The sequence below is a fragment of the Clinocottus analis genome, unplaced genomic scaffold, assembly GCF_023055335.1.
Source record: "Clinocottus analis isolate CAN_PGR_092001 unplaced genomic scaffold, fCliAna1.0.p SCAF_11, whole genome shotgun sequence".
NCBI lineage: Eukaryota > Metazoa > Chordata > Actinopteri > Perciformes > Cottidae > Clinocottus > Clinocottus analis.
This window is the reverse complement of record NW_027175832.1, coordinates 16950404-17022492: the sequence shown is the minus strand read 5'-3', so window position 1 is coordinate 17022492 and position 72089 is coordinate 16950404. Positions and strand designations below refer to the sequence as shown.

At 41.1% G+C, this 72089-nt stretch overlaps 2 protein-coding genes across 2 annotated transcripts in view; one reads left to right on the top strand and one right to left on the bottom strand.

Annotated features, from left to right (window-relative positions):
- Window positions 1-2091, top strand: part of myl13 (myosin, light chain 13) — a 2976-nt gene extending 885 nt beyond the window's left edge. Inside the window, exons 2-5 of the mRNA XM_068604042.1 lie at window positions 637-664; window positions 1111-1260; window positions 1432-1605; window positions 1707-2091. Coding sequence (XP_068460143.1) covers window positions 637-664; window positions 1111-1260; window positions 1432-1605; window positions 1707-1813 — 459 coding nt within the window. The 3' untranslated portion in view covers window positions 1814-2091. The remainder of the gene's footprint in view (window positions 1-636; window positions 665-1110; window positions 1261-1431; window positions 1606-1706) is intronic.
- A 10192-nt stretch (window positions 2092-12283) lies between these two features.
- On the bottom strand, window positions 12284-40273 carry LOC137805368 (corticotropin-releasing factor receptor 2). Its single transcript, XM_068605260.1, has 12 exons — window positions 40116-40273; window positions 39872-39991; window positions 23034-23119; window positions 22353-22459; window positions 21536-21653; window positions 21242-21395; window positions 17997-18057; window positions 17833-17905; window positions 17243-17328; window positions 16088-16223; window positions 15504-15545; window positions 12284-14215 (listed from the first exon to the last, which is right to left on the bottom strand). The coding sequence occupies exons 1-12, from the start codon at window positions 40234-40236 to the stop codon at window positions 14075-14077; spliced, it is 1245 nt and encodes a 414-aa protein (XP_068461361.1). The 5' UTR covers window positions 40237-40273; the 3' UTR covers window positions 12284-14074.
- Window positions 40274-72089: the final 31816 nt, after the last annotated feature.

The following is a 72089-nucleotide window of genomic DNA, read 5'->3' as shown; positions in this document are numbered from 1 at the left end:
ACGGTGAGAGGCCAGAATATACAGTATGGATAGTCTTCATTTGTCATGGGTATTCAGAAAAAGGAATTTATTTTTAGACTCACAGCTGAATTGCCATAGAGATAGTTATTGTATCTGCTATGCAGGACTGGATATAACTATATTACAAAAGACAATATACAATAGAATACACAGTATGACGCAACATCTTTCATATTCCCTTTTTTTTTTAAATCGCGTTGGTGTTAAAAAGCTTCTGTTACACCATGAAAATAAAGTGAATACAACCTCCTTCTTGTTTCTAACAACAATTGGTTGTTAAAATCAGCAGCACATTGATTTATTGAGATGGTTCAGATTGTATTTCAGACTAATAATAAACTGAAATGGGGCTCGACAGTAGCAGACAGGGAGGTTGTCTGACACAAGGGCGCTGATGAGCAATGCACTCTGATCACAACTGTAACTCGATCTGTTGGATTGGCACGGTAAAAAGGCGGAGGCTAGACAAAACGCTTAACAGTTTGTTCTCCGTTCTTTAGTTCGTAATTAATTCCCCCTGCTGTAAATCCCACTCCCCCTCGCCTTGTGAAACTGAACTAAGTCCTGAACGAGCAGCAGGATCTAACCCGCTTTATTTGCTTCATCTCTTTTCAGCTGGAATTCACCCCGGAGCAACTTGAGGGTAAGGTTTGGCCTGTGCGCTGTGTATGAAAGGGTTGTGGCTTGTTGGATCAAGCTGTCCATTAGCGTGTGACAAATGTTCGGCAGCAGCTGACGAGAGGGGATTATTTGAAAGGAAACATGTCCAAGTTGATCCCTTTGAAAAGGAGATGGAGGCTCCTGTAAATCAAGGTAGAGTGTGACACCTGAGGAGTTGACCGTCACCGGCTTTGTCTTTTGCAAATGTTCTACTTTTGCCAAAGTTGCAAGAACAAGCAATGTCACAAGGATGCTTCAAAGTAATGTATAAAAGCACCCTTTTATCTTAGGGATGTTTTCCTACATCATTACTTTGAAGCATCCTCAAGGCCTTTCCTCAAAGATTATGCATGCACTCTTGGATCACAATGAGCTGAATAGAATAACAAGTTGTTGTTTCCTTTGTCTTGTTTTTTTTTTTTCCCACAGACTTCAAAGATTCTTTTCAGCTGTTTGACAGGACACCAAATTGTGAAATGAAAATCACTTATGCCCAGTGCGGCGATCTGATCCGCGCTTTGGGCCAGAACCCTACCATCACGGAAATGATGTATGTTCTTGGAAAGCCCAAGCCTGAAGGTGGGTCGTATCGCCCTGTTGTCGACAGTCACAGTGCTGTTAATACTCCGGTTTCACAGGCAGCGTCCGGGGAAAGCAGAGAAAGGTTCAAATGAAGTGCGGCATTGGTCATGACTGAAGCCTGTACACTTTCTCTTTTCTTTGATAAAACCACTTGTTTCCCCCTCACAGACATGCAGACCAAGATGCTTGACTTTGACCAGTTTCTGCCTTTGCACCAGTACATTTGCAAGACCAAGAACCGTGGGACATATGAGGACTTTGTGGAGGGTCTGAGGGTTTTTGACAAGGAGGGGAACGGCACAGTCATGGGTGCCGAGCTCAGACACGTTCTGGCAACACTGGGTGAGTTTAAAAACAGTTTGACAGCAAACCGATTTCAAGGAACCGTCATTCTGAGGATGCGTAAGCTGACGGTCCTCTTGTTTCCTCCTCATGGGCCGCAGGTGAGAAGTTGAGGGAGGAAGAGGTGGAGCAGCTGATGCAAAACCAGGAGGATGCTAATGGTTGCATAAATTATGAAGCTTTTGTGAAACACATTATGGCATCTTAAAAAGAGTTTAAGAGTATTTCAACCTCATTGCCATTCTGGTATTACATGCAATCAATTCCAGTGGGTAACGAGTTGGTGTCTCCTTCACCGCAGAAGACCTCGAGTATTTCCATGCATCACACATGGACCTATAACTCATCAATATTTCACCTTGTTTTTCCCCCTGTGTCGATGCCATGCCCAGATTGCATCTTATCCCTGTTCATGTTGTCGATCATGCTGAATAAATACATTTTGATGGTGTTCTCTTTTTTAAAGATATAATTCAAAACTGCACCACAAAGAGAGGGTTACAGCCATTGGGACTCCGGCATGCTGTCAGTAACGAGTTCCTTAGAAAAACATCCATCCATCCATCCATCATGGACCTTTGTCAGGCCGAGCATTTTGAGATGTCGTGAGAAAAGCACAGCTGTTACTTATAGTACGAAAAGATGTCTCTACTCTATTTTAGGTGTATCAATAAGAGTGACAGTAAGCCAGAATGCGCAAAATACCTTTTTCACTGCACACATTTTGAAATGTCAGAGTTGGAAAAGCACATTTGTATTTAATAACTTCAATTGTTGCCGCGGACCACTCAATTTCAACTGCACTTTGCCTACGCCAAAAATGACGGGTTCCACAGTCTACTGTGGAAAATGTGTGTTGTTGCTGAAAAAACGCTGACAGCTGACACAGAAACTGCAGAAACTAAATTTTTTGTATCGATCCTTTTATTTTCTCACAAACCTTTCCAACAGGTGTACAATAGACGGCACTCATTTGCATGTGACTGAAAAATTATTGTCAAAATAAAGAGGTTGTGTCATTAAAGGGTAAATTAATGGGGGAAACCAGGAACATCTACCTATCCATCTATCTATATTTACACATTGTAGTTGCTCCTGGTCTGAGAGAGCAAAATGAGTTGGCATATTATTCAATTAGGGTCCCTAACGTTCTGTATACAATGTATAAACTCACAGAAATCCGACCCATAGTTCAACACGGACATCCTATAATTTTTTTAATGAAGACAGATCTAGATTCCAAGTTCGAGAACCAAGGGAAAATATGGCAATATATAAAATATTAAGCAATGAAAACCACCCTGAGTAAAAAGATAAATCAAAATGTGTCTGTCGGTATGAAGATTAGAATGTGTGGAACCATCTCGAGTAAAAGAAATGTAGTGGTAATGAATGTATTTAGCCAGCAGGGGGAACTCTTGTTAAATGTATGTCTTCCTTATTCTAATGAGTGGGCTTCAGGACACACTGTGGGAAAAAACTACATGCTATGCCTTAGCTAAATGAACCAGGAAAGCTTGGTTGCTTTTCACTTTGTCTCCCGTCGTAACGCTCCAGTCCTGTCTTCATCATACACATGAGAGCATTATACACCTCTAAAGTTCACCTGCCAACCTTACCACTGTGTCCCAAATTTGAAAACTCATTTGAATATAAATTTCCATTTGATCCAATCAATGTCAGTTAAATTCACACTGCTGATGGACACATCAAACGAAGACTCATAATGAATTAACAAAAAAATGACGGGCGCTCTTCCTCTCCAAAAATGCAAAAGACAGTCACTGAGTGACTAATCCCTCTTCATGACTGTCCTTCTTTCAAACCTGTGGACCACATGTTGAAAGAGAAAGGACACAACCTTTTCACAGAATTAAGTATGATTCATGTTGTGTCGTTACACGGCTGTTTGAACCTTTTGTTTGCATTTGGTTTTGGATCGTTTGACATGCTCATTGAATGGAGCTTTGCAAATCACTGTTTTAAATGAAGTATGCAACCTTTTTGAACTAAGCTTTGGGTTATTCAGCGTTGCTAAACTACTTAGCCAGGCCTGGTTGCGACTGCACCTCATGTATGATTTCCCAGAGTATTAACTGAGTGCTGAGGAGCGTTCAGCGTGGACTCACACCATTTGTTTGCTTCTGTGCTTTTGTGCATTTGTTTACACTGCGGCAATCAAGGCCATGCAGTATGTACTTGGTACAAACTGCATGGCCTTGATTGTGACTTTTTCAAGGCCTTCCCCGACTCCTCCAAGCACAATCACGACTCACTCAACCTTTGCCCTGTCCAATCTGCACAAACATCACCCCCGCGAAATTTGCATACAAATTAGCCATCAACAATCACTCACGACTGTAGTTTAATTTCACGTCAAACTAGATGTGATCACACTCGCTGCCAGGCCAAAGGCCAGGGCACAAAGTGTGTGTGTGTGTGTGTGTGTGTGTGTGTGTGGGAGGGGGGAGGGCAACACAAGATGTATGAGCGAGATTGATTTTGTGTGTGTGATTCATACAAATGTCAGCTAATAAAGAAAATCGGTCACAGCTTCAACAATGAAATTCATAAAATTATAACTGGACTCCTTCACCACTAGTGTTAACGTAACTGCACACAAATTGAAGATGATATTTTTTCTAATTTAGACAATCTGACCGCTGACAACTCATAAGTTATGGTTGGAAAGGCTATGGCTGTTGGTACAAATCCTGCTATGGCAAATGCGTGACCCGCCCTACTAGTAATCATTACCTTCATGGGTTAGATCGATGTTCAGGCATAACAAGTAACATTGGAAAGGGTAAGCCAATCAGAGACAAAGCCATGTTAGGTTACATTTAACTTTATCCAATGCGACTTACAACAAGTGCATCCAAACTGTGATTACAAACTCAGAACAACAAAGTTTAATTAAGTTAAACTACAAAGTGCTATCAGGATAGTGCCATTCAAGTGCTACTAAAGTGCAGCGCTACCTTCCTTACTTAAGGTGTAGTTGAAAAAGATGTGTTTTGAGTTTGCGACAAAAGAGGTAGACACTTTCTGCTGTCCTGATGTAAATGGGGAGCTAATTCCACCACTGAGGAGTCAGGACGACAAGTAGTTGGGACTTTGTTGAGCGTTTAGCTCGCAATGACGAGGCCACAAGCCGAGCGGAGTAACCGAGCTGGTGTGAACGGTTTTACCATGTCCTCAATGTAGATTGGACCCGATCTGTTCGCAGCACGGTGCGCAATAACTGTTTTTTCACTGCTAACTTTCACCGTCGTGACGAGCGTCTCTGCCGCTGGTCGTCGTCCCTGCAGGTGTGCAGGTGGGCGTGGCAGACGGGGGTCGTCGGGAGAGTGGGGACACCTGCGCTGGTTAGCGGCAACGAGGTAGAAGGCCCTTCGGGCGTTGGTGCGCTCGCTCTCTCCGCCCTGAGGCGCCGGTTGGGTTGGTGTCGGGATAACGGTTTGTTCTGTGGCGCGAGTTAATAAATCCTCTTTTCTGCTATAAAACGCTCGTTTTGTCCGTATCCCCCATCTTTTGTCAAGGCCGAGCGGCTCGGTTTGTGTCACTCTTGATCGATGATAATCACAGAGATACCAAACGATACCATCATCATGGCTCACGGGCGTTGTTAGAAGGCGGAGCGTCAGATATCTTCCTCAAAACGTTCACGTTGCATCCGTCAACAGTTTGTACGCATTCCTATTAAATGATAGCAAATATTTGAATACCAGACATACATGGAGACATTTAGAGTTGTTTTATCCCAAACCACTATCGTGTCTAAACCCAACTAAGCCGCTATGTTGCCTAAATACCGCATGCAGGGTTTTCCGCATGCACAGTGATCGCTCGTGTTGCTGGAAAACCCTAAAAAGATAACGCACACAATATCATTCAAACCGCTGTATGAGGACTGACAAATGAGATGGGCCACGTCAGGAGCTGCAGCAGAGAAGACCAGGTATGTATTTACTTTACACAAAAGAGGTGAAACTTTAAAACATTGGGAGTTTATATCCTATATAAAACTAAGTGGTCTCTGTAGGCTTCAACAATTTACGGTTAAGATTGTAATGATTAGCCCGCCAGCTTGTTTAGAGATAAATCCGCCCAAACTATTATAGTTCTTTACATAAATATGACCTTTTAAATTGACCATAAATAGCTTTTTCAAGCAGTCCTTCTCTGGTCTGCTGACCAAGATCACACCACATAATCCTCCGGCCTGAGCGTCAGGCTATACATTTAGCAATTATTTGTGCATAGCCAATTTCCCCCCCTGGACCTGCAGGACGGCACCGGTTTAAATTTGCTGGGGAATTTTGTCTCAACTGCACAGCCGGAGTAGTTCAGTAAACCATTGGTATCGTAATGGAATCATGTCTCTCATGTGAGCAATGCTGTTTTTGCGAAAGTGCACTTTGCGCAACTTCAGCTCCCCAAGGCTGAAGTAAAACATTCTCATTTGACAACCCTGATTAATGTGATGAATGAGACACATTCAGCATTCACTGTGAACGTATACGCCGAAGGATTGCTCGATAGTATATCGTTGTACTGGCAGTCCTCTGACATTCATCTTCAGTGTCACTTCCATAACATACACCTTATTATTTAGTCAATTTAATTATGTTTCACATTAGGTTATTGTTAGTTGCTTTGATGTAACCAATGGGGAGAATACATTTTTTTATTGTAATCTTGGTCTCCTGTTACAATAAAGTTATGGTTAGAAGACGGTTCTACATAATATTGTAGCAGAAAGGAATCAGGATGTGATCGTCACTCAATCTGCAAATTGAATCTCTTCAAGTTGCCTTTTGGTTGTTTGGTCAAGCTCTAAAAATTGATTGTATTGCTTCCCAATACATTTTGGGAAATACAAATCAAAATGATGGGGTGGATTTGGGAAGGCACACACCTTTTTATATATCAGGTCTCACAGCTGACAAAGCTTAACACGCCACAAACCAAGCCATGAGATCAAAGGGCCGGCCTGCGGCGCTCAGAGACAGGATTATATTGAGACGCATATCTGGGGAAGGCTGCAAAATATTCTGCTGCATTTAAAGTTTTCCAAGAGCACCGTGGCCTCCATAATGCTTAAATGAAGAAGGAGGGGGTTGGAAATAACCGGTACTCTCCTGGCAGCTCGTCACATGGCACGATTGGGCTGTGCAGCAGTGACCGTAGAATTGGTCAGTGTTAATGGAAAGTTAAATGGAGCCAAGCGCAGAGATGCTCTCAATGAAAAGCCGGCCTGCGGTCAAATAGTCCTTTTTGCTTATTTAAACAGAGTGAAATGACCCGGAAGTATCTAAGTGGGCGACTTACGAGCCGTTGGAATTCTCTAAATTCAAAGGAAAGGTGTTTTAATGCTTCCTTTAGCGTAGGAAACACTGGACCTTCCTTTATGAAAGGAAAGGATATAATGCCGCCCGACATGTCCTTGCGGCGGGCAACATTTAAATAACGCACCATGACCGACAAATACAGGCAACTGCTAGCAACTATGCAAACGTTACACTGCTGTTGCTGAAAACTGCTGTGAAGTGATCAAACTAACCTTTGCCATTTGGTGCTGTCTTTGGTGTTTTACTGCAGTCTCGGCCGTCATTCTTATATTTTACTTTCAGTTGCAGATGCGGAAACCCCAGCATTGATAAAAGCTTTAGTTAAACTCGTAAAGCAATTCAGTGGGAAGAGGAATGCAGCCGAGTCAGGTTAAGGTCTTATGTGTGGGTTAAAGTCCTAAATGGTGATGGTAAATGATGCTAATTCTGACAAAGCAATAGTACCCAATGCGATTTAATGTGACATTTGTTGATCGCACAGTTTCACTATTCAAAGCACAAGAACGATGAACGTTCAGCTTTAATTACAGGCAGGTGGTGAAGGAAATCGGGCTGGAGGGGCAGGCAGGCCTCCAAAAAGTGGGGCACTCAAGACTAAATGCAAGGTAAAGCAAATGAGTTTGTGGATATTATGTAGAGGATTAAAAACTGGCTTAAACGGGATGTTACAGCCTTCTGTACGGAAATGTTTTTTTGTATCTACAAAAGCAACCATCAGTTATATTATCCTAAACTTCCCTTTCAGTAACGGTCTGTTATCTGTAGAATCCTCCGCCCACCACCGGAGCGGGAACAGACTGGCGAGGCACCAGCAGCCGCTCTGCCTCGGTTAGCCATGCACGAGGCACTTGAGGAAAGGTCGTCCATTCAACCTCTCATCCTTGTCGCCTCGTGCTCTGTGTCGAGCCATGGCCACACTGCTGCCGAGGCCTCACCACGTCTGTGTCTCTGCTTGTATTGACGGTCCTCCCAGCCACCCACTAAAAGTGCAAAGGGGGCGCAGGTGCATGTTGGCCTTTTTATTAAAAAAAAGGCAGTCGGAGATGGAGGAAGCTAGGGATGCTGCCCTTTTGATGAAACATAAGACTGTTCAGGCTTTTGCAGGACTAGTAAAGGGGAAATAAAATGACAGTATCATGCAACATTTCTGCAATCCAAATACTTATAGCCCACTTGTCAGAGCTGTCCATCTCTCACTGGTCAGTGCATTTTTAAAACCTTTACACGCCTGTTAATGCAGCATTTATTTGCATATCAAAGCTTTCAGAGGGGTTTGATAAGGTAGAAATAGTCAGTGACCGACTCACTCATGTGAAATATCATGCTGTCCTGTATTACCCATTTACACTACACAGAATAGTTTGACCTGTTGGAAGCCCCTTCACCACTAATACATAATTGAATCGCTAGAGTCTTAGGCAGCCAGGTATGATTGATCACAGATGAAATGCAATAAATAGGACAAATACTCGGTGAAAGGAGAGTTCGTCATTTAGTTATATACAAAACCGTTTCAGCCTAGCCGGCAAAAAGACATTTACAAAACTAAACTGTTGTGTTCATGGAGAGGTGGAGACACCGGTTTGGGGCTGACATTATGTCCCTGTACTGCTGGTCTCCATGTTCATGGGCTGGCATTAATGATGGTGACTGTGGCCCTGAAGCCTCTTCCTCACGTCCCCTGTGATTCACACAACGATGACATTTGGCACAAAGGTGTGAACCACTTCCAGAGCTTTGAAGAAGATCCCTCGCATCAAGCCAAAGGCCCTTTTTCTGATGAATCAAGCTCTGGTATGGCAAGTATTGAAGCACACTTCCACCTCACTGATTCCCAGTATGGGGGTGATGAGGGCGACTGGTTCATTCAAACACGGTATCAGCTGGTTCAACAGCCCCTAAACCAGGGTAACCAACAGAACATGTCCAGATACGTGCTGTAGTGCAGTCCCAGATTACGTGAAGCTGGACAGAGTGGAAAGACTTCCTGTTGAGATAATACCATGCGTGCACGCCATTGATGTGTCCATCAATGGCGTGCACGCAGTGGCTGAAGGCTGGGCTGTTGGCAGCACAAAGGCAGCCATGGCAGAGTTCAGCACACCTTCAGGATGGGGAAGCGGAGCACTTTGTCCACGACTGACGAGAGCATCACACGCGACGCACAATGTCAAACACTGTTGTCTTTGACGGAAGTCAATGTGCCTTTTTGTCTTTTAAGGGATCTAAGAATTTAAAAAAAATAATAGACAAGCATATTTTTGTATTTTACAGGGACAATACACACTAATCAACAGTAAAACTGTAAGTGAGCCAATTTTCATCTGCTGTCCAGTTTCCTGGCCAGTTTTTTTTTTTTGAATGGCAGCCTGAAAATACATTTATATTAACACAAAACTAATTCAAGAAAACACTAGAGGCACATAATACATCAACACCAAACAAGACAAATACACATTTACATTGAGGAGACAGGCAGGACAAACAGTTTGTTAATGCACATCTGATAGTTAACAAGCCATTCCCTGAGGCTAGGTTTGAATTTTGTTTTGTATGTTTTTTTTGTTCGATTCTTTTCTGCTTCAATTTATCAATGTCTGATTTTGAAGAGAGACACATATTGTGCTATAATTTAGTAGAGGTTTAAACCTGCAGTTGCATCATTACAAAGAGATAATCATCCTGAAAATGTTTAGGGTTTTTTTTGGCAAAACTGGCTTTTTTTGTGTGTGCCATCTTCCTTTACTCTTAACCAGTAACATACAACTTTCCCTTTATAACAAAATAATTCAAATAGCTTTAGTGGTCATGCAATTTGAGCGGATGCCTAAAAAAAATAGCCTCGTTTTTAAAGTGTTTTAAGCTGTGTTTAAAATCATCTTACCATTTGTGGACACAACGCCACAAGCCTCTGCATGCAGCAGAGAATCCAGGACATGAAGATATATTTAATTCAGCATGTTTGTGCTCATGTGACAAGCCCTTGGTTTCACTTTCATATTCCTTTATTTTCTTGTCCAGGTGATACTTTGAACCGGGTTGTTCATGTCGACTGCGTAACACGACACTGTAAGAACACACAGGCCAAACATCGAAGATGCACTTTTTTGTAGTCAATCTTCGTCTACATTGTGAGTTCACCGCTGCGGACCGATATCACCAACGAGCTTGAACCCATGTAATAAAGTAGAGCTTTCTTCAATTCAAACATCGGCAGTGTTCAAAACTCTGAGCTCCGGCGGGGGAATCCAAACTTCAGGCTCGAGGGCCGTACAGGCAGCTGAGTCACATCTAATAATCAGAACGCCGGAAATATGCAACGCACATGGAGACAGAGTGGATCTAATGAGGGGATGAGATGCAGGTGAGGTGAATAGTGGGAGAGCAGGATGCAGAGGATCCGAAATTGCATGAGACGTGACAGAAAATAGCTGGTGGCCTCCGTCCAACCCGACAAAGCTTGAGAGGACCTGCAGTGAAGGATGCGACGCTTTTCGCACCACACCCAAGAAAATAGAGGTGACGGATCAGGTTTCAGGCACAATCACAATTTATAATCTGCCTATTGGAATGAAAAATCACTCCAAATCATAACGCTGCCACAAACCTATGCAACACTGTAAAAAGCTATGAACGCATCAGCATGCAAAGCTTCATATCTGCATCAAAGAACCAAAGATACATTTGCATGATAACTTGTATCACAACCCAAAAAGGATGCAGTCACACGCGAAGGTAACGATTAAATATAAAAGTTCAATGTGTCATTAAATTAGTCAGACATTTTTTTGTCAAACTGTTTTTTTTTAAATTGAGAGGGTGCCTTTTATTATTAAAAAAAAAATGTGTTTGAGCTCAATCTTTCTAAAAGCAATGATTACAGAAGTTTTCAGAAACACGGAAACACACATTAACTAATCACTTAACTTAGTTTTTATTAATTGATGCATAATGTTATGGAAAACAGCAGTTTGCAGTTTAGTATCCCCAGAAAGGATCTCGGGGCAAACATCTGGCAGCGATTTACTTATTAGAATATTGCATAATGGAGTGGATACGATGTTCTGTGCTTTTGTCAACAATCCACCACATTATTTGTCACAGTAAGCCTTTTATTAGGCTGCATCCGAGGCTCAGCTAATTGTTTGGGGATGTATAACTCATAAGGTCCTGAGGGTTCTGGGCACAGGCTGTAGTTTTTGCTCCACTGCTACTGCATCTACATTCATATTACATAACCTAGGAGGCACTTTCAGGACACTTCAATCACTGAGAACTATATTTAGAAGTCAGACAATTACTTAATGCTCCAGTGCCAGTGAAGCTGAGATGGTCCACTCTATACTCCGAATATATATATATTGTATATGGCTGAGTCATCACAAGACAGCTGCATTTGTTTCTTGCTCGGAGATAATTGGGAGTGAAAAGCAAATGAATCAGCTAAACAGATCGCATTAGTGCAATCTGCAACTAATGCCAGATTGCCCAGCGTCACTGAAAAGATGTAATGCATCCTATACTCTGTCCACACAAATCATCGTTGTTTACGAGCTCCCTTGGAAATACAAGACCTTTTTAACATGAAAAGCCAAAGAGCCAAATTAATATATATATATAGTTTTAATTTGAATCAATATTTCACATGTGCATGTACAAATGTAACAGTTACACAATGATCCGGACAGAGACATTAGCTTCCTTTTCACACACATGAAGAAAAAGCATTTTCATGTGTTTGTGTAAGGCAACATGGGTGGTCCAACAAAGTTTTCCATAAGTCCAATGTGTCCATGTACACTACAGTAATACGTTAACAAATCTGAATTCCCACTGCATTGAATGCATTTCATTATGTTGAATAAATGGTGTATAAAATAAAGTCAACACTCTACAACAAAGTGCAACGGTAACAGTAGACATATGGAGACAATACAAAACCTGGATGCTGGTAAACATGGTTTGTCTCTTTGGTGAATTTGAATAAATGAATTGTCTTACTTCTGTATGAAAATATTAGACAAAGTCCTTTTTTTTAAAAATATATTTACACAACATGACGAGTTCAGGTAGAGGTGTGCAGCGTTATAGCTCCACGAGTTTTGATGCGGCAAACAGAAGTTCAGGTAAATGTCATAATAAAATATTTACATATTGAATATTTATATATTACGACAACAAAAATCTGCTTTAATGTAACAAAAACATACAAAATGCAAATATGAAAATGTGTGTTGAAATAACATATATATATATATATATATATATATATATATATATATATATATATATATATATATATATATATATATATGACGTATTTCGTAAATTCTCGACCAAATTTATTTTTCATTTCTTTTCCATTCTAAAGTAGAATAGTGGACACTATCCTGATGAAAGTATCAAACTACATGAATATAAATAATAATTACATCGAAACCCAAACTGAAATGAAAACCAGACTACTTATTGGGAACATTGTTATACATTTTGGGAATGATTGAGAATTAAGAGTTACACGAGAAGATCAGAACCTCTTGAAGACTCCTGTGGACAGAACAAAGCTAGCCGTGCTAAGCTAACCGGCAGATATGGGACCGAAGGGATTTAATCCTCTTATCTAACTCTCGGTAATGCGAATACTTTACAAAGAAATGACAAGCTATTACTTTTTAAACATTCTTAACTGTACCAGACGTAAATACTCTGCTGATGTGATGTAGTATTAGGGACACACAAAGGAACATCTGCATCAAAAGCTTAGCTCGCAACATAACTCCCATTGTTTTTTTTATTGTTCCTAATCCTTTTTTCAAAGCCAACACTCCCTCTCCCATCTTTGTTCTTTTGGCGGGAATCAAAGTGTTTTTGGAGTTTGACATTGAGGGTGGATGATTGTATTTGAGCGGCCCGAGCAGATGTAAGCGTTGACGTTACAGGCGAATGGTTGGTGCTCATTTCATCAAGCTTTCCCTCTCTTAAACCAGCAGCTTAGCTGTGACACTGATTACTGGATACCACAAGGATTTCATAAAGCCAGACGAATTTAATCTGCTTCCACTGTGACCGCATGAAAAATCCACGCATGGCACTTCACGTACACATAAATTACATAAATGAATCCTAACTGTATATCATACATAATCTTATCTTTACTCATCTGGAAGAGGTTTCATTTCGTCTCGCTCATCCATCCGCAGAAGGGAGTTCAAACACATATGACACATTAAATTGCTCGTTATCGTCACGCCATCCCTCTCTGCGAAATGCAGATGACGTGGAAGCGAGAAACAATAGATAAGACAACAAAACGAGAGAACGCCGGAGTCTTTTGACAGTCTTCACAACAAACAGTACAGTACACGACAAAAGAAATTCAACACGGTATAAAAGAAGACTTAAAGGAGAAGGCTCAGACTGCTCCAAAGACGTCCATTACAATGGCGTCTATAAACCCAGCTCGCATTGACCAGAAGGTAATTACCACTTGTTGAGATTGTTTTTTGGTGAATACCAAGTGTTTAATTGAGCTTTGAGTGCCTCTTTTGAATGGTTTGGCTTTATATATATATAAATTTAGGTGAACCCTTCCCTGAAGACTCTCTCTCGCTGTCAATAGCAGCTGCTGATTGCACCAAATTCAAATCCAAGGCAACATTTTTGAGTGCATCGTGATCAATGCGTCTAATTCAATTGCACGGATACCACGTTGCCCGACCACGAAGTAACAATGGGAGCAGATGTCTTTAAGTGCCTGAGCCGTTGAAGTTTCCCGTTGCAAATCCTGTAGGATCATCCGGCTCCACTAACAAGCTCGAAGCAGTAAGATGACAGCGATCAGAACGCTGTAAGAAAAGACTTGTTGCGATGAGCTGACGACGTCATCTTTTCCTCTTTTTCATTACAAAACCCCAAACCTCATGTACACTCTTCCACGCATCTCTTCTTCTTCTTCTTCTTCTTCCAAGAATATGGACGCAACAAATAGTTCCCACCAGACAAGAGACCCTGCAGGGCTCTTCAGTAAACATTGAACACATTGGCGCCTCGTGAGAGGATTCAGTCGGCTCTGTACATCACTTCCTTTCGTCTGATTCCTGGATGTTGCATGGTGGTCACACAGCTGTGGTCTGCTTGACGCTGTGGAAACTGATTCTGGTTGGAGACGTGGGGATGGACATGGCTCGTGCCACTCTCATCCGCAGGGCGTGGTTGTCCTGCCAGCGGTGCCACCGCTTCCTTACTGCAGAACGTACCTAAGACGTGGTCGGAAGAATTTGATATCATTGTATTTATTATGAAGACTTTGTCCATGCAAAGAAGAATGAATGTTACGACACGGAACTTTGGGGTCTTTTTGTGAAATAACTAATTTAGCGTTTTGGTAAACACCTATGTTTGCTAAATGTGAGGATAAATATCACACTTGGGTTTTTATTAATTATGAAACTACAGCCAGGAGAAGGTTGAGTTAGCTTAGCATAACAATTGGATAGGAGCTAGTCTTGTTCAAAAGTGAAACAAAAGCACCTCTAAATCTTGCTAATAAACATGTTGCATCTCCTTTTGTGTAATAACACGTTGTGAAGAGCTAGGCTAACTGTTTCCCCCTGTTTCCAGTCTTCGTGCTAAGCTAACCAAACTGTCGCCTGCTCGAGCTTCATACTCCATAAAAGTGTGAATGTCAAACTATTCTGATAGTGTTGCATCCTTCAGGGAATCCAGACAGAATACATGATATAAAGTTTTTGATTATGAAAGAGCAATATGCGGGTTCAAATGCTTCAAAAAGTGTTGTTTAGGCTAATCATGTTAAAAGGAAAGTTATTGTGTATGCACTGTAAATATTGTCAATCCTCCCCCGAACAAAAACATATTATTTCCTTGTTTCCATTTCTTTTCAAATCAGGGACAAGTAGACAATTTACCGCAAACAAGAAAACTCATCTCTGTAAGACACTGAACACAAACGTCTAAACGTCCGAAACCCAAAGCGGTCCCTTCATGCCACCCAGAGACAATTTTGAACTTGTATTAAATTAGAAACCAAAAATGGTTCCCTCACATTCTTTGAAGTTCCTCATCAAATTAACAGCCTCTCCACCACTGATTTCAATCACTCAAGGGTTGTAAAAAAAAAAAAAAAAGAACGGCAAAAGGGTCTTTAATTTTTCACAATTACTGACAGAGACGTAATTCTTGTAATGGCATTACATCCTGGAAGTCCAGCAATTTGCCGTCATTGTAATTCGATGATGGCAAAGGTTTTCTTTGCCTATCTAATCAACACGCTTCAATTTCCCTCATAGAACTGAACATCTTTCAGCATTTTTATTTTCCTCCTGAAATCAACCTGATCGTGCCCCTTGCTTGAACTTAGCGAAAACTAAATGTACCTAGAGGGTAGTGAGAGAAAAAAACACTTAACTAAACTCATCAAGAAAATCCACGTGTGGCTCTATTAAGATCATTTATCAAGAAACACATTGACAACTATATTAAATTCATAAATACTGAGTCTTTTGCAAAACTCCAGTGACTCACCTCTCCATTTAGGAAGCAGTAAAACACAGACACAAAGAAGCCCTGCAGAGGACAAAGACCGATTACTATTAAAAGAGGCAAATGCAGCTGTATTGCACATTAATTAGGAATCGCAGAATGCCGCAGAATCAGGGGAAGAAAAAATAAATAAATGAGGTGTTCAATTTTGAGAGCGACATGAGTCATACCAAATATAATTCTTGACTATAAAGAAGCTCTGCATGAAAACCCCTTTTTCCACCCACTCTGTCTTACAGTTAAGCACAGGCGATCGCAAGAAAAGAAAAAAAATGGCAACAGAGCAGACATCATGCCCACGTGGCCCCGCTAATCCTGTCATCTGAGAGCACTGCACAGGAGGCAGGAGGGCCACATGGTGCGCAGGCAAAGCCGGGATGCTACTTCAGATCATCTTCCCACGAGAAGGCTCGTTAAAAGGCAAAAGAAGTGATACAACACCAAAAAACATTCAGAAATGCGGATGACTCGCTCTATTCACCGCGAGTGTGTGTGTGTCTGTGTGTGTTGTTTTTTGTTTTGGAGCGTTGACCCGCGTCGCGCAACATCGGTTTCCTTAGCCTCACCTGAAAAGACTGTAAAAAGGAGTTGAAATAGATGAAAACGATTTGCGAGATGTCGTCCTCCCCCGGATTCACAAAGAAGAGCATGTAGGTGATGCCCAGCAGAGGCAACAAGACCAGCGTTGCTTTCACTGCTTTCCTGTGAAGACACAAGACGGGAAATATCAGCAGCTTTATTTGTGGAATCTCTCGAAAAAGAAATTGGACTTCATCCAAAGTTGCTTTTTGGAACCATTGGGCCGACTTGCAGGCGTCTAAAAAATATCAACACGTGATTAGAGATGCAAGAAGGCAACGGTACCGTGTTCTATTAGAGCAACCCCCAAAAACAAAACAAAAAAGGCATTTCTAAATGTTCGGGTTTTGTTTACTTCATTATGAACTAGCAGGCCTGCAGTAAGCCAAGCCATTAATAAGTCTGAGTTCACAATAACGCATTCAATATGCAGTATTGTATGAATGAATTCATTTTGACGTGGAGGTTCTGCAGCTCCGTAATGATGACAAGCTGCGCAAAGCAAGCAATTTACTCATCGCAGAAGGTCCCTTTTTTTTTTCTTCTCTCCTTGTCATAGTTACCGCACTGTTTAAAATGTTCTTGTAATTCCGGTAAAAACCGACATCTTATTGAAGGAGACATCCTATTTTCTGCTTCAACAATCTACGCCTGACACTCCAGTCCTCCACTCACTTATTAAATCTGCATGGCTCACGTCAGCATATGTGTCACGTAATGTGAATCCCACTCCAGCCTGTGAAGCCGGAGTTGTCTTCGCTGTGACTCAAAAATAATCCCCCAAGGAGAACAAATACACTTGACGCAGCAATCAAAGCTGAGGAAGCAAAGTCGTGCACAGAGGTTTGCCACCTCCAAAGATGACTGGAGCCAAAATAAATAGACTCAAGTGCATTTGCATGGGGAGACTTTGAAAAGCTTGAAGTCATAAGAACGATAATTGATCAGCTCTGGCAGTGATGTCACTTTGCTGTCGTGAGCATCGCAACCTTTGATCCCCAAATATCTTCTCTCTGAGAGGATTTGTTTGAATAATTTCAAACATCTTAAAGGTTAATATTAGCCCACTTTCTACATTAGCTGCTGCTATACAAACGGAAGGAGAACGAGTCATTTCTAGATGGCGTTCATCAATCACTCACCTGTACTGTATTGTTTCAGACGTTGTTGAAGCTCTTAGTTTGGTCATGAGGATTCTGACAATGTTGAAGAGGAAAACAAAGTTTATCTAGAAAGAAAACAGGCAAAATAATTCGTTTTGAGCCCGGTGCTGAAGGCGTACTTTGCAAAAACACCAAAAGCAAATTTCTGCAGCGAACATAATCTGCTCATTAAGAGGAGAAGGAGGAAGAGGAAGAGGAGAAGGAGGAGGAGGAGGAGGAGGAGGAGGAGGAGGCCACAAGTCAAACCCCCAACTTCCTCAACAATAACCGGTTGCCCCACAGCTACATGCCTAGAGCAGCTACTACCAAACTATTAGCTGATCCATTCCTATGAATAAAATGTTTATGCGTAGAAATGCCTGAACCCATCAGGAAGATGTACCGTAGTTTCCAAAAAAGCTTTCATTATGAAACCATTTTCATGTCAGGGCATATTTTCTTTCCATTACTTTACACCTTCAAAGCAGGCGTAAGCGACAGATCTCTATGTTGGTGTGAATTGTGTGTCATGTGAATGAGTAGCTTGTTAGAAGAAGCAGCGGAAGAACAGTTGCTGTGTAACCGCTCACCAGAAGCACAAGAATCACTGGTCCCTGGTAAATGTAGTCCATATATTTTCCAGGTTCTTTACCAAACCAACATCTGTTTGACAGCAGAAAAGAAATAATCAACACCGGAAGATTTATGGAAATTATATTCTTCGTCGAACGAAAGCAATTGTTTGGATACTTACTGTTCATTTTCATAATATAACTTTCCTATGGCCCAAGCTATTATTATAGGGCATGGAATACCTGGAGTGGAGACATAAACATTTTCATTTCAGTCAGAATTAACTAAAAACATTGCAGTATCAACTGGAACAGCATTTTGTCAGAATAAAACCTTTAATAACACCGTTATATTAATGATGTATTGATGTATTCACAGTCATATACATGATTACTCATAGAGGTCCAGCAGATAAATTATGGATTTATACATTTATCTAAAAAAACAGATGTTGAAGGTGCTGGTCTTCAGAGAAACGTGTCAATGTAAATAATACATTTTGTGAAATGCCTCTAATCAAATAATATAATGTATGACGTTTGAAAAAAAATCATTTTGGAAAATAAACTTCTCAATTTTTCACGTTAAAGCCTGCGAGCACTTTCTATTGAACATGGACCACATTTCATTATTTCATTATTTCATCATTTCAACGCTGATATGTTGTATGAGCTATCTGGGGAATGCACACCAACATATGAGCTGCCGGTTCTGCCACTAACATGATTTATGGCCACATATTTAGTTATAGGGATTTAATGTTATCATAAAAAAAGACTGAGTGTGCTTGAATCATGTGTAAAAAAAATAAAATAATTGAACTTCATGTGCTGTTATCATATTTTCACAACTTTAAGGGATATAATGGCATTTCTACTTAAAAATTATTCATGCAATTCAGATTTATTTTCCAGGTTTTCCCATTTTTCCAAGTAGCACACTTGCATCTACTGCAGTGTAATCTTTTCATGTTCACATGGACTGCCTTTCAAAGCTTTATAGCTTATTTCCTGTGAGCTTATCAGTTATCCCACGCCATCCTCACAGCGTTGCATAAACATACAGATATACAAGTTATACATTTTAAGGAGGGGCAAAGACCCGCTCCCCCGCAGCGCCGACGCCTTTTTGCTGCATCTTAAAATGAAAGTATGAAAAGAAAGAAAGAAAGAAAGAAGTAAAGCCCTCACATTGCTACACCAAAGCACTCAAGACTTCAGTTGAAGGACGGTCTGCTCCAACAAGCGATACGTTCTTGACTTTCAGCTAATTTAACTTCACGATAAATACCGTGTGTGACTGCACAAATCAGACGGTGACAGAAAACTAATCACAACTGGTCAAGTTGTGTAGACAAAGTGGATCAGATGTTCAGGTTAACATGAACTTTAGTGGAGCTGAAAAGCTCTAAAGCTATTTCGAGCCCATCTCTCAGGCCTCTCGTTGGATGACAGATTAAATCTGCTCCACTTCCACTTTTTCCTCAATGCATTCTTATTAACAATCTCTCAAGACATCAGTGGCACAATGAGATATCTCATCTCCTCACTGGATCTCAATTTCCACCATGCAGCAGAGAGAGAGAGAGAGAGAGAGAGAGAGAGAGAACAATATGAGCCATGTTTCTTTGGCTGCACCGACGTGTAAACATCCTTCTTTACGGGTAAATGATGATGTTGACTTTTCACAGATGAGATATCTCAAATGACGGCAATTGATTACGAAAACATTTCAATATCAGTTTTGTGTCGAACTGAAAATGAAAATACACCCTACTGGGTTGTGGCTTATCATATTTAATGAATCTAAAATTAAAATATATATAATATAAGCCTGTAGGAGTAAGAGGGAGCTGCACAGATCAACGTGACTAATCACAAGGAAAAGCTGTCAGTTGCTTCCGATTCTAATCACAATAATTAATGAAACTACATTGATATGATTGAAATCTGCCTTTGGCTATTTCTATTTTAGAACCAATATGAGTTTCCCAAACATGTCATCCATGCGTCACTACTAATCATATATCATCTGCTGGTTATCTTTTTATTTTTCATAAATCTCTGAGTCAGTTTAGCATGACCTTAATGCTTTAAAGTGTGTGTGTGTGTGTGTGTGTCTGTGTCTCTGTGTGTGTGTGTGTGTGTGTGTGTGTGCGTGTATAGTTTCCTTTCTGCAAGAACACACAATGTCCATTACATAAACAGACATAGAGGAAATGTCAGACTGGCTCAGGGAAGCAGACAAAAACGTTTCCATGTTTTTTCTGCCTCACTATGAAATATTTTGACACCCCGCTTTGCTAATACTGCACGGTAGTTTAAGTCAAGGTGGTCATAGATAATGAATGTGGTCATCTGCTACAGTGCACGTTCAAAGCTCATCCCATGACTGGAAGTCAAGCACAAACAATGACATTTTCCACACTCCAGCGGAGCTCCGTTCTCTTGAAATGAATTTAAAGTACCATCTTGAGTCTGAAGCACTAAAAGGTCTCCCTTCGCTTCACTCGCTGACCAGACTTCACTTGGACTGCGTTCCGTCAGGCAAAAGTTCACTTGAAATGCCACATATATATATATATATATATATATATATATATATATATATATATATATATATATATATATATATATATATATATACCACTGGGGGCCCGCTGTTCTACAAGCTGGTTCTCATTTACAAGCAGTACTCGTACACTGTTTCAAACTACGCTCAGATTCTCGGTTCATCCCAAAACATTCTTGAGGAATGAATCGGCCGTGGAAAATTTAAACATGACATTTGAGCTGTTGGAAAAAGATCATGTTTAAACATTGAACGTTTTTAAAACCGCAATTAGATGGACCGCGACTGTCTCAGAAGCCAAGAACAAAGTTTGAAACGCAATTCACGTTCTTGATTTTGGAATCACTGAACAACAGATACATATGATGCGTATGAGGGCAGAGAGGATCAAGATAAGCCGGACATTAATTGGGTTTTGTGGCCTTACCAACCTAATTTTCTATAGTTGATTTGTCGTTTTTTTATGCCTTTTTTCACACTGAATGAGTTATTTCATAGCATGGTATTGCCCTTTCAGTCTCTGCTAACCACAAGAGTTAAAGTGGTGCTTTTGTAGACAAACTCAGTTTTACAGAACTGTCAAAAAACTAATTGATTAGTCGACCAAATCGTATGATCGTTAGTAGTGTAAGAATTTATTGAGATTGAAAACAGATTAAGATTTTAGATTTCAGCTGCAATTTAATTGAAATTCATTCGTGAAATTATGTTTAACCACAAATACAGTTTTTTCACACATCTACTTCTGCAATTTTCCGCATGCATTCAAAACAAGACATACTGTAAGTCTCCCACAAACGGCATCGCCCAGAGCTGAGTGGAGTGTTAATGCATCTTCAACATGGACGTACTCACACCAGCCGATGAAAAGGAAGACCCACTTCCTGAGCTTGTCGGTTGAATAAGTCATCACGATGGCCGTGTGAAGGTAACATCCTTCAACAAACATCCAGAAGAAGTTTGTCACCACAAAGTAGTTGTATATTGTTGTGATGAATCGACACCAAGGCTGAAAAAACAACAGACGCACAAGTCTCAGAGAAAATTGCAGCAGAAACACTTGATATCAAATCGTGTATGGCTTATCTTAAAGTTTCTGTTTTATAAAGTGTATGAATATGCGTGCACACAGTGAAACAAAGCTTTTACCTCATTGCTCTCATGGATATTGTGGTCGATCAGCTGAAGCAAAATCCACATAACGTTCCTCAGAATGAACGTGGTGATCAGGTTCCAGTGGATGATGTTTCGAAGACATCGTATGCTCCTTTACCACAAGCCAAATGCAAAACATGAGTCACTGTCGGGATTTCATGGAGGAACAGCTGATTCAAAGTCACATAATCAGAGTTTTGGGGCCAATCGTGTCACAGTCTCCAATATTGCATGCAAACAGTTTGTAAAATGTCTATTCCTTTATTGATTACACTATTTTATGTATGTCCCTTACTTCCTATTTGCACTATACCCATGGATGTACAGACAACTATCCCTGGATTACTTTGAATACTGAAGAAAATTCAAAATTTGATGATTTTCAGGCCATTTCTGGCGTTAAGATGGAAGTCCCTTTTTGTGATTTCTAAGCTGATTTATGGATGTGTCAGATTGTATGTTGTTTCATGAAATCTAAAGAGATTATTTTTAGAAGAAACTATTGACTATGTTGGTCTTTAATCTAAAATAAATCAATACTTGAGAAGCCCACATTGATCAAACCGTAGGGCACAGGCAGTAGAAGTGTGAGTGTGTTACATGGAAAAAGTTCCTGCTTCTTCCAGAAGCAATCATGTTCGTTCTTTTTCTTTCTTTGCCGGAGTGCTGAAGCTGAGCTGCATCCATTCAGTTTTACATAAGTGAGTTAAGGATGTGCAGTCCAAGGATATTACGGGAATTTCCCTGATTGTCCTCTATGAGGTCTCATGCATACAGGACACATTTATAGAGGGACTATTTCTGTACTTGCCTCAAGCACAAGAAGAGGATGAAGGCCACGACTAGCGCTCCCACGGAGATACAATGTCCTAGGTAGTTGATAATCAGCGCAATTTTATAATGCATTGGATATTTTCTCTGCAAAGACAACACATGAGTTACTGCTTGAATGCAGCTGCATGATAATAAAACAACGAGAAGCGGTTAGGAACACAACAATACATGAATATAATCCAAGTGCATACAGTATATCTATTCATCTATCAAGGCTGTTTTGAAGGGTTTTACTAAAGTGAGAGAAAACATGTGTGCAGGATGCATGTCACTGACACACTTTAGATGTCACAGTTTAAAATGATGTGAGAAAATGGAGCAAACTCCAGAAGTAAGGAGACATGATGTGAGGTAGCAAGACCAATATCATTACATGCAACGCATTAGTGTTTCAGTTTGGCCTCAAGCTTTGCTTGTGTGCGTACCCTATGTATGTGTTACGTCTTCTACACTACATTAAAAAAAAAAAGATATAAAAAGGCAATGAATGTAAAGCAGAACAGGACTGAGCTAGAGCACATTACTTTTGCTGCATCTGATCGGTATCCCATGTGTGCCATTAGTGTAATTATGACAACCAGTATGTATCGGAGATGCTTAACCGATTGCTTACAGAATGGAGGACATAGTGGGCTCGCTCATGTGCCGCTTTACTAACCTTCTCCTCCAAAATAGGTTCACAATTGGAGTAATTACTCTTCAACGCCCAGGTCCCATTATCCATGCATTCCCTGTAAGCACTCCCTGCAAGAAAAGAGCGAGGAGCACAATGAAGACAACAATAGAAGTGTACTGTAGCGTTGTTGCAAGCATAGATGTTTTAAAATGCTGCTTGATCTTTAAAAGTGAGTTTGTCTGTTGAAACCTCGCATCTGTATTCAACGTAAAGGTTCGTGATATTGTACAAGTGCCCACAGTATGTCGGCAAACGCATCCTTGTGATTTCTCGCATCTCAGTCCAAAGTTGAGCCCCGCTATCTGTTTGAGTTTTACACTGAATACCAATTCAGCAACGCTCATGTTATCAATGGTGGCGGACTGCAAAGCCTCTTAGTTTATTTGCATATATCTCAAAACCCACTTTCCATAATCAACTTTGAACAGCATTTTTCGTGTTGCTATTCCTCAGCCTTTATCTCTTTGACACAGACGGCGGTTCGTGGTGTCGGGGGGAAACAGAATAGAAGAAAATAACACGTTTTGCTTATGATTAGCCACTGGTCATTTTAACCGCTGCGATGCTGAGGTGTACATCTTTGATGTTTAGCTTTTTTCATTTTTGTGAATGACAACCTTTGACAGCAATTATGGGTTTGCTACAATTGTGATTTATACTATTATAAATAATACAAATACTACAACTACGACTACTACTACTACTAATAATAATAATAATGCACATGTCACTGAAGCCACTATGATATTACCTTAAACCAGGAGTATTTGATGTATTACAGTAATGTTTAACTTGCGCTATATGATTTAATCCCATTTATAATAAAGTAGCAGCTGTATCAACATCTGTATATAGTATATATCTGTATATATCAACAACTGATTGTCACATTGAATAAAGAAAGATACATTGAATAATATCTTATTATTGTATTGTCAGTTTTCAAATCAAACTGGATTAATAATAAATGTTCTGCAGTATTTTTCTGTGCCTTCATGTCGGATGGGAGTGAGTACTTATGCTCAATAAAGCTCTGCTTTGTCTCACAGTGGCGTTTCACATCGCCGCTTTTAAAAATCCCCACGGTCTCTGAACATATAAGACACACTGGATTCAAACGGCCCGTGGGAAGACTAAACATATAACAGCATGTCCATTCTTGGTTCGAGGCGCTCGGCCTCGCTGACCACATTTCTTTTCTTGGAGAACGTCAAGTGAAATAACTTCTCTGCTGCCTCACGTCCTTCTCCTACTATTCAGTGTCTCCTCCGTGTGTGTAAACCTCACTTGACTTGGGCTTATAGTAGCATCAAGGGAGATGATTTACAATGCAATGTAAGTCAGTGTGTTTCCTGTGCGTGAGGAAAACATCCACCTCAGAAATGCCAACAGCGGCTCTTGGAGCAGTGGCAACAACAGAATGAGATCCTTAGCCTTCAAAGTATTGTGTTACGTAATGTGACATTTGTATTTGGTGTGAAAACTGCTTGTGGCCGCTCGAAACAGAGGAGCAGAGCAGCGCGTACTGTACTGTGACTAGACGTGTGCTGCTCATGGAGGAAAATCACAGTTTTCAGCTGTTTCGAGAAGGAGCTGTTAGCACATCGATCAATCAGTCGGATGAATCCCTCAAGCAGTTGACTGCTTGAGCGGGATGTATATCCCCTAAAACGCAGCAGAAGAGTCATTTGTTACGCATCCTTAAACACACTGTGCTTGTTTGTTTGACGAGCCCCCCCCCCCCCCCCCATGTTCATTGATCAGTTGTCATGTAGGATTTATAGAGTCACTGTGCAGTGTTGGCAACCATGAGGACAGCACTCTCATGTATGGTTTAGACATGAACTAAGGCTAGAGAATATATTTGCTATTATTAACAAAACCCTATTATTAAGGACGTACACTCTGTGGTTTTACCCAAATCTGACTGCAGTGGAGCTGCTGGGTTTGGGCAAAGCACTTGCGGCCTTGGGCCGGTTGGAGTGGTGAGTAACTAGTCGGCAGGCAGTCAATGGCAGTAGAAGACAGGCAATAATAGGTGTTTTGAGAAAGTGTGAGTCACCGCAACCAGCAAATGTCCTGTTCTCATTCGCTCATAACTGAGCTTCACCACATCAGTACAATTCGAATCGACTTATAGAAGACACATGGGTTACGGACACTATTCTCGCCATGAGACATCGTATGTGCCAACAGACTCACCTTTTCGGTTGTCTGAGCTAACACCACAGTAGCAGCACATGTTTCCCAGATGAAGTTATCTCGCTGTGTTTGTGAAACAAGCAGTGTTGCAGAAATAAAGAAAGAGGAGCAGGTTGTCCCTTTTGTCCCTGTGAGCCATTCCACTGAGGCAGGACTGATTCATGGCACTGGTGCAGGGATAGCACATATCTCACTAACCATCTGTACATTATGCATGGCGAGGCTATTTTCTTCCCATTTTTCATTCCGCTGCATTCTATTCACATTTTTGCTGGGTTTGGGTAAGGGACAATGTTGCCATGTGAAAGTGTGAATGTTGGAATGTCCCAACGCGGTCCACACTCCATTCTGAAAAAAAAAAAGAAGAAGCAAATGTGCAATTTCCAACTGGCTTACTCGGTGCCAACATCACTTCCTCCGCCAGCCACCGTGCCAAACTCTCTTGCTTATCTTGGCTGCAAAAATATATACAGTACGTACATGCAAACAAACACACTAGGATTGGACGGTTGGATGCGTGTTGCCCAGGATAAATCAGGAAATGTTCTCAAATTGAATGTGGAGTGGATCTTCCATCGGGGATTGAAAACTTTTATATTTTGTGACACATTCTTCGTTGTGGCTGAGCTTTTACTCTCAGCTGATCGCAACATTGCTACATAAATAATACAGTTTTAAAATTGTTCTTTCTTTGTCTTGAATTCGATAGCTCTGTGCTGTAGTTTGTCATCTGCGCTGCTCATATCCATGACCAAAATACAAAACTCTGTTCTGAAAAATCTAATGATCCAGGAAAAGTGTGCGTGGGGGGGAGGAGGGGGGAGGGGGCACCTATTTACACTTTATGTTTCAATGTTTCTCTTTTTTAAATTGTTTTATTATGTTTTGGGTATCATTAATAAGTAGCATTCTGCCAGAAAACATGTTTTTTTTTTTAAATAGGAATTTTTGCTCTTGGGCCATCGATATGATCGATATATAGTAATCCTGTTTAGCTCAGAGGGAAGTGCCTGAATGTATAACTAGACTATACGGGAGGTCTGCTATAGCTTCCATAGGAAGCAACTGAATGTGCATACAGACAGATGTGCTGCTCTTCATGAGCGACACACGCTCTGTAAACTTTGCTCTTCCTCCCTCAGGCTTCATTGCACTCTGTATGATCATTGCACCTTCTCTGCACAAAGAATAAAATACTCGGGAGACACATTCTCTTTTTTTGAAGGACTCACTTGGAACTGTTGTAATGGTTTTTCCACCACATTTTGAGCCGGAGGGGGTCCGTTTCCCGATAACCGGATTTCTTCAAAGCGCCGAGCTATTTGGCTTATTATATATTACCCACTTGTTTCAGCTGTTTTGTGAGAGAGTCAGTATTCGGATGAGCTTCAAATTATAATAAAGATGAAAGGGTACAATATCCCAAAGTCGTACGATGAAAGGAGCTCATGCGAGCCGCGCACCTGAGCCAGTTACAGCAGCTTTACTTCAAGCTATTTAAAATGTCATTTTGTGGGCTGGGGAGAGTGTAAACTAGGCCACACCTTAATGTCACACACTCTGGCAGCTCATTGAGCTTAGATATGTTATTCAATCAGCAGGAAATGGAGCAAAGCTGCTGGCTCATCTACGCCGACGTCAGAGGGTTGAAGAGAGGACATAAAGGAGTCAAGAGGTTACAAACACTCATTTGTATTTTGACATATCTTCAACACGCTGGAAAAAGGATTAGTAACAATTCAACTAGTCTTCCGTACGAGTTCCTCTGGAGCATCCTTTGAAGCTTTTTTTCACAGAAAGTATTTCCGAGTCAAAAAACGTTTACGTTCATGCTTTTGGATTTATGTATTCTTAACACAACACGGCTTTAAAGTGTGTATTCTTAACACAACACGGCTTTAAAGTGTGTATTCTTAACACAACACGGCTTTAAAGTGTGTATTCTTAACACAACACGGCTTTAAAGTGTGTATTCTTAACACAACACAGCTTTAAAGTGAGTCCAGTCTCCTTCTGAGCACCTTAAGAGCTCTTAATGGCATGTGGATGCATTCAAAAGCTGCTTTGGAAAATCTGTACAAGCGTTTCAGAAAATTCCTGCTGCTAGCAAACATTCTTCACTTGTTTTTTATTGTTATTTTTAGGAAACACATCCCAGATCATTCCGTTTGAATCGTCTTGTACCAGTTTAGGTGATAATAACTTCTGACAATAACCTGCTCTTGCTTACTAAAAAGTATAGAGCAAGGGCTTGCATCATAATTTGTATGCTGCAAGCAAAGAATGGAAAGCATTTCACAACTAATCTGTGTGAGCCGTGTGTATGTTTTTCACGAGGCGCCACTTAAGCACTGAATATTTCATATTTGCCTGTTAGTTTTTGGGTCATGATTTGTTTTACATTGTCGGTGATTCACTCTGGGGCTTATAGCTCATCTCCAAGTCTGTTGTTTTTTGATTCCTTTGTGTGTGTCGGTGACCTCCTCTGCCCTTTTTGTCTTGGATGAAAGTGTCCTTTCTCAAAGGGCAAATATATAAATATATTATTCTATCCCTCACATATTTCCTGTATTCATAGTATAGCTGGAAAAAGACCTGCCTTAAGTAATACGTTTACCCAAAACCCATAGCAGAAGACCCTTGTGACAGATTAATACGTAAGTGTGTATTATTATAATTTAGTAAATCACATACGCGTAAAAGCAAGAAAAAGGAGCTCCTTGTGAGCAGTAATAAGGAAAACTCAAACTGTTCTAGCACATATTTATGACCCAGACGACCTACGTTTCAGATCATAAAATATTAGTCTCAAGTGGGTCTAACCTGTCGGTGCAAACATGCCATCAGCATTAAAATGGAACTGTTCCCAAGCCCTTGATTGACCCAGGTTTGATCAAACACAACATGGCAGCTCAACCACTTCACACACACAAAAAAAAAATATATTACTGCCCAGTTCTTGTCACATTTGCTCTGTTATACATTTTGTCAGGGGTGCTGATCTTTTTCGAAGTCCCCGGCTCTCTAGCATCATGAGTCCACACTCCAAAAATGACTGAATTGCCTAAAATACATCTCTTGGAGGTTTTATCTCGAGGAGGTAATGAAAACCCACTCACACGTGCATGAAGAAGTATTTAAGCTCCGCTCTGAACTTTTATGCTTTCAGGTGCATTTGCCTGCTGTCTTCCACCAGTAATTAGCATTTCATTGCTTAAATACGCTAAAAGGAAGAAAAAAAAAACCTGCTCACTTATAGCTTATCCTGCCTAATTAAAACATCTGTTTGTTTTCATGGATTATTCGTGCATCTGATTATGTCTTTTGCTTTTTCTCCAGGAAAATCAAGCTGTTGCATTAAACTGCAGATGAAATGAGTGTTAAGAGGCTTTTGAACTCAAATGCTCATTTGACAAACGGTGCTGAATATCTCTTGTTTGTGTTAACATTTTCACAGAGGGGAATAGATGACAAAACTCCATGAAGGGAACTACCCAAGAAGGAGGAGGAGAAGAAGACATTTCAGCTTTTCTGTGTCATGCACATCTGTGGCTTGTGTGGAAAAATAGTATTAACATATTTCCAATTACAAAATTAGACATCCGCTTCTTCTGTAGATGCTTCTTAGATTGAAATAGATCTTGGGAACGTAAGTCGCGTGCAGATTTTTGGTTAGAGACAGTTTTACGAAGGAGCCAAAACGAAGGGTTAGAATAGTGCAACGGACCTGCCGGAGCAGAAATCCCACTGTCTTTATTGTTTTCTCAGTGACTGTAAGAAGCCTCTGTGTCATTCTCTACCCGCATATGACAATTGAGAGGTGGCTTCAGAAATGCTGCAACAGGTTTAAAGTGAGGCATTTCTCAGGGTGACCGAGTTCTGGAGCACCCGCAGGGAGCACCAATCCACACAAGCTCAGGTCAACCGAGCCAATCAACAGAAGACGTATGGGGTTAGTCAGCCTTGGCTGCTCGCCCGCCCGAGCAGCTGCTACGACATACAGTTGCTGATTCCCTCCTCTAACGTCCATGCTGCATACATCAGGCACAGCTCGAGATAGATAGACACATTGACGACAAAAACCCCACACTGGGTCATTTTAAGTGGCTTGATAAATACACATGCTGCGTGTCATGCAGTTTCTCAGCAGTGTTTCGCTGTCAGCAGGGAAGTTCACTTGAAAACGTCTCAAACGTCCCCCATTTAGGACGGAAAAGAAAAGGATTCATAAGATATGCGAGAAACCATTTGACGGACAAAGAAACAGCTGTTGACAAAAATCTCTTCTGGAAGTTTGTATACAATAGGCCCTAACTTTAGGCCCCTTTAAAAGCAATGATACTCGGTTTTAAAAAGGCAAAGGAACAAAGGCAATTCAATGGTTTCATAGGAAATTACAGGCTCTTGATCTGGAATTGTTTATCAAGCAGAAATGAAAACTGCCACAGCAGCCACTAAGAAAAGCAGATTTTTAAGACAATAGACCCTGCAAAAGCATAGCTTCGTGTTGTCAACTCCGTATTTTACACTGGAAAAGTTAGAGATAACATTGAATCCCTACAAAATGTAATTATATAGTTGCAACCCAAGAGATGTAACGTTTTTACTCCCCAGAAATGGGATTATTATGTCATCCAACGATCTTTGTCAATGGAGTTGAATACTATAAAAAAAAATCACCCGGGAATAAAATGTTAATAACTGACAGCTCCATTACAAATCAGGAATTAGAAAAAGATTAGTTTCACGTGCACTCTGCATGTCAGCAACTCTTGACTGAGCTCCGTATGTTGACTAATTGTGACGGTCCATTCCATTCGAGATTCAAGATATTTTGCACAGATACCAGAGTTACATTGTACAATGAGAAGCTTATTTTGCTGGGTCCTCCATTACAAACAGAATTACAATAAAAGGTATCAGTGTAGGAAGTGCACTGTGCATTGCTACAAATGGCCGTGACATGAAGTAGCAGCGGCGGCGGCCGTTCACAGTTCGGTGAATTGTGTGCGATGAGTGTTTGTCAGTCTCGTTGTTCTGGACTTCAGACTCCTGTGGCGTCTGCCTGATGGCAGGAGTGAGAAAAGTCTGCGCTGAGGGGTGTGTTGTGTCCTTGATGATGCCGTGTGCTGCCCTGGTTGCTCTGGCGGAGCAAACGAGAGGGGGAGGCTGCTCCAGAGATGTACTGTGCAGTTTTTTCATCACACGCTGGACTGCCTTAGATGGCTCTTCCTGATAGCACTTTATAGTTTGACTTTATTGAAGAAATTGTACTCTCTTGCTTCTTGTTGTTCTTTTAGTTCGTACTCACGGTTGAATGCACTTATTGTAAGTCGCTTTGGATAAAAGCGTCAGCTAAATGACATGACACGTAATGTAACGTGCCTTCCTGTGCTGGGCAGTGCAGTTTCCATACCGTACTGTGATAGAGCTGGTAATGACGCGCTCCACCGTGAGAATCTTGGGTGGCATGGCCTTCTTAGGAAATACAGTCGCTGCTGGGCCTTTTTCATGTTGTGAGACCAGGTGAGGTCCTCAATGCAATATATACTAGATTATATACTAGATTATGAATCAATAACGTTTCCTCTCTGTGTCCACTGTGATTGGTACAATCCTAAAATGCAAATGGGAAAAGTTGAAGCATTGTTTTGTCGTTGGTTGACGTGTCAGTCTATCACCAGGCTGCAATAGCTCAACAACCGTCAGGTGGATTGCGATGAAATGTTGTAGAGATTGACGTCGTCACTGCCGTCTTGCCGTCGCTGAATCAAACTGGCTACTAGCCCGCCCGGAGTAGCGCTGGAAGCGGCTAGTTCCTGGAGGAGTCGGAGCTGTGTGCGACTACGGGTGAACCCAGACACGGGGACGTTTGATGTTCTGAAGTATGAAGCAGAACTGGTGGTTATTTTAATGGTGGATGGCAGAATGACGCAAATTAACCACATATAGTCAAGCAAGTAAACTCACGCAAATAAACGTTATATTATATATATTCAGAAGGCTTTTGGTGTGAACGTAGCCATTAGTCTTCTTATCGTCCAAAGACAAGTCCCTTTCCACTTGCTTCAACCGAAACAGTACACATGAGCAAAATGCATTGAATGTGCAGCCTTTACTCCAGCAGGATGGAAGACGTGATCAGACATATTTATTGACATTTTACACTTCCTTTCAAAGGGATTAAAATGTATTCTACAAACTTAGCTGTCAGTTGGGATTGCTTGTAGCCCTTGTCCTTTCAAAACACCTTTTTGATGAAGAGATCAATAAAAAACGCGGCAAAGCAAACACTTCTTTTGGCCTTCTGGGTTGTCACAGATTGTCGTGATTGTTGCGATGTTTTTTATATTTTCTGATGGACTCGGAACAAACCAGCTGTGTAACTTGACGGTTACACACCTGCTACACTGCATAGAAGTGATTTCCTGACGCTAAATACAGATGCAAACGTCTGGAAATGAAGCCACTTTACAAAAGAACAGCTTGATCAGTTTAGGGAGGCCACGTTTGAACACACTGATATCAGAGAACAGTGTTTGAGGTTACCGAATGTTTAATTAATATATTTTTTAACCTCTGTGTAATTTGATGATTTTCTATGTCTCTTAACAAATCATTTGTAGATCATCTGACTATGTATTTCCCTGGTTAGCGAAGCAAGGGAAGAACTATGATTGGTATTCTCATTACACTTGAGATGCTTCATTGAATTTCATGAATGAACTAATGAGATGGAGTGTGATTATATACATGACATAGGTTGTATTAGATTACGTGCTACCGCCCTGTGGGTGTGGAGCCATTAGAGACATGATTAACCCCCTCTTGTGAAACAATAATGAACCTGAAATGATATGTTCTGTTAGAATTTGATCAGTATTACGCAGATGCATAATACTACTACTACTACTACTAATAATAATAATAAGGAGATTATGTTCCTCAAAGGGGAGAATTGAAATTGAAAATTAAGCAGATTTTCTCATTTAAATTCAAAGAACAGGGTCGGCTCTGTTTGTGCTTCAGAGTCAGTCGGCTGGAACTTCAGGACACCGGAGCCAAAGAGGGAGAGAGCCCACTGTTATTATTCCATGTTTACTTTATGAATATGCCAATTGTGAAGGTCATTGCTTAAGATTAAGTTTATGAACCCAGCAGGACAACATGTCATCCGCATGATGCGCAGTTCCAGGTGAGGATGGTTAAGTATATTTGGAAATATGTCGGACTTCTTATTGTTAGGTTAAGAAAAGGCCCCAATTTAAAAGTTACAAAAAGAAAAATCTACTCTATTGTTCTTAGAATAGCACCAATACTGATACCGACTCAAATAGCGGTGACAGGAGGACAAGCTGGTCACAGATACAGCTATTTTCATGAATAACAATAAAGAACATGCAATACATATTATTGGCATACTGTAATCAACCCAGAATGATTCAGTGAAAAGTCACAAGACTGAGGAAACCAGCAAATATTCACATTTCCAGCCATGCTAGACTGTGATGCTTTGAGCCATCTTATCTCACTATCAAATCCCATGGCCTTGGCAATTCATCCCATAATTGTCGAGACATTCACTCAAAACCACAAATGAGAGCGTCGTGGTGGAATAGAAATAGGATTTCAAGATAGCAGGATACATCTTCTGGGTCAGATTGTATAGAAGTTTATAAGAAAAGTACTTCTTACTTAATGTCTGTTAACGTCGTCCTTAACATACACAAGAAAATGTGTTCACAATTATATGTGATGTCTATTTGTATTGTTATATTCAGGCTTCATAGGGTTTTAATTCCGTTACTGTTTGATGGACATATAGAGCAGCCAATTAGAGGTGCTGAAGTTGACAAGTTGACATGTGACAATAAAGTTTTACTTTTGGATAAGAGAGTTCAACTGAAACTGAAGTGGTTCCCCATGGTGTTTTATTCCTCCATTATTATAGTCGGGTTAACGCTGGGTATACACGCCGAAATAAGATAAACAATCCACGCCTGCTAACTATCGTAGACAAGAATTTATGATCTGAATCGATAGTTTCAAAGTCTTATTCAATACAGCATGATGTTTATTTGGGACCTTGTGGTCCCATTTAGAGTAAAATATGGGAGTTCTGGGAGTTGTCTGTGTTTTCATCTTCCAACATTAACCCTTTCACGTTGCGTTTTTTTTAAAGTAAATTCAAAATAATTAGTAGAAATATTGTACTTAGCTCCACCCTGTTGTGTCACTGCTGTTGACAAAATACCAAGATGGTGACGACCAAAATGTCCAACTCAAGGCTTCAAACTGGCGGTCCACCAGCCTGACATTACGTTGACTATATCTTATATACGAGCCATGGCGTGGACAAAAGGGCCCGACCGACACGCAGCCATAGAAAGAAGAAATTCTAAGAATGGTGATTAAATTGATCATAACAATTGTTACAGATATATGTTCTATTGATTGACTGATGGATTTAGGCGCTTCAACATCGAGTTCGATCATGTGGAAGGTTGAACAACTTCAGGTTCGGATGAAAGTGTGACTGGTACCGTAGCTTCACCGAACACGTCTTAGAAGCATCGCACTGTGAACAGCAGTGGATGGAGAGCCGGGGTAACTGTCAGCCTATCTCCTCTTGATTAGCAAGCAACACTGACTCTCTGAAAGAGCTGTGTGCCTTGAGTGATAACCATTGGAGCAGACAGGCCGACACAGCCCGAGGAAACTTCTCCTCACAGCTGTGTCGCTCAAGCTTTCCCGTTTCCTTGCGTGCCCCTACACACATTAGCGATAACTACAATTGTAGGTCGTAGATTCAAACGTTTGCCCCGTGTGTTTTTTCTGTCAACGCTCGCAGCTGCGTTGAACTGCGTCGAGCTACGTCAGTTGGTGAGAGGAAATTAACAAACGGATGTGCGCTACAAGTCTGTGGCCCTGAGGGAAACTAACAAGCCGAACATGGAGTTAAGTGCGTTTGGATAATGACAGCCTTTTATGCCACCACTATACACAGCTAAAAAGCAAGTGTATGCTGTCACGTTTTATGAGCACTTTATCCAAGGCATTCATGGCAGGTCACTGTGATAATGACGAACAACAATTGTTGTCTGGCCCTCATAATTAAAATCAAGTAGTTCAATCCTGTGGACTTTTAGTACCTCGATCAGAAGGTGCAAAGTTCAATTTTTTATATTGCCAAAAATGTGTAATTCAACACTTTTGGGGGGAAACATTGTTCCAACCCATGAATTATAACAGCCTTATACTGCACAAAGTCCACGAGGAGGAGGTTGCAGTAACGCATGTCTCAGCAAAAACAAAAAAAAAAATACCGTAGGGAAGTTCATGCTTTCGTTTGGTTGTTAAAAGAATCAGTCTCTTGCTTCAAGTCAAGTCTACTTTTCTAAAATGTAAACCAAAAACATTTCTCTAACAAGCACTTTGAGATGGCAAGTCACTGAGGAGATGACAGTAATGTAGTTTGAAACTTTCCAAATCAAGAAGGAACTTTTACTTCAACTATGAAATACACAACAACAATAAAAAAAAACTGCTACAAATGAACTTTGTGAATACAAATGAGTTGCATATCAATCACTCTAATGCAATACCATACGCACATAAAAGTATGTGAATGGAAAGCGGCCTAATGAAAACACAGAACACAGGATCGGTAATTCAGTGACATTTGGAGTAGCTTTCAAATTATAATGAGAGATACTCTCAAAAACGTAATGTATGAGACAAGGAATTTAATCATCTAAGTCGTAATTTGTAAAACACCAGAAAACAATAAACATTAAGACAAAAACAACAACAAAAGTGAGTTGTTGAATATAAATATCGATACTGCTGGTTCACCAATATAAGGTGGTGAGAAAATGGCAGTAAAAATGGTCAAGAACATATATTTACACTCTTCTCATGTTTTATAGATAAGACCTCTTGAGTGGTCACAATACAATAATCCTCTATCGGTCCCACAGCGGGAACATTGGCAAGGTTACAGCAGCAAAGTGGATAGTGCAACAAGTAAAGAGCAAACCAACATCAATGGATTGAGAGCTTGGATGGATGCCCATTACTGCACATGAGGTAGAAATATAGTGTTTATATTGCACATGCATGCATTGATATTGCACATGAATGAATAAATGAGTAATTTGCCGGGTTTGTGGTATGTGAGACGTTGGGTTTGTCATTTCAAAAACATAAAAAAGTGTTTGGGAAACACTGCTGTCATGTATGTGTGAAGGCTGAGCCAGTAGTGTGTGTAGCCAGTGTGTGTGTGGGAGGGAGAAAGGGGGGGGGGGGGGGGGCAGCTGCTGATTACCCCCCTTGAGCACTTGGTGTGCAATAATCGCCAGTGAAACGTTTGCTCCACACACATGCTGACAGGTGAATTTGCTGATGGACTATACCCAAAGTCTTCAAGGGGTGCATTCACCGCAGGAGAGATGCTTTACAGAGGATTTCGGTGCAATCACTGGGGCGTGAGTGATTCTCTACATGAGGAGCTGCACATGGACGTTAATTGGATCAGTCGGATGAGTGTCGAACAAAAGATGAAGTGTTAAGCGGTGCACTTTTTACAGTCAAGTGTGTGCATGGCTTCTAAAAGTACCAATATGGGTTTCACGTTGTTTCTCCGCAAGGGAGCTATGGGGACATATTTCGGCTGCGATGTGTGTCATTAGTTTATATGCTTTCTTTCACACTACTTGAGTACACAACCACGCTTCACAACAATCTATTACAATCTATTTCACTTTGAACCTGTTTGTGCCCAGAGCGCCGAACAGACTGTCCTTTAACAATTTTAGTAAGAGATTTATTCTTGCAAAAAAAAAAGCATCACATGATCGCAGCTCCAAGAGAATATTTCTGACATGACAAACAAGAAAAAGGGACACACTGCGATCTTTGAGAAAGCATGCCATTTTCATATTTATTTGATGACGGGACAGGCCTTTGTTTACTCACCACTCTACTTGAGTTTCATGTTTGCCTCTGAAAGACGAGGCAATGCTGCACCGACTCACATCTGATTTCAAATAAAGCATCGAGGTGCCCACCCAGCATGCAGCAGCTCCGCTCCTCTCTCTCTGATCCGGATGTATACAGCACCACGCTGATATGGCTCGGACTTTATTAATCCAGATAAGAGAATCGATGAAGTTCTATTGTGGAAGCAGTGATTCTCACTCTGAGCCGTGTTGACTAAAAGGTACACTGTGTGCTGCCGGGGATCCGTGGCAATAAACAGGAACACATAAGGATGGAGTGGGTTTTCGAAAAAAGCGGGATTCATGGAATAATTACGGCTGCACTCGTAGAGGCTAGACAGAGAAAACCCAACGGTGTTTATAGCAGTCATCTGAAACTAATTTAGTCTTGCCCGAAGCTTGACAGAAAATACGTCAAACGGTGACAAAGCAGTGACAACGAAAGCCCACATCTAGCACAACTCTGCCTTAACTGTGGGGATGTCAATTGCATGTAGACCAGAGACCTAAATAAAGGGTTAAAAATGCATAAAGCTCTTAAGGCACTCTGCACAAATATTAATATTTATATATGCTTGAAGAAATGGAAAGGAATTTACAGCCCCTCACCTGAACGGGCATGTTGAGCCTGTGAACCGTCAGATTTCTGTAGAGCTGCAATTTTGTTGGCGGATAACTTACTCAACCATTCATTTTAAAGTCACGCAGTAAGCCTACGAGGTCACACTGAAGATAGTGTTTGTATCCTCCATGGTGTTCCACAACTGGGAGTACAAAGCATAGGAGCTTGTTTTGAACGACAACAGGAGCCCACTTTGGGTCATGCTTTTTAAATATGCAGGCCTGTAGCATTGCATGTTTAGCTTGGAGACATTCCAAGCAGGCAAATGGAAGATACTCTATTGTTAGTCCCTCAGGTTCGATACCGTATGGAGCCAAAGTGGGTGGAAACATGCATCCATTGAGCTTTAGTTTGCAAAACAGTGTGCTTTTTTCCCATGATTTTAGACTCTGTGTGTAACCGCACCATTGCAATTAACACTTGCACTGGGGGATGTTTCTGCTTCTATTCTTAGTCTAACCTATTTTGTGATTTTACATTTCCATTCATCTGTGGCTGAAAATAGGTGACGCCGATGTGACCCAGCAGCATGAAGAAACTCTCCTCCAACGTCTCAGGAAGCCGTGTCCCTTTGTGGAAAGCGTTGCAGCATTAGAGCACACACTGTTCCACGCCATCCGCCCTAACACACTGGACTTAACCCAATAGATATGATTAATATTGAAGATGGACAATTATCTTTTTTGAGGACAATAATTCAAATCTGCTTCATGTTTGCCCGTAACTTAAAAAAACAAAAAAAAACATCAATATTTAACTGACATTCAGGCGAAAAGGACCGAAACTAAGCACTAAACTAGTTTTTAAACCGTGCAATCAGTGCATGCTAAGGCTAAGGAGTCCCATCAACCTCCATCCAAATGCTCCAAACGCTCTCTCACGTGATGAAAAGCGTGTTAAGGAGCTCCATACAACAAATCACCATCAGCCTCTTTAAAATGTCCGTGTTTTTCATATATGACAATCGATCAGCTAAACCGATCAAGTCCGCCTCATTGGCTCTGATACAATATTCTGTGATGCAGAAGTCTATTATCATCCGCTATATGGGCAACAGAAAATCCCAAGATACTGCAGTCAGTGTGAGAAACGACCTGGAAAATAATGTCTGTTGTATGATTGTAAAGTGCAGTGACACCAAGAGCTCTAATGCAGTTATTGTCTGCCACTGGTCTGATGTAGCGGGTGACAGCAACACTGCCAAATAGTTCGAATGAATAAATCAAATATATTTGTAAGGGGTAATTTACAAAGCTAGTGATTTTCATGTCTAGACAAGTGAAATAAAATGATTTGTTCACAGTCCAATCTGCTGTAAAAGTAAGTTGACACTTTCTAAACATAATTACCTTACTCATTAAATCCACACAAGGGGAAAGAAAACGTTTTTACCTGTATAATTTCTCCTCAGAGATACCATCTGTTCAACAATGTGACTTTGTTTTCCTGAAAAATGGATTTCTCTTTGACTCCTGTACTTAATCTGTCCTATTTGATTGGTCAAAACTGTTAATATAGCAGGAGGGAATAAGAGTTTAGTGCAATTAACTCATCACCTCCAGCAAAGAAAACAAAAATGCCAATAAACTGACGGCCCTATTGGAAGATTGGAAGTTTAATCCCTGCAATCTCACCATGAAATCTGCGCTCTCCATTCTGTGTGCATCCAACAATCAGACATGCCAAACAACACTGACCACCAGCAGAGCAGAAGGTGAATCAACGCAGTACAGCAGTGTGTGTGTGTGTGTGTGTGTGTGTGTGTGTGTGTGTGTGTGTGTGTGTGTGTGTGTGTGTGTGTGTGTGTGTGTTAAATGGAGAGTCCATCGTCCCACACTCTTACATTGTCCCCCTGAAGCCTTTGCACTCACAAGATATTTTCTGATGTTTTCTGAAATTAAAACCTGCAATTTGTTGTGAATCTGTCAACAACTTCATTATGATTAATACACCACTTACATAACATGACACGGTCAGGGTGTTAGAGAGCTGTGAAAGGCTGTTCTCAACACTTGGTAAAACGGTTAGCTGAGACAGAATGGGTTTGGATGTGCTCTGTCTTTCAAGCCAGCAGATAGAAACCATCCTTTCAGCTTATTTGTGAGTAAAGAAGAACCCAACAAGTAAACATGAAGAACCCAGCAAGTAAACATGTTTTACTACAAATGGCACCAGTGACTTTGGCTTCAATTTGGCATTAAAACATTCATCAACTGAGGCCAAACCAGCTCCAAACCACACATGTATCTGAATACATGTGTGTCAGATCTCCACCATGCATGATGGAGATCTGATGCTACAGATTGGATCTACGGTGACAGGTGTGGTTATGGTGAAGTTATAATGCCACCAAGGCAGTCGTCTGAAATGTTTGAGAGCTGGATTCAGCAAAACAAACGTGGTGGTCAGAGATCGTGCAAACTCAAGTCAGTATTCAGTGGCAACAAAAGGAGCCGGCTGTTTGTTCCAGAATAGCAGACTATAATGCATTCTGGTCTATGGGTTTATACGGTCTGATATGGATTATATATACATATAATATATAAACTCCACTGAAACTGCATGGCACATATCTGAACATTGTCTAAGTTTGGCCGGGTACAATATCTGATGGAATAATGAAACAGAAAGAAACAAGAACTCAAATCACGTCACTCCAAAGGGGAGATCTGCTCCCTCTGATGCAGCTGATCAGTGTAACGACCACTGAGCTCCACTGTGGCCGCACAGCGGGAAGCCAGCAGCCCGACTCCACAGACACAAAGCGACGTGTTTGATGAGTGTGTTTTGCTTATACTTGACCTTAAATAAGAACCCCGAATAATGTTGGACTTTTTTTTTTTTTTTTACAGCCAGCATGTTTTGGCTTCATTGTGCGTTTTAGAAGAAGAAGAAAAAAACGAAGAGGAGGAAAAAAAAAAAAAAAAAACTCTTGTTCGTGCAAAATCATTTCATCCAATTGAAATACAGAAAACAACTTTTGCTAAATATCTTACTGTTTGTGTTGTACTTCACTCCGTTGATGTACTCAGGGCAGGGTCTCTCTACAATCATGCCGGGGCTGGTCTGCGGCCAGCAGGTTCCAATCTCATCGGTTGTGGCATTGCAATATAAACCTTGGGGAGGGGGAAAATACAGTAGAACAAAACCGGACGCTTATAGTTTCCGTTGTCCGAGCCGGCAGCATCACTCAATATTGAACAAGAAAAAGAAAGAAGAAAAAAAGGAACTCCATCTTACCATCAGAGCTTAGCAATGACCATGAGGCGTTTTCCCAAAAAGTGTCCTGGAGCGCGACTATCAAACTACAATTTAGGTCCCCGAGCTCCCTAAATATGATCTGATAAATGGTAGCATCCATGGTGCGAGCCGCCGCTTTAAAAGGGTTGTGAGCTTAATTCCAAGTCCGAGCAGAGATGCACGCGCTGAGCCCAGCGGTGTTCACGGGCTTGTGAATTTGAGCAACTGTCATGACAAGTGGAGAGAGCCCAGCGCGTGTCTGGCCAATCAGAGGCGCGCAATTGCTCATCCGTCCGCGCGCTGCAGCAACCAGGTGAAAGAGGGGCGACACACCGGACGGACAGATCATGGGCTTTGTCATTCTGACATCCCACGCACCTGCCACCCATCCCTCCTGTTGTGCTTTATTTATGGGCAGAGGGGTTTCCAATGGAGGCGTGGGAGAGAGACAGTCTATGGAATGAACATGGACAGATTGTGGATGCCTGAAGCCTGAATGTTATGCTGTGGTAAAGTAATTAATCAGCAGAGTACAACAACAAAAAAAAGAATCTTGAGGCCATTTGTGCAATACATATACACTGCCTGGCCAAAAAAAAAGTCGCCATCAAAAAAAAGGTCACACACTAATATTTCGTTGGTCCGCCTTTAGCATTGATTACAGCACGCATTCGCTGTGGCTTTGTTTCAATACGCTTCTGCAATGTCACAAGATTTATTTCCATCCAGTGTTGCACTAATTTCTCACCAAGATCTTATATTGATGATGGAAGAGTCTGACCGCCGTGCAAAGCCTTCTCCAGCACATCCCCAAAGAGTCTCAATGGGGTTCAGGTCTGGACTCCATGTGTGAAAATGATGTCTCATGCTCCCTGAACCACGCTTTCACAATTTGAGCTTGACGAATCCTGGCATTGTCATCTTGGAATATGCCCGTGCCATCAGGGAAGAAATAATCCATTGATGGAAAAAACCTGGTCGTTGCTGAACCTCGACCTGAGCAACTGCAGTAACCCCAGATTATAGCCCTGCCCCCACAGGCTTGTACAGTAGGCAGTAGTAGTTAAATCCAGGTGGAGACTCTTTTTTTTTGGCTAGGCAGTGTAGTTACACCCTTGAGTCATCACCTAACTAAAAGTTTATAAAGACATTGGTCCATCCAGCATTAAGTTATAACTAAAACCTCTCAAATGTGAGGATATTAAGTCAACTAGGTTCATGGGATTCATCAAGGACTATATCCAAAAAAGGGAATTCGAGCTTTTTTCCAAGATACATACAGCAAAGCAGATTTTGAGATACATGAAGACGTAATGTGTGTGTGTGTATCCTTCATGAACATGCCGTGCATGACTTCAGATTCAACTTTATTGTCATTGCACATAGTACAAGTACTGTGACAATGAAATGTAGTTTGCAACCCTCCAGAGTGCAAAAGAAGCAGCTAAAGTGCAGTGTGATGGTAATATGATAGATAGTATTGACAATATAAACAGAATTGCATCCATATTGGACAAATCTGCACCTCACGATGTTGTTTCAACAATACCCAAAGTGTGTCAATGTGACCCAAGGACCCGCTGTGCTCTTGCAAACTATTTTAACAAGCATACAGCTCTTCTCGCTCACACACATTCACAATGCCTAATCCTTGCATGTAATACGTGAGTTATAGAAAAACAGCGACAACGTCTTTCACCGCGTTCCTTTTGGCTCATATTTGAGTACTGTGGGCAGAGACTGACGGTTGAATTCTAATTAGGTATTTGTTTGAGCTGCACAAAAGAAAAACATATGTGTGTAGGTAACAAAGCGGGGATTAAAACACAAGGGAAAATTGGCACAAAAGTGGGACATTTCTTGGAGTTTCAAAGCAGGCTGCGAATATCTGACAGTGCAGAATGTCTCCAATGTTTTAATCCATTCGTCACCGGTAAAAAAAAAAAAACACGTAAAACCTACTATCATCATTTCTACAGGATAAAGCAAAATACTTTAATAACACACTGGCGAAAATCATCATCAACTATAGTGATGAATCCTTTCGTTGATTTTGCTTCTTACGTTTTTGCTACGTAATTCCGTATGACACATTATGCTAACTACTAATATGCAAACACACACACTCACAATGCAATACTAATAGGTTAGCATTTACCCAGGGATATTTGAGCACACATGGTGCCTGTGGTGCTGTGCATTCAGTGCCTATACATACAGTGCCATTTATCTAAAGAAAGTCGGAAGTAGGGGGTGGACTCCAAGGTGGAAGATGGAGGTGGAGCACATGCTATCCTACCACCAACCTGTAATTAAAGTTGCATATTGGCCTAATCACAACATTTCCCGGAAGGCGCTGAATGCCCACAGAGGTGTGTTCAGTTATTCTGTCTGATTAGACCTCTGCTCAGGTGGAAGGAGGGCTGGAGCTGTGATGGGAATTATTTCGATCATAAATCTTCACTCCAAATACGAATGACCGAGGTGTAATTTGTCCCGCTCTAACAGGATCAACACAGCAAACGGGGAGGTTCAGGGTGTCACTCAGCGCGGTCAACACACCCACCGATTCCTGTGAAGAAGCCCAATCAACCAGATCACCTGAAAACAGCCTTGTGAAGGTGGTCGTGCCTCCTTAGTTGTCAGCGTCAGAATATTTTCCATGTCTAATCGTATTTCCAAGAGCAGGAAGTTAAAAAGCTTTTGGACAAAGTCAGAATCCTCTGAGATTGTGTGCACTCCTTGATTTGTGTAACATATACACAATATATCAATATGTATAACACAGGTTATACACAAGTACATATTCATGAGAAAATGCCGAGGAGAACACAACAAAGTTTCCCAAAAGCTTGTTTACATTGTGGTCTTCAGGCAGGCCGTGGTTTCTGTTTGTTTTTCCAACTTTCCAACTTTTGCTTCCTAGACAGAACAGCCATTATTTTTCACATAAAACATCAGTTGTTCTGAAAACTTAAATGTAAGTAGCATTTAAACAAATGGCAGAAAGTGTGTTTTGCTTTATTTTATGAGGGGAGGGCAGTCTTCTTGGATGACGGATACAATTTCTGCATGAGTTGTGGTTAAAAGGCTTCCCATCAGCAATGCTGAAATGTTTTGTTTTTTTTTTCCCAAATGTAGTGTGACTCCACACACTCAGTCAGCAGAGCCTGATTTCACTCTTCAGTGACATTAGCTTCGAAAAGTGAAGGATGGATGAATTGCTTTAACCTTTAACATAAAAGGCCTATTTGTGATTTCAAAATGTGAAAACAATTATGACAACAATCAAAATTAGAATGAAATTCAGAGCTTTCAACACTCTTTCAACACTTTCTCCCCCCAAAAACTGCCAATTACGGTAAGGTTGAGTGACCCTCCTCTCTAACAATGCACCGCTCTGTTCACTAGAGTGCAGATCCAGCCGGGGAATGTGTGTCAGCCTGTGATGCCCCCCGACCATTTCCCTGCCACTCTGTTCGATTTAAGAGTTTCAGTATGAGTCACTTCAACACCAAAACCCTCTCGTCGTAGAATGCAGCACTTTACATCATGCATCCAATGGCTTGAACACATGTTCAAATGGACAGATATTTGAACTTGAAATGGAATCAGTGACTTATACATTTCAGATCTTGTCAGTTTCTGCATTAAATGGCCATGGACAGACAAAAAAAAATACAACTCTTAAATCAAATTACGTATACGTACACAGTCAAAAATGATCAGTGCATCAATACCCAAAATGTTGGCTCTGAAACCTTAAAGCTGTCGAGATTAAACGTGCCTCATAACGGGGTTTAATATCCTGGCTGTTTACCTGTTGCATTGGAGACGTGACCTTTTCACCAGCGTGAGTGAGGCTTTCGATCGGAGCTCCTCTCAGCTTCCACTTGCCCTCCATCTCATTTCCCCAGCCTGTGCTCTCAGGTCACGTACCCAGCGCCGTGTAACACATTAGTGCTAAGTCCAGCATCTAAATGTTGACTTGGCCACGTTAAGTTAATGAATTCTCCCACAGCGCCTCATCTGACCCGCGCTGCATTGAGTGGCGGGAGGGGACAGGAATGCTCTCATCCGGACTTTGATTTGTTGATGGAAAAAAAGCATATTTCTTTCATGCGAAGAATAGTTCTATGTTGTCTTGTGCTGTCACACAATGCATATATAATAAGCTAAGTATGTTTAATTGAAAAGAAGTCTTTAAAGCCTTTTCATTCAGTTTATGAGAAGCGGTCCGTAGCATGTAGCGGCATGCTGTTGCTCGAGGGAGGAAAGGGTCATCCCGGCTCATCTTTGAGCGGGACACTAAACCCCTGGGCGCTTTACAGCAGCACACTACTCATAAGGCTTAGGGTGGGCTGGAGGCAGAGGTCGAACTTTATTATATCGTGCTGTTTGAGATCGTATATGACAACAACAAAAAAAGGTTAAGTTGCCGTCGAAGGGACAGACAATAATTGTGGGAGGGTGATGCATCTTTGTACTATCTTCCCGATTCAAAACAGTGCAACACCATCCCTCAGATATCACGACTTAATATATTCTCCACCAAAAAAATGACGAAAATACAGTCCAGGCACTCAAATTATGAATGAAGAGCTGCTAAGTAAACAACAACAGCCACCAGATGAGACCACTGGGAGAGCAACTATGATTTTCACGAGAATAGTAAAGTCTTAAACCAGACAAGTAAAATCTTCATTGACAACAAAAATATATTTGTTTTCTGCCGCTTGTACTGATATTTAATATCTCAGGTCATTCCTGGGTGGAGAAAAAAAAAGACAAATATACATTAAGATGGAGAAAAAATCAAACAGAAATACACGTTAAGAAAAAGACTCTGTCCAATAATAATTATTAAATACGCCCTAAAATATGTCCATTAAATTATACATGTGAATTTAAAGCCAACAAAAATCCATCCAAAATCATATAAATCCAAACTACCTCTGTGCTTGCAACCACAAACACTATACACACGCGTGTGTATAGTGTTAATAAATAGTCTTGTACTGTTTCATCTATGCTTTTTGCATTAGAATTACATCCTAGTTTTGAGCTCCAAACTGAGCATCGTTACAGGAATTACACATCACAGTGATGACCACTGCTTGAAGAGCACATTCACAGATCAAGGGATAAACGTGATACTTTTCTCCTCTGCCGACATGATATATTACACGATGCATACAGTGTGTTTTCATGCTTTTAGTCACCTCCACCCGTTGTTTGAACAACAAAGTGTTCTCCGAGCACAGATCAGGGACATTCCATCAGGGTTGCAAGGACTTAAAGCTTGCATCAATGATGCTCAGATGTGGAAACCTGTATTTCGAGACCCGCTCGCATTTTAGCCGCATCCCGCACAACGGAATTTAGCCAAGGGTTGTGTGCGGATTTAAAAAAAAAAAAAAGATGTTGATTTTACGTGGGATTACTGTGGTGATTCAATGCCTCATTCTAAGTACAGGCTGCGGATAAGAAGCCAGCTCCGCGATGACTAATCAGGTGGCCAGTGGGCCGAGATGCAACTTGTGATTATTATTGGTTTTCACTTGTTCTGAAGCTGCTGAAATGGATGCAAAAGCCGTTTGAAGGGGAAGCCCTTTCCTGTTGAGTCCAGATGACCTTCATCAAATGAATTTCATTTCTCCAAGTAAGCCTTTATGCTGAATGAAAAAGGCCCTTTTTCTCCTTTTAGCTGGCTCTAAACTCTAAATAACAAGAATATCCGATCATGAAGGAGTGGCTCCGAGCGAGGGTACGGCTCGGAGAAACCCACTGCAGGGATGAGGCAACAGTGTTGGGGGCATAAAAAAAACCCCTCGGAGCCTCTGAAGAATCTACAAAACAATAAACCTCACGAGACACGACAAAGCAATACGTTTGGATAATGTAAACAATGTCGCAGTGATGTATTGTGTGCAATATTCTTTTTTTAAAAACACACCCGCTGTGCATTATGCAGCACACTGGCAGGATTCTATAAAGCTGTAACATGACTCCCCACAGTACAGAAGGGCAACACGTTCTCATGAGTCAGCCGGAGAAGCTTGGCATGAACGCAGGAGTTCGGTTCCAGTCAACGTCCTCAGTGAAACGACAGCTGCCGAATAAATCTCCTCGCGCACGGCGGCGCTTGGACTTCCAGGCGACTTAATGGACGCTCGGAGCCGCTTGGAAGTGCAGCTCGGCAATCGCAGCCCTGCTCACCGCAGCCGTTTGACTCGCGGCTCGATTCGGCGGAGGATGAGAGCGGTCGAGTCCGGTCGGCCGACGCACTCCTGCTGTCAGACATGGCCCACTCTCCGAAATCATTGCGTCGCAGAGCACTCGAACACACGCCTCGAGGAGGAAAACCTTTGACCGCCTCTGTGAACTACGTGGTACGGTCGTCATACAGCAGTGGTGAAACCCTGCAGTTCATTGCACGATGTTAAACGCCTGCTAATGACCTCTCTGGGGGCTGAGGCAGGCCTGCGGTGCAATTAAAATGCTAAACTAAATGAACTAGTGTCTCCGCAAGTACCCGCCGTGACGAACGCAGTGTGTTATCACTGTCGGTGCAGTATATAAAGGGTGAATGGAAGAAAATACCATACCTTCCTTATAGTATTTACCAGAGCGGGTCATTAAAGGGGTCAACCCGGAGACGCCGCACATCCATGCTGTTGCACAGCAGATAAACACACAGCGTTGTAGTATTGTTGCTGCCTTTGTGTCTCACATCACTTTGTTGTACACTGAATTTTCCACCTGTCCGCACTGTGAGTGAGAACACAACTGATTGCTGACGATGTCGTCGTACACGTATCACCGACGATGCACGAGAAACAACTTGCAGTATCGATTGTAATTTGTGTGTGTGTGTTTTTTTTTAAGATATTGTGGTGTTGAAGAGAAACCAGCCTGACGTTGTTCAGCTCATGAAACAGAAACAGAAGAAAAGAAGGAGGAAAAAACGCGAGGGAATTGACATTCCTAGAAGGACACAGTGTTTGTGGGTATAGCGAGCAACTCTATAATGAGGCTGCTCTATGTGGGTGGAGAGAGAATAATGTTCACCCGCTTCCTCCAGCTTTCACCCCAAGAAATATATTCCAAAGTTCAGCTCAAGCTTTGACTTTTTATGCCAGTTTATGCTGTTTGTGTGTGTCCATGCATGCCCTCGTCTGTGTGTTCGTACGTATTTGTTTCTCTGTCACTGTGAGGCTAATCCAAGTGTTTCTATTTGTTCCAATGTGGCCCTCAAGTGCATGATCTGGAAAGACTTTTAGTAGTTTGTGTTATTACCGGGACTCTTGAGAATCCGCAGTGTGAGTTATTACGGTGAAAATGAGAAAAGACATGTCGGCTGCAGTCTATTTTTTATTTATTTATTTGAAAAAGCCCTTTATTTTCTTCGAGTCGTTCAGCAGACCTCACAAGAACGATGCTACCTGTCTGCGTGTCACTGGTTTATTCTCATTGGAATAAATCCTTCCACTCCGCTGCTACTAGACTCTCACTGCAGACAACAGATTCATATTTGCAATCAGACTCCGATCTCGGCGCGTGCTGCATATACTCATATCTGTTCTGAGAACATGAAGTTGTCTGATGCCAAATATTGAATTCTGGTGTTATGAGGAGGATTTGCAGTTGAATGGTGTTAGAAATATGACATGCAATCATGCGTTCGTGTGAAAGCAGTGTTTTTGATATTAAATGAAGCTTTGGAGCGGCTTTCATTTTGTCGACACATTAGAGTCAGTTTTTGGTGAAATAAATGTTGGATAGCTCTTTGTATCACTTCATGAATCAGAAAATCTGTCAGAAGCCAGAAAAAAAAAGTGTTCCCATGATTTTAGGAATAAACTGTTCTATGAATCAGGCTATGAGTGATATATGAAACAACCCATCTGCGGCCTTGTCGATGTGTTTTGTAATATTTGATGCATTTTTCAAGTCGCTAGGCAAAAACAAATATATGCTTTACAAATTGATTTTAAATATGCTAATGAGGTGCTATGCTATCTTTTGCCGAAAAAAGAAGAACTCCACAGACGCAAATAGAGAAAGTTGTAAGATAAAAAAACATAAATGTGTATTTTGGTGGTTTTCTTTCCACTCGTCTAAAACTGGACATGATAATCAAGCAAAATAGCCCCAAATCGCAAAATCCATTTTTATTTGATGTATTTGATATAATGTGTACATAAAAAAAGACAATTATGTTGAACTTCATGGTGATGCTTTTTTTTTTGTGTATTCCACTTTCTATTCAAAAGTGCTTCAAATATAAATACATTTGCTTGTGAAAAGATACCCACAGGCCACATTTCACACCTCTGACATACTTTTAAAGGAACTATCTGACTTCACTTCCTCACACATATCCTGGTGTTAATTGAACTGGCTCCTCTGAAAGAACAAATGGCCTCTCTTTGCAGTTCAAATGAGCCTGAATCGACTCTGCGTTGTTGATGCCTTCTGTAACCTCAAGGAAGCATCTAATAAAACAGGACACTGAACTTAATAATACATTTTCAAAAAACAGCATTTTGGAGATTGCTCTTCCTTGAAAGACAATTATTATTCAAACCTATTGCTGGCAGCACAAAAGAAGCTTGGTTTCATTTACAGAGGTCTACTCAGTCTTTTCTAATTTCACTTTGTGTTTATGAAATGGAGAGGAGGTGTGCGCTGCCGCGGAGAGCATGAACATATATTGCTCTACTTATCCAAAGTTATGCAACTCACTTAGCCAAACCTCCCTGGCTGGGGAGGCTGCTGTGCTGTGCGGAAACTCTCATACGGCACAATAAGAAAAGTGCCGTTCTGTGAGGCTAATTGCGTGAGCTGGCACGATCACTCACTGAAAATGAAGAAGTATGTTGATGGCAGCCACTTTATTTCCCAGAGGCTGGTTCCATCCGCCAGCTTCATCATAATACAGCGAGCGAGACCGACGCGGTCTGGGTGCCTTTGCAGAATGGCTGGGTTCGTCACTCGCGCTGCCTCAGATTAATCGCGGTCGGGAAAGGGCTTCCGGTTCAAAGGCCTTTCCCCGACCGCGGTCTGCGTCACCCATGTCGCAAAGTTCAAAATCGCTGTGAGGCGCCGCACGACCTGTCGGTTTTTCAGACCCCCGCTTGGGTGTTTTCTCAAGGCCAACACGGCGCAACAGCAAAAGCCAGATATCACCCGAGTTCACGGTTGAGTTCAGCGGCAATGATGCCGCATTCTGCCTCTCTGGTCCATGAAACTAAGAAGATTAAGCTGTACCATCATGCCGCCGGAGCTCTCTTTCGAACCTTTTGGGAGTTGAGACATCTGCTGCTGCTCGTCACTCGGCGTGAGGCGCGATCACGGGATCTTGTCGAACTATTTTCTCCCGGAGAACCTGGCCATGCGGCGTGTTCCCAGGTGCGAGGCGAAGCGCCGCGAACATAATCGTTGCAATGTATGAGCGCCACGGGGACAGAAATAAGTCTGAGGGAATGAGAACTAAATGCCATGAGCTGAGCTGATTTCTCTGGTTTGTAGTAAAGCGCCGGATGGGCTGAGATCTAGTGTTTTGTCCTTGTTAGAGGTCTTTGGTTAACGCAGTGTTTTACTCTGGAGGAATATTTGCACAGTTGTCTGAACGCATCATCAGTGAAGAGGGAATGACGAATATCCGCTACCAGAAGGATCAGACGACTCATAGCGTTCCTGCTTTCCTTCGTGGGTTTGTGGGTTTGTAAAAAAGTTCATGCGCTTCCTAAAACACTGCTGCAGAATAACTAGAATTATAGGAATCCATATTCATGTTGTGCAACTATTAGTTTAAACATGCAAAAAAATGCTCCAACCAGTTATACGACATAGACATATTTCTCACAATATAAAGTTATCTTGGCCAATGTTTTGGCACTAACAGATCCAGCAGACACAGTCGACGACAAAAGCATCTATTGTGAGTTATGTTCTATTTGTCATCCGAAAGAAATGCATTCAACACTTTTGTTTGACTTCAAAAGGCATTATGAATGGTACAGAATGTAAAACATAAACTTTGTTTGTTCATAAAAAAAACTCCACAAGAAACTTTTAATGGGCAGCTATACCAACGCAAATGTCATTGATGGTATACAAAAGATATAAATAAAACTTTTTAAACGTGATTAGTATTCATTGTATACCTCACATGCAAACATTTACATTGGTTGGCGATGATTTCAAACTTAAAACAACAATTGTCCTTTCGAAAATGTATTTATTCTAATGGTTTTCAGGCAAAATGACTTATCGTTCTTATTGATCCACCACTGGTAATCGTATTCCAACAAAAGTGTCCCGCAAGCAATTATATAAATAAAAACATACAAAAACTTCTGGGATCCAATCTCGCAGACGTCCACGCGTACAGCATTCACATCCTGCATCTTCTCCGTAATAAAGCAGTGGCTGGATGAGGCCGAGGTCCTCGCCATCTAAATCACGGATAATGGAGCCGATCCCTTTGCCCCGAGCTGTCACACGACGGGCAAAAGCAATTCTGCCTTCCTCAAACCTTTGACCATATGTCATTATTCAGGAGATTTTTCCGCTCGCTTGCACACATTCACGGCGAAGAGGACGATTTAAAGAGGATTTCTGGTAGAAGCTCCTCTGAGTGTCTGAAAGACCGAACGAGTGGCTCCAATGTTAAAGACAGAGAAGGGCCATCTTGTGAGCGCTAAACATGCCACATCTCTTCACCGTTTCTTTCATCGCCAGAACTCTGGAATCCAAATTGAAGTGCGTGGGAGTCCTTTGCGTTGTGCTCAGTCAACTTCTTCCCCGCTAAGTGCTATTGTTCCTAATTTCTTCGTGTTGAGGTTGTTCAACCTTCATTTACGCAGGTTTTCTTTCCCAGGTGTCGAATCTTCGCAGCGTTCTCTCGGCTGCCGAGAAAGTATAATGAGCGAGCCGAAAGATGCTCCAATCAATATGTATTCTTCCATCCTGAGAGTACGACAGACTTTTACCTCTCCGCTCAATAGCCTGTCCCCACCGTCTTTTATCCACTCAGGCACGCTGTGTTTGTTCTTTTAAAAGAAACCCGACTGCAGGGAATTCACGGAGAAGCTTTTTAATCACGATTTTCAATTATATAGGTTTCCACTATGATTAAGCCGTTGACCATTCGAGGGCCGGATATTTGACCGGATCGCGATGGCAGAATGTCGCTATCAAAGGGATCAGACAGGAGGCTATATTTCAGCCCCGTTTCACGACCGTGGCGGGTTGTGAAACGGGCACGAACTGCAATCTCTTGGTTTTGTTCACATGGACTTGTATTGTGTGTTTTTTTTAGCTTCTTTCTTTGTTCTCGTGTCGCCACAAACAATGCCATAAATAGTCAATTAGGATCATTTTCGTGGCGTACACGCACATTGAACACATCCACGTGACGGTATGCAACGGTCAGAATATCGACGAAGACTACTTATGGTGGCGGTTGTGGAGGTGGAGGGGACTTTCAACCACGAGGATGGTGTGCGTGTCCCAAAGGGCTTTGCATGGAATCATTTGAAGACCAACCATAATGTTTTTTATAAATCTAACATTGTGTTTTTGTGGCCTTAACGGACAATTCTGTGCCCCGCAAAAATTTGACGTGTAATTGAATCCCTTTTTCACACTTTTGTCTTCTACTTTTACCATTATTGCACTTGTTTGTGTTTGTAATTATTAAATTATTATTAAATAAAGTTTTAAGTGACTGCAATTCTGTGTGGAAGGAGGAAAAATACGCTTCTCATTGTATGAAGTAACTCTGTTAACAATGTATATGACAATAAATACACCTAAAAAAATTCAAAAACATCTGTAATATATCTTTTAACATTGGATTGTTGGTATTGAACAACAATAAATGACGACAGGTGGTCTTTTGGTGAAGTATCTAATCCCTTAAAGACATTTAGTTACTTTTCTCCACTTTGTATCTTGCGATGTGAATATTGTATAATAATCAGCACAAAGTTCAAGCTATCAAAAAAAAAAAACACACAGTCTTCGCTTAAACGATTGGCTGCTGAAGATGACGGGGAAACAATCCCACCTATATCTCCGGCTGTAAAACAGTTCACGACTCGTCTGTTCGTTTGAACATATCATTAAAAGGGAGCGCGGATACAATTCAGACCCTGGTATGCAGTATATTGGATCGTGATCCCCTGCCATCTGCCCTGTACTGTTTTCAATGTGCTATCAGTACCACAAGAAGAAAAAGTCTCTGCCTTCGGGCGTCAGCCTCCCCGGAGATGCCCGGCTCGTGTCGGGGAGAGACGCTATGTGCGCAGAATGCAGCAGAGGACACACAGTACTGAACCGCTTCCCTCAGGAAGTGAAACACGCTCATCACAGAGGGTTCACTTCTGCAGCTAATCATAGGTTTCCAACATTGCATTTTTAAAATAATCATGTTATACGAATGCAAAATCAAGGGCAGTTACCAAGGAACAAATCGGACAAAGTGATTCTACAGAAAAATATTGAAGGTACAGATGGGGGTCAGACACGGGGGGAAGGAATATATATACATATATACATATATACATAGATGATCCATTTATCACCCAACCGCGTTTTTACTGGGAATACATCATCAGTGTGTGAGTGACACGAGCCAGAGACATCTCTCTCTTTCCAAAAAGACAAGAGATATGCAGAGCCCATTTACATTCAGTTCCTCATCCATATTCACTTCCATATGCCATGTTGTGTTACTGAACTGGAGGCTAGTAAGTACTGTGATTCTGCAGGGGAACACCTTCATTTGGTTAAATATCATTGTAAATATTATTACAGGGGTCACCTGATGCAATCTATAAATCCGTAGCTCTTCACCTGCACTACCTTGTGGCTCAGCAGGGGTCATTTTAACAATGACTTCCAGGGACCAGAGAGTGTGCCCAAAATATCCCCGTGGAAGTTTATTGCCGGCTGAGGAACAGTTGCATTGATAAGAAACTGTGACGTAATACATGAGTAAACACTGTCTGAATCAATAAGGATTCAAGCACTTTGTTGACTGAAAATGTTTCTTTGAGTGTCTTTATTCCTCGGGCTTTGTTTTATGATTATTCTGGGGAAAAAAGCTGTCACCTGTATTTCAAACTGTAGGACCGAAATGAGTACTTCAAAATGCAGACAACATGCAACACGTCTCTTGAAACCTTTTCATGTCGTTTAGAATGTGACATTCTATGAATAAATGTTTTTTGAGCATCCTGTGACGGCTGCTTCATTAAAAGAGGCTTGCACATTTAACATTTTCTCTTAAACAGTTTGTTTGTTCCTCCCACATTGCAGGCACTGCTCTGCAAGGGCATGATTGATACTACCCATGATGCTCTTTGTCTCCCTTCAATCCATCCTCCCCCTCTACCTCTCACTATAATGCAGCCATCATTTATCTCCAAGACAGGAGAGACACCTTTGGCACTCTCCTCTGATTCGGAATTGTAGCAACTAGTGTTTGCACACAAGGGATGTTATTCTTCTCATGAATGCAGATGTTTTCACAATCTCGGCTATTTCTCAGAGTTGGATCAGTGTGATGAATTGATGCGTGTTCCCTTTACACTTTGTCACTCTCAGTATTCAGGATTGCACACAGAGGGCTTCACAAATGGGATTTACTTTGAAAGTCTCACCACAACAGCATTTCATTCAATGCATACACAAAAGGTTGATGTAAACACAACTCACATATGGATTCCCAAGTACAGTATATTTCCTTCAATCCACAAATATATGGATTTAAAAGGATTCGAAACATGTATGGAGGTTGATGTATTGTGAAACAAACTATTGAACGTCCATTTACAACATGTTTGTCATGTGTGAACTTTTTTTGAGACTCGCTAGATTCACAAACAGGAAACTAACTATCTGTAGCCAATCAGATGTCTCCTCAATTTTCAACCAATCACACAAGCGCGCCGCCATGAAGCTACACTCTCACGGAATACATTTCTGAATCCTTCTGTGTGCATGCATTAATATTGAGACTGATCTGATCCGTAGTTTTCTCCATGAAGCTGATCCCTCTTGTGTTTTAATGCGGTTTATATTTAATGTGCGTCCTCGTGGAGGAAATCATTTACATGTTCAAATAAACAACGACAGGTGGGCCCGCTGATAATCATACAGACAGTTGAGCCCACTGTAATACCAATATAGTTTCCTGATGCAATATGAGGATGCATGAATAATTGCATCATCACTCTCCCTCCTGCAATGAGTGCAGGCCTTCACCTAACCCATGACCTGTCACATTTTAATGGTTATTCGCAGCAAATCCTCTTTAACCATGTGTTTTTACCAGCACAAATTCAATGTTCTGTACTTTTTTTTGATCCGTAATCTGAATCTATTACTATTCAGCAAACCTTTCAATAATGTTACGCAAATAGAAATTTAAACAGTGCATGTGTAGCCTAATGGTTTTGTGGCAATACATTAGCTCATAAATATGATGTTTTTATTGAACTTGACATGTATACTTCGTGCAAGCGGACTGCAGCGTTCCTTGTTCATATAGTGAGTACGTTAATCTCCATGATATCATGGGTCTCAAAGGGGCTCTGTGAATCAGCCATATGCCATATATACTGAACGTCCCGCTGCCAGTTCATGTCTGAGTCACGAAGAGATTACTGCGAAATGCCTCTCAGGCTTAAATTACTTATGAATGGTTTTAAATCTCTTCCCTTGCTGTGAGTCTACATAGTGTCTTATGTGATACTTAATGATCATATCTGTGACACAAGGAGGGATGGAGTTGGAATAGCAGCTGAATCCTCATCATGAAGCTTGCAAAGGTGGCAGCACAGTCAATTATGTTACAATCCATCACCGGGACAAGTGCTCGGGTGGCACGGAGGCCGAGTTAAGAGGGGTGTGGTACGATCAAGGGATCCGTAAGAAGGGGGAATGGGGAATATGGGGCGGGGCTTCATGTCCCTGATCAGATTTGAGGTAACCGGTGGCATCATTGAAAACAAAAGCCGTGTGGTTTTAACCCCTGTGAGCATCTACAGTAAGAATGAAAGTGTTGCGGTTGATGAGGTCTTTTGGAAAGCAAAACAAAGGCCTTCAGTGAAGTTACGGCAATTTAAAATGCTGTCAATATCATTTGAAAATGCCGTGGCAAGGGCTTTCAATAACCCTGAATTCCCTCCCATACAATTAATCACGGTGGGGTGGAACAGCATTTAAAACAGTCTTTAAACACCATTGAGACATTAAAGCTGCACTAATTAATGTTTTGATTTCGAAAAAAAAAGGGATGCAGGGATGAAGCCAGAGACAATTATCACCCCCGACTCTGCAGTTCCCCTCAGCTCTGCGGAGCAGCTGTCAGCTCGGCTCTTTGCCGTGGAGCAACGAGAATGAAGCAGACATTTGCCAAGTGGACAGAACAGAATGCTAATGCTCCAGTTCTCCTGCTTAAATAGATGGGCAACTGCTTGCACCATACAAACTGTAAAGTAATATGTTGATGCAAGTAATGCATAATAAGTATAAGAATCCAGATTCAGGATCAGACCCATTTAAACACAATCATGGGTGTTCTGTACACATGACATCTATTGTACTACAGGGAGGAGGGATCCTTCTTCGTTTATCGGTTCCTTTCCTTTTCTCCCGCGTCAAAGTTTTAGCTTTTCGAGACAGAGGATGTCGTGAGTCGGTGAACAGATTGTCAAGTCCTCTGAAGCAAATTTGTGATTTGGGGCCTCACAAAATGAATGAAATTGAAAAATGATATCCTCTCAGCTCTTTAGACGAGAGAGCGAAGGAACACATATGGTCATATGGATGCACAAACACATAAAATGCACTAAGGAATATATTAGCTTTTACAAACTGTTTAAATAATCTCCTTCAGAGCAGTTTGAAAACACGTTCTCGTCCATAACCAATATTTAAATAACCGTGTATACTCTCATATTCTCACTACACCTGCTCACGGCACCTGCAGTCTATAATGAATTAGCTCTTCATTCGCCTACCATCTCTACAAGTCTTTGATGTTTCCCATCTCTCCTTGCAGCGTCGCCACTGAGCTTTGACATTCATGAAATTCTTCTCTTTTCCCGATACATCAGTTGCATGTCCCTCTTTACTTGGAGTCCCTCTGTTCCCCCTCCCTGGTAGATTCAGGACAGAGCCACCGGCCTACTAACGCCCGAGCCGTCATCCCTCTAATCTTCCTCGGCACCTTTAGTTGCCTCTTCTCCTTGAGTGAAGCTTGAAGAGGAGAAAAGTCAAGCAATTGAATGTCATTGTCACAGTTTAAGAGTTTAACGGCAGTCTGATAGTTTGTAAATGCAGTTTGGAGGGATCTGCTTCCACAGGTGTCATTTGAACAATGGCTTCTGCATCTTTCCTCCGAGAGAAAAGTGAATTCCCCCTCTGGGATCTGTTGGGGGGAGGAAGGGGTCAGATAAGAAAACTGCTCAGTTTTGAGCTCACATCTTCAGCCAGTTTAAATTCCTTTTGGATCTTTTTTGTAAAGCCCCACAAAGACCATATTCAAAAGGATAACGTTTTAATTGGAATTTTTTATCGTGCAAGTTTTCTAATTCCTTTTTTTTGTCGCCTGATAGACTTCTGTCCCTGACTGTGACATGTTTGTCTTTGAGCTAATCTGCTTCTTTCTGAATCCCTCATTTACGTTATCCCCACCCTTCCACTGCCACTTCCTCTCATTTGTCTTTTTCAACATAACCAGTCCACCTCAACCAATTTCCAGTATGAATCCCCAACATATAGCTGTGGCAACAGATATTTGTGTGTGTCTAAACTAAAAATCCCTGCTGCCTCAACACAAACGCAACAGGGTCTATTTGTATTTCTAATTCAATCTTGTTCTTTCTTACAATTAGCCTCCCTCTTCTTAGCCATCACATTCACTTTGTCATTTGAATCACAGACATTTTGTGTTTCTTTGTTTCTAGGGGAAGAAAAACGCACGCCCTGACAATGCCTGACAATGGATGGCATTGTATATGTACAGATGAGGAAAAGTAGGCCCGGTAATGAATGTATATGCACATTCAACTCATGAAAAGAGTAATGCATTCTTAATGTTCCCCATGGGGATTAATTAATGAAGCTCTAAGTAGCCGTAGAGCACATAACATGTTAGACAACCACGAGTATAGAACACAATTCCACCGGCAAAACCAATGTGTCGTGTACATGTACGTCAAATTCATGAATGAGAAGCCAAGGGAATTGTCTAAATGGCCGTATCACATGGCATTCTCAAAATCAATGCAGAAGAGCAATTGGGCATGAGGCATTTATAGACCATAAAGGATCAAATGAATCAGTCTTTCACTCTATATTAGAGATCTGGATATGGAATAATAATAAGGTTTGGTGGCACTGATGGATCCTGGCTTCTAAATAGCAATAACATGCAGTCTGCCACTGCTCTTCTCCTCTTTGACGTGATTTATTGGCCAGACCAATTACAGCAACGCAGAAATCCCATTTAAATTCAATTGCATGAAAATACTTTCATTAAACTTTTAATCAAAGACTTTAGCGTATCACATAATGTAGTCGAGACAAATGTTTTTCTTGTTTTTTAATCATCCTATTAGATCCTATTGCATCCAGTTATCCATGACTATATCCTCTTTTATGGAACTCATTTCAACCCGTACCGCTATATGTGTTAACAGCACGGCAACAAATGAATGCCACAGGCCTGCTGTACACAACTATTGTGTTTAAAGCTGAACATTCACACTTATTAGAAACACAGAATCTGATGAATATCCAAATTTACGCTGAAAGAAATGACTTGAAAATCGTCTGAAATTTAATAAAAGTCTCAATTTTAGCATCAAATGTCTTCTATAATCTCCTTCTTGTCGAGATTTGCTCGAAAAAATGTGCAAAGAAATGAGCAAATCTGAGTAACCTTTTTTTCAATTAAATCCAAGTTTGTAATTGGGTCTTTTCATCTGCACTGGATGAGGACTTTTTTTTTTCAAGATGTTGGCAAACATCTTGAACTGCCCCACTTCTGTCTCCCTCTCTTACTCACGTGAGCTTTTCAGTGATTTCTGAACACAAGTGGCAGCACGGGGGAAGAAACAAACGGGAGGAAACAGATGGAAACAGGTCAGCTGTATGCTTCCAGGGATCAGACAAGACAAAAACAAAAAATAAATAGCAATGTAAGTTGTCCTTTTTTTTTAAGTAATATCAGTTGATATTTCCTTTGGGTCACTATCCATCCTTATATATCAACTTACTCTGCAAAACCGGCTTCATGGAAGCTTCAATCAAACTATATCAATCAATCAACGTATTCTCTGTCGTCAGGTTGCACGGTGAGTAGACGTAACAAAGGAAGCTTTCATTTTAATGTTTGATCCACCTTGATATTATTTCAGAGAACGTTGACTGCTTTCTCTGGTGCTGTTGTAGAATAGAGAGGGCTTTTGTGTGCCAATTCATTCTGAATAATAGACACGATGTTTGATTTGCATAGGCTATTTACCCTTGTTATTCAGCCTGGCAAGCGGCCTTTTGCTCCAGGCTACCACTGTCGGCACAGCTGATTACCTCCATCGCCCCCGTGAAGGGGTGACCGTGCATCTTGCCACAATATACGACTTCGGAGGATCCTCCACGCAGCATCAACGGTACCATTGTCTGGCCCCTTAGGGCTCGTTTGACGTTTTAAAACAATATCTTTGGCCGTTTGCGTTGGAGCGTGAGTCATTTGCATGCATTTGACGCTTTCATGAGCGTTGCCCTTGAAATCTCCCGACCACGTTTTGCATGCAGAGCTGCACCTTGCATCGGCAATTCAATTAAGAGCTTATACATGTATATTCTAAATCTATAATTGTGGCGTACACCAATCCCATGTGACCCGCTAATCAGCTTTTTGTGCCTTCAAGAGACGTCAGTCAGGTTCTTTTTTTCCGAAATGAAATTACGAGGAGGTGAGTAAAGCAGCAGATCCCTCCACCACTTAAGTTGTGCACTATAGTTTGAGTATCTGCCAGAAGGTTTTTTATTCATTTTCAGCACATGGTAAACAAGCCTAGAGCCAAGTAAAAGCTTTGAGAAGCTGGCGTGGCTCGTTACATATTCAGGTCACTTTCTTCGATCTGAATCACAGGAAGTTTACTTTTTATTTGCATTTGATTTGACACTCACAGTTTTCAAGGCTAACAATAACCACACAAACAAGCTGCACTGGGGGTTGAAAAGCCGTTGTTTTTTGGCAATTTCGAGACTTCGGGAGTGTGAGGAGTGAGATCCTCACCAACAGACATCGAGGTGGAGTTCTTTGGTCCACGGTTGACTTTGATTGGCATTGATCGCTCCTGCCACTTGCAAAAAAAAAGAAGAAGAAAAAAGAGAAACGCACAACATTTAAAGGCTTAGCAGGAGTTAAGTCTCACAGAGGCCGGCGTGGCATCAGGCTGCATTTTTAAAAAAGAGACAGTTTTGACATAAAGGGCAGAATGGGACTTATTCTAAAATGTGTGCGGATGTGGAATAAAAAACAGTGTGAGGTGTTTGTCTGGGGTCAACTGGTGGACCTGTTCTTCAACAGTGTTTGTCTATCTGATTGTATGATGCAACCAGTTCATTAACACCCCTCTCATGCCATTATCATATCCAAAAAGCAGTTATCAGGGGATTAGCGTAATAAATAAGTGGTGCATGTAAAAAAAAAATGACCTGGTGTACAGTTGTGTGAAGGCCTGTATGAATATTTGATCTCAGGAGATAGTGAGAGATATGTTATCCACAAAGAAAGTAGCATTTAAACCCCCAAGGAAGAAGCACAAAAAACTGTGACTCCTACTTATCAGCTTCATCTCTAATTAGTATGCTAACAAGCCTCGATAAGACTCTGATCACTCATAGGCTACAATGAAAGTGGAAATGAACCCAAATCAGGACGTCTTAGAGCATTTTAAGAATCCATCCGCTGAGGAAGATCGCCAGATGTGGTTAAAGAGCTCCAGGTGAAGCTTATACGAGGACTCTGGAGGAAGTGTTTTCTGTCATTACCCTACTGATTTGTGAAGAATATAAAATAATGTTGTCTGGTCTGCCTTTAAGACACACTAAACGTCAATAAAACCGAAATAAAACAAACAAGGTCTGATTTCTAGTGTTGAACCGACAGTCAAAGGAGGGATAAAGAAACCCAATATTCCATGTTTTAGACAGTTCCCTAAAAAGCTGATGTCCCATTTATGAACCTTTTTTCTCATATTATTTTGAGCGTGTGCAGAATTTGACGTTGATTCTTTTTTAAGTTTGACATATTTTATTCTTCCTTTCATCTTTTGTGTGAGTTTTTGTTTCAGTTCTATGACGAATGAGGACATTGAGTTGAGATTTAATTCCAGGGATCTGGAAGAAAAAACACTTCAGGTGTGTTCTACCTCATTATTTTGCAAATGTATCATCTCAGTTTGTGACAAATGCATGCAGGGATTCAAGCCAATGTTTTAATCCTTAATTTAATTGGAAACTGATCTTCATAGTTCCTGCAGTCAGATGAAAAATGAGGCCGAGAGTCCCAGCGTGAACCATTTAACAACGTTGCTTTTATAATTCTTGTTTTTTTTCTTCTTCTCATTCTTGCGATGCATGAGGTGGTTAAAACTTTATCTATTGTACCTGTATCCAGCATTGCATCCCATCCACTTATGATAATGTGATTCCTTTTATTCTGTTTTAAAATATGCGCTACAGCCAAAAGGAATGTTGTGGATTGATTGACTGGTGTCAAACAATTACAAATCCATTGTCATCATAATCCATGGAGAGACTGCATCTTTTATTAGAAGCTGGTTTATGATCCATTTAATTATCTACCTTTTGAAATGAGATCGCCGCTGGGTGGGAGGGTGGAGGGTGGGAGGGTGGAGGGTGGGCAGGCAATCAACACCCCTGACCACATATATAACCACTTAGCATGTTTCCATTCTGTGATAATTAAAATTCCTTTAGAGCAATCAACCGTTTGGCAAGTGATCAATCAGCTGAAAACTGGATTCCGTCGACAATACCCGGGAGGGTTGAGGCCCGCTGATGTGGCCCAGCGTCTGACTCGGGAACATCGTCGGCAATTTGCTTTCATCTGTCACGTCGACGCTGCTTTCTTTGCTGCAAAGTATCCTTCAATAGTGAATTCACCACAGTTCAGGCATCTCTACGTTCTGGGCTGAAAAGGTCGATGTTTGATGAGGGCAGAAATCACACTTGAGGGATAACAAAATGGGAGGAAGGGAAGTAATTAACCTATTTACGCTTTAAAATTAGGCACACGATTTGAGTTTGGAATGAAATTCTGAAAGGCCTGGAGTCACAACAGTGTTCATATTCATCACGCCACTAATATTCAATCACAAACTGTCACTCAAAGTCTGTCAAGCAAGGGCCATATTTGCGCTGAACATGCTCTGGTGTTAAAGTTATCCATTAATTGAATTAGTTTCAGATTTTTACGTAAGATGGCAATGTCAGTCAGTCTGTCCATTTCTCTATTCCAGAAGTAAATATCTTATCAACTTTTGGATAGATTAAAATGACATGCTGTGTAGACATTCATGGTCCCCAGACGATTGGCTTGAATTCAAATGTTGTACAGGTATAATAATTCACAAGGCGACTGTGGCTCATTGGCTAGCATTCCCGTCTTTCGGCTCCGCGGGTCAAAGTCGTTGTGTCCCTGAGCAAGACACTTAACCCCCGAATTGCTCCCCGTCACTGTGTCTACGGTGCATTGAGCAAAAAGTGTAAGAGTCGCTTTGGATTAAAGCATCAACTAAATAAAATGTAATGTAAATTCATGTTCCCCAGAGGATTCATTACACTAACTTTAGTGATCGCTCGACTTTTCCTGTCGTGCCACCTTGAGATGTACTTTCTTGGTTTATATAGTCTCACGTCTCATCAAAGTTTATGAGGATTAAAAAGGCAATTTGTTCATGCGTTGATGGCACCCACAGGGTGACTCCTCTGGGTACCATCAACTGACTTCACCGTCTGCATGAGCGAAATGTCCAATGCTTTTTGTTTGTGAAAGAATGCTTTAAAATGTGTAGTATAGTGTGAATGTTGTTATGAATAAAGTACAATTGCTCCTTATGGAACTCCGAAAAACCTGCTGGAGACGGTCAAACAAGCCGACTCAGTACTTTCTATTTGAACTCTATATTTAGATTGCATTTGAGTTTTATTAGCTCTCCTGCGCGTATGCCTATAGAATTGATAACAAATACTTCAGCTGAGCCCCTCCAGGTGAAATGATATCCATTACTTTCATCAATGCCTATTTTAAACTGTAAAGATTTGCTGCAGCAGTTTTTAAAGAAAATCCTGTTAGCGAATAAAACTCCATGTAATCATAAGTGGGACGATTCTCAGTAATGGAGCTGCTGAGAGAAAACAATCCAGTATTCACAGAATTGCTTCATAGCCCATGTTTGGAGTTAAACGGTGTAAATCATTTTCTCTGTATCCTCTCCGGGTACATAATGATCCTAATATTTGTTTCATGCCAAAAGACCATTAGAGCCCACTTTGATAACTCCCTTTTCTTTTCTTTTTTTTTGATCATGGTGTACAAGTAACTACTTTCGACAACTTAATAAACTGTTCCAATGTGTCCTTTAAATAAGCTTCAGACGAGCTCTGTGTGGTCTTTTCACACTGTTTTGTGTGTTGTTGTGTGTCTCACAGGCTAGTCATTGGAAAAGAGTGGAAAGAGAGGACACTTGGATGGGAAGATAAAAATCCTGCACTGTGTGTTTTGAACATAATTTTATTTTGCACATCAAAATTTGCGTTTTCCATGTGAAATGTAACAAAAGCAAGCAAGATAAATACATGTCCATCATAAATAATTTCAGTTTTAGCCAATAGCGAAAGGGTGTTGCTCAGAAACTTTAGTCCACAGCATATAGGCAATACCACATTGATTCATCACCTAAAATGTGATCCTTTCAGACTCTTATTTTGAAAAACCTTTCAGCGCTTGTGCATTCATTTTTTTGTCTCGATCAAATTTGGCTCGGCCTTCCTATGCAGCATGCAAGCTAGTTATAATACCATCATCCATCTCCAAGTATCCCCACTCATGTCATGAGAACTATCTTTGCAGAGGTGCGTCATATTTTTTCTCACGAGCCAATCAGAGCAGGCTTTGTTTGGAGGAGGGGCTTAAAGAGACAGGCACTGAATATAAGCGTTTCAGACAGAAGGTAAATTCAGGTATCAGACAGACAGTATGAGAAGAAGAATGCTTTTTGAACATTAAAGAATTTAAACGTGTTCGAGAAGAAACACAAAATACACGTACGAACCGGATATGTTCTCTTTAACACAAGAAGATGTGTGTTGCTGAAAATGTTATGCTTCGGGGATCTAGCCGGGTGTCAACGCGCCTCCGGTCAGCTTCACCGGTTTACTTTGAACAACATCGAGTGGTTATTAAATCTGTGACATTTGCATTATCCATGATTGCTGCCTGTGTTCTCCGACGCCATTTCCCTCAATGTTTTAACTGAAGAACCTCTCATGCATCTCTTTAACGCCACTGGATTTGTCCTCGGAGTATGTGAAGAGCTTTCATTACAAACAATGTCCAAAGAGAGATGGCAATCATAATTACCCGTAGTGTGACTTCACATGGAACAAGTGCTTAGCAAGTTGACGTTAGCATTTAATTCAAAGCAGCACAGGCGCCTAAGAAGAAACACACAGACATGAGCCTATATTTAGATTTCCAGCCTCACAAAAGATGTCTGCGTCTAAGATCATAGTGAATAAGTCATGACAGACAGAACAGGGACATAACAAAGCGTGGGTCACAACACCACTTCAGAAATCTTTCAGGGAGACAGATTAAATCATCTTTTTTGTGTGTGTGTGTGTGTGAAAGGAAACAATTATTTCCAATGTACTGTAATCGCACCATGTACTGCACTTCATATCTGCTTTGTGATGACGACACATTTCTGGCTTGGTGAATCAGGGCCAGAGTATGAATTTCCCAAATATGTGAGTGACTGTATTTTCATCAAGGAAATTGTTGCTTTGATTTTTCTCCCGCTATACTGCAGTCACTGTGGCGAACATCCCTCCTGCCCATCAGAGGCGTTGCAGCTTTTGTATTTGACTGCACAGCGTGAATGTGTTTGTGTGCGCGTGTGTGTGTCTAATTGGCCCGCCAAGCGTAGGAGAAAATAATCTGTTTAGCCGTGCTGTACAATTCTTTAGGTACGGCAACACAATTGGATTAGCATATGATGCAGATTATCCTGTCATCACTGAAGGCAGATTGGCGTGAAAAGGGTCGACGCGCAGACAGAACTCGACGTGGCGTGTTGTCGGAGTCAGACGAACTTCAAACTGATTGAAAGTGCAATTAACCAGAATGGAACTGCAGAGTTTTTATGAGGTTTCCATAATACTACAATTCAGAAGCTGGCATCATATGGCACACACCAAACATCTCATAACTAACATTGTTGGGTGGCTTCTTATTAATAACAACAACACATACAGAAAGGCAGGAGTTATGACACAGTTTCACTTTGATGGCTGGAATTTGCCGGAAACACCAAAGTTGAATTGATTTGTGAGGATATTATAACACAATCCACACTCACAGTGTTTACGCAGTCACGACAGGTTATAAATTCATAATGTTCACAATATTATAATCATATACTTTGTAGTTTTCAGCACACAATGTGCTGCTGTGAGTTCACCCAGCATGTCGCAATAACACTCTGATCCCAGCAAAGCCTGTGGAATAAACATTATTTTCTGCTGGAATATTTTGAGGCCCACATTACAAGCTGAAGCGTCGCAAACTTGTGACATTTTTTGATAGCCGGATCGAACAGCAGTTTGAAGAGCAAGCGAAGCAAGCTGCTTATCTGTTACCTGCCTTTGGGTATTCAAATGCTTTTCCCCCCCCTGATCTTTAGAGCAGGATTGTCTTCGCTCGCTCACTTCTGGAGGGGGCATGGTGGCTTTGCATCGGGGCCGCAGCTGATGAGGAGATACCGTAAGGTGGAGCTGGGAGGCATATTGCATTTGCCTGGAGGGCAGGAGACGATGCTTTAATTGGATATCATGCGATAAGCACATGCATGCATATTATATAAATCCTTCACCTGAAAATTGAAATGACTTCTTAATGGGATTTGGATAGCTGTACCTGTGTGTTCTAACAAGGGGATTTATATTAAGTTCTTTAAAACCTAATTCTCCGAGTTCAAAGCACTTTTTTTTTTTATTCTAACCTCTATTTTAAACAGGGCGGTCAATTAAGAACCGCATTTTAGTCGTGCTGATGTCCAGAAAGAGTAGAGATTGAGGGATTCGGGGTGAAAATGAGCTAAAGCAGATAGGGGGAAGAACATGTAATGGAGACAGCAAACAGTGTACACACATGAAACAGGACATATGCAAACACATTTATGTAAAGATTATGCAAAGGGTATTATCAACATTTTAAATGTAGAGAATAATGTTAACATGAATAAATGATTGATCCCTTATTGCCCTCTGCTGGACACTGTCTCTCTCTAAGTGAAATGCATCAAACCAGTCTCAGTCTCACAAGACAACATCAGATCTTTACAATCATTAAATTATCAGAATGAGTTGTCATATTTAAATCCTATTATCTTAGTCTTATGTATTTATAACTGAATGCTTTTAGACTGTCTCCTTGTTGGGATTTTGTACGCACAAATCTTTTCCATGTCTGTCGCTTTTATGATGTTTTTTTATTATTCCCCATGTGCATAATGTTCATTTGCAACGTTCTATTGACAGAGTGTTGAATTCTTGACCTTTTCTAATGCTGTTAAAGAGTCATTTTAACGGGAGAAATCATTGGAGGAAGAAATGACAGTCGATTAATTATGTCAATAACTGTTGTACTTGTGTTAGCGTGTGTCCTGAGATGTGTTAAGTCGTACCTTGTCCCTTAAGTAAGTTTTACATCCCACAAATAGAACGGATTTGCATAGGGAAATGCTGATTCAACAAAAGAATGCAGTGAACTTTTTTAATGAAGACGATTATGCAAAATCTAAGCGACTGCATAACAGACAATAATGTCATGACTTGTGTGCTTTAAAAGTGCCATATGTAAAAACTGCACTATTGTAACACTCCTCCATTTCAAACAAATATACAATAAATACATGTTCAACAGGGATGGACAGTTAGTCGGCTTTCACTGAACAATGCATCTAATAAAAAAAGACTGTTTGAATAATCACATCAGCGGGGGAGAGAGATTTTGTCTCCGTCACTGACCTCGCTTTGGTTGTTTGTTCAATATTTCCAGCTGACTTCTGTCTCATTACAACTTGAACGCACAGTCACTTAGAGTCCATGCAGACCGACTGAAGTCAAGTGAAATCAATTTCACAGTGAGCCGATACAAAACGATACTGCTGGAATGATCCAGCTGAACTCGTGGCATTGACACAAAGTCAAATTGAGAGCCATGCAGAGACGGGTGATTAGATAATACGAGTTCCCCCTGCCGCTCGAGTTATTTCTGCTATTTTTCTACGAGGCTGTGTAGCTGAAATGTGCGTGCTAAAAGCATAACAGGAGACGTATTCGAACGGAATAAGTCAACATGTCATGGAACGAGTGGGATGGTGTGTGTGTGCATATTTTGACAGAAAAGCTTGCCTGTTAAACACGTCAGAACCTTTTGGACCCGAGATGAAATCAAAAACACTATTGTCGGTGTCACCAGTAGACGTGCAAAAGGCATAATGGGAGAGGAAGAGCTCAGACAAGGGATTCAATTGTGAGCCGTCAAGTCACCGCTGCATGCTTGTTTACAGAACAGATAAGAAGTTGTTATCTTTTGAGTCAGACAAGCCAGTCATAACCTCACTAAAACGATAAACCGGGTAACATGTCCAGAATTTATAGAGGCCTCGAGTGTAAGTAGTGTCACAGCTGACAGCTTACCAAGCAATTATAACCAACAACAGGATAATGAGGTCCAACCGCTGTCTTGCTTTACGTTCTATTCTTTCTCTCAATGTCCTTATTGGCAGAAGAAGTGCTCGAAAAGGTAAAACTGCAGTAAAAGTGAAGAGGGAAAGAGGCATTATGAGCTCAATGTTCTCAAATGTACTTAACTCCTGTTCAAGGTGGAACTGTGTCATGGCAGGTGTGTTGCTGAGGGCCAGAGGAAGCGCAGTGTTGAGTGCGAAGTTGATTATAAGAGCTGTTTTTGTGAAAATTACTCGAAAACTAATGAGCTCAAGTGAATGACCTGAAATCCAAATAATGTCTGACAGCGGTACACAACAGTAAAGGTAATGTGTGGGTTGAGTTTAGTAGACCTGTGAGCTGCAATCAAACTGTCCTTGGTAAGCATGTGTTTCCTTACTCTGTTTTTCATGCTGCTAAAAAAAAAAAAAGGTCAAGCACCTTACAATTTAACTTCTTGCTCCGTGTTCACTAGAGGGCAATGGTGAGGTGAGGAGATGAGATTCAGAGCAGTGCCCCGAAAAAAAAGTTCAAGTGCTGATGCGTTATCTCATGCCACAGGAACAAAAGTGCATGTTTTGTATCTCAGACTGCATGTGGAATGAGTGGAATTCAGATGGAAGCCCAGGAGTCTTGCGATTGTCGTCCACGGCGAAGACATAACGCCTTTTGGGAAATGCGAATTGATATGTTTTGATGTCGGATGCAATCACAAAGCATAATGCGGAGGAAGTGCAAACGCTCCGCTATTTAAAGATTTTGCACCACGGTAAACAATGAGATCTATTCAGGGGGGAATTGTTTGGAGCATTATGTTGATTTCAGGGAGTCAATCTGACCTGGCCTCGCGTGGAGTGAGTATGTGACTTCAGGAGTATTGTATCCAGACGGTTTCCCGCCTCGGTCCCACGTTATAGTCCCCACCTTGTTGCTATAAATGCCTCCATGCGCGCCAATGGTTACACCATCTGGTGGAGTCAGGGGGACAAGTCCCTCCTGCTTATTCCCAAGCGTGCCATTTCAGAAGGTCAAGGTACATTTCCCTCAGGCTGAGAAAAGAAACAAATTTAAAAGAGTAATTCATGCATCGCTGTCTAATAATTTGACTTACTCGCTTGTTTTTTACTCAACAAACAAAGAACAGATATGTGGGAAGATGGACATGAAATAATATACTGCCACAAGATAGCAATGAAGCACATTGTGAGGCTTTCTGCCAGCTCTTTTTCTCCTGCATTAGCAGATGAGGCATTACACTTCTTTGATAATATATTTAAAATATACTATTGACACTTTGTTTTTTATACATATTTTTTTTATATTTCAAAATGTAGAAATGAAGACTTTTTCTTCGTCAGATCGATCTGACCACACTGGAGAGATAGGAAAAGAGTTGGCAAAACACATTTTGTTGTTTGACTCCATGGAAGCATACATAACCAACACAGTGTTGTTTTTATTATATTTACCCACTGGACCTATCATGTGATCGGCCACCAACATGTGGAGTTAAGGAGGCCATTGAGTTTTAACAGCATTTTAATAACTTGATATGCTTGCAACGTCAACTTTTCTCGTCAAATCATTTTCTGTTGAACTACACATGCATGACTCTTTTCACCTGCACTTGGATGATGATGTATGAACCTGGTCTCTGCTTATAGATGCCACATTCAAGCTTATCATAGGTTGAAAATAACTAGAGGGCGATGACTGAGCGATCCCATCTGACCTTACTCAGATAAATAGGAAACACTATTCATGCGATGCAACTTCCAGCGCATTGATGAACTCAAAGTTCAAGTAATGTGAGCTTCATGGGTGGCCTTCTGGGCCTCTGGTAAATGCCGAGGTATGATACCAGCAGAGATAAAAAGATATATATATATACATATATATGGAGACCTCCTGACCTCCGAGACGAGCTATAGGCTCTCCAGAATGTGACAGTTCATGTGCAATGGTATAGATTTACACATAATGGCTGTAGAGATCATTAAAACTGATACTCGGGACTCAAACCCGGATCTACATGAAGCTCTCAGTGATCACAAGGACTCTTTCCTCTCCTCAAATGATCGCAAATGCCATTTTTTTTTCTGTCTTTGTGATCCAGTGTGTGAAAATCCAGCAGTAAGCTATTGTTGAATGAGAAAAATTTGTGATTTTTAAAAGTGCTTTTTTCCCCCCATCCTATCCCATCTTACAATGGCAGGATACTGAGTCGAAATAACATGCGGCCCATACCTTCCTTATTTTGAGTTCAGCAGAGTGTTATCCTAATATTTGTACAAGTGCTTTGTCAGTCGTGATGTTTCCTGTCCTCCCATTTTACTTTCCCCAAATAATATTAATCATGAGAAATTTGGAACCAAATCTCAACCACAAGTAAATGTGTGAATCTACGATTTTTTGCGACTGTTGTTTAGGAGGAATTGGAATATCGAACATAACATACAGTAGCTAGCATCCTGCTGGCCGATGCTCTTGGTGACCTGGAACTGGAATAATACACACTGGAATAATCGTACTGTACAGCTCCACTCAACTGTTATTACTTTTTTATTTAAAAGTCTGTTAAAACAGATGTAAGAAAATAGGTGTAGAGGCCGTAATTAATGCACAAAATTAACGAGATTTCGTATTATCATTTTTTTTTAATTGATTCAATCATTCATTAAATAAGTCTGTGATCGAGTGAAATATATTCTACTATTATTTTCTCTTTATGTAAATCAATGCCTGGTTTCACCACACCTGGCTTGTTAGCTTAGCTTGTTGTACTAAAAGACATTTTAAGGAGTTGGCTGTTCTTTTTTTTGAGAACATGTTACAAACAAGCCCATTTTTCACAGGCTAAAATTAGCCTCTCAATGAATCAGTTATTAATCTGAATCACGGATGCCTCTTGCTAACCGAGCTAGCATGCTTATGCTAACGGGACCTGAGCATTACTCTGGCACAAAAAACGAGGTAACGAAGTGCAGAGTCACTCACTTTGAGCTTCACTTTGGCACTTGAGAAACTAATGGAGACTATGTCCATATTTGAAACAGTCTATGATATTAATAAGGGTAAAAAAGAGACAGAAAATGAGACAAGGAATGGTGTGGACTCATTGAGCAGCACTTGAAATGACCCTGTAAGACAGAACTGCTCCCCAATCCTCACAAAGTCATGAGTTGAGTCCATAATTATATTGACATTGCATAACAAACATTATGTTTTTATATTTTTTTACCCACACTAAGTTGGTCGGGGTACTTCTGTTCTTGGGAAGCGGAACAATCAGGGCCAGAACACCATAGTTCCTCCGTGTGAAAACGGACATATTATCTGATGTGAAGGGATTGTTTTGTGGCTGTTATGGTTGGCCCGATGTAAAAGTGTTGTGTAAGAAAACATGATAATGTTTTATCTGTCGCCTGCATACAACAGAATGAAATCGGTTACACAAGGACTATAGTCTCCATAGTCTGTGACTGTTTACCAGCATATCTCTGTATTGCAGGCCTTCTGCTCAGCATTCAAATCCACACAGAGTTTTCAATTTAGCTATTCCACATTTGTAGAATAAGTTCTTTCTTTCTTCTTGCAAAGATGGCTAAAAAACATTGACATGAACGTGCACATGCATGAACGTTTTTCCATTAAGTAAGTATTCAAGCTGCAAATCAACATGTGTGTCGGTGGATGGAGCTCACCAGCTACCCATGGAGAAAGCATACTTTGAACATATCAGCCTTTCCAAAAGAAAACAAACCAACCAGTACAGTCTGAAAAGTGTGTTTTCAACTTGAAAAAAGTCACAATGACTGGCCCGATGCCTCGGCCATGATTTATAGACGATATCTGCTCTGTCACTACTTCTTCTCATTGTACAAAATGCTCCATGGAAAATAAAAATGTGGAATGGAAGTAACTCAAGAAACCCTTTAGTGAACTGATTGACTTGGATGTTGCTCTGTTAAAGCGGTTATTTATTCTGTGTTCATAGGCTAATTGGCACTCAGCACTCAAATATGACAAGGAAATAAATAAACAACAAAAATGTCAATGCCCAGAAAGCAGCTTTTTCTGCTTGTGGTGACAAATAGGACCTCAATGCTGAACTGCTGATCATTATTTTTTTTACGTTTAGTCCAGCCACGCCGCTGTGTTCTTGCATTAATGATGAGTGGAACTGCAATCCAGGAATAGACAAAACAAATTGCTTAGCGACAAATGTTTGTGTGCTCGGTTCAGGCTTCAGTCGCGTTCACGTCCTGAAGCAGAGCTGCTGCAGCAACAGCCTCTTGGCAGTGTTCTCTCATTAACATAAGGCTCTCAAACAGCCTTCTGCTCACACATTTGATCCCTTTTCAACAAAGGGGCCTAACACCCAAGTTGCCTCAAAAGCTTTTATTCCTTATGTGGGGGTTTGGTAGGAAAGTGCATTGAAGAAGAAAAAAAACGGTAGCAGATCCTTACAATAGCTCAAGCTATCTAGCCAGCATCCCATCAGAGTTTTCAATAAAAAAAAATGACCTTTTCAAATACCGGGGATTTTGTAATTACACTTTGTGATATTTGTATTCTGACCTGCTCTCATTCATCGTGGGTGCAGCGCAAAGGTGGCCGGAAGCTGTCAGAGTATTTTATGTCCTCGGGTCCGTGCTTCGCAACCTCCCTCTCTCTGCGATTTTGAATTAGCACATATCATTTGCAAAATTAGGGACGTGATTACTTGAGAGGTTTTAAATCCGAGCGGGTTGATCGGCATCAAGCGGTTTGACATTCATAGTAATGGCTTGAAAGCTGCACCCCTCTGACCTCATTAATCCAGTGGGCCAGTGGGCAGAGACAAAGCTGGGACTATATTTATTTCGCTGGAGGGAAAGGTATATGGCAAGAGGCTCTCCT

Coding starts and splice junctions, on each gene's coding strand:
- LOC137805368 (XM_068605260.1), bottom strand. CDS start 40,236: ATGGATGCTACCATTTATCAGATCATATTTAGGGAGCTCGGGGACCTA. Junction 39,992..40,115: donor GTCATTGCTAAGCTCTGATG/GTAAGATGGAGT, acceptor CCCCTCCCCAAG/GTTTATATTGCAATGCCACA. Junction 17,329..17,832: donor CAGTGATTCTTGTGCTTCTG/GTGAGCGGTTAC, acceptor TTTTCTTTCTAG/ATAAACTTTGTTTTCCTCTT.